This window comes from Phaseolus vulgaris, chromosome 5 (genome assembly GCF_051622355.1).
Source record: "Phaseolus vulgaris cultivar YP4 chromosome 5, ASM5162235v1, whole genome shotgun sequence".
NCBI classification, from domain to species: Eukaryota; Viridiplantae; Streptophyta; class Magnoliopsida; order Fabales; family Fabaceae; genus Phaseolus; species Phaseolus vulgaris.
Genome location: NC_143502.1, coordinates 1,776,620 through 1,847,342, shown reverse-complemented (window position 1 = coordinate 1,847,342; position 70,723 = coordinate 1,776,620). Strand labels below are relative to the sequence as shown.

Here is a 70,723-nt window from a genome sequence, read left to right as displayed (position 1 = left end):
TCTGCCTAACTTTTGGTTGAACAAAGTCTCTATATGTTCAATAGAAGCCATCATGTGAATCAATGACTACACTTTTTTGGTACTTGCACGAAAGAAAAATATCAACAATTTTGGCATCTGCATCTATTTTTTTTTTCAATTTCGTTTCATTAATATGAACGTTATCAGATAGATTATTTAAACAAAAATCAAATCTAGTTTATTCCATCAAATTGATGTTTATAACGTTAGTATAGTGATATATGTCATACTATTAATGTAATATGCCCTCTTTGTTAATAAATCATTTTTCAGTGAATAATATAAAAATTAATTTTAGATAAAAAATAATTAACTAAATTAGATATTATTTTAGAGACTAAAAAAATTAATGATATTTAAATTAATTTTTATTATTGATAAATATATTTTAAATTGGTATCTAATTAACTATGAATTTTTTAATTAATAATTATTTAGATTTTAAAGTTAGTAGGTAGTTAATTAGATATATGTTTATAAACTATTTATCAATCATAGAAATTAATTTAAATACTAATAACTTTTTGAGTCTCTATAATTATATTTAATTTAGTTAATATAATAATTAATTAATTTTTATTTTTAAAATGGGTTTTATATAATTTTTTTTAATAGTATGCTATTTACAAAATATGTTCCTATGATAACGCTCTTACCATTAATTGGATGGAATAAATTATATTAATTTTTTTTTTTAAAAAGAGTGGGATCAAAATGCGATCTATCAAAATAATGAGAAGAAGTTGAAAAAAAATCATTATAATGGTAAAAATAACTATTAAACCTATATTATTTTATGGTGTATAATCCTATAATAAAAAATAATTAAAATTAAAATTATAAAAAAACTTATTTTTAACCAAAAATTATCATTTTAGGATACATAAATGATTTCGCAATAAAGATTAAGTGAACTAAGTTTTATTTATTAGATTATGTTTGAATTTGTACTTTTAAATAAATAAAAGTCAAGTTTTGATTATTTATACACTACTAAATAAAAATAAATTTTGAAAATAAAAAATAATTAATTGATATATTGACTAAATTAGAATATATTTTAAATATTAAAAAAATTATTAGTATCTATTTAATTAACTACCAATAATTTATTTAGAATCTAAAAATTAGTAACTAAAATCTAAATAACTAATTAAATACAAAATTAAAAATTATTTATCAATAATAAAAATTAATTTAAATATAATTTTTTTATAAAAATAATATATAATTTGATCAATACAATAATTAATTATTTATAAAATATGTTTTTATTTAATGATTTTTTAGAATTCATAATTTTTTATTTAATAATAATCTTAGGTAATTAATAATAAGAAGAACAATTTTTGAGATATATTACCTTAGATAATCAATAATAAGAAGGACAATTTTCTATATGTTTTTTCTTTGTACTCATCACGTATTGTAGCTTTCAAAGCAAGCTACCATGAAAATTAATTTAGGTCTGTGATGATGTTGAGAGTTGAAATGGTAAAGGACAAGGCACTGAAAGAGAAACTCATTCATGGTTCATTTCCTCACGCCATTACTTTACCCAGAAAAATAGCTGCAGACATCCTATGCTCATTATTCATGTTTCAGAAGAACATAAATAAATAAGTGTTCTATTTTTATCTATGTAAAAATTTGTGAAATTGATTGTTTTATTTTATAAACAAAAAATAAATAAAATAAAATAAAATAAAATGATACACTTTAAGATGTTCCAACTCTTATATAGAAAATTCCAGAACAAGTTTTTAACACTCAATCAACTCAAAATCCAACACACATTACAACACAAGTCATATTAGCATAACAAGAAACAAGTGTTGGAGATCTCACACTGACTAGAGATTAAGTCTTTTATAGTATATAAAACGGTGCAAACCTCACCTCATAAGCCAGTTTTCTGAGGTTGAATTAGACTTTAAGTGCACTTCTTAATATGGTATCAGAACCATTTTAAGTATATCATAGTGTTTGTTTGTTGAGTTTATCGAACCATCCGCTATCAAACCGTTATCAGATCATTCATAATATGTTATCCGACATGAGGGTTAAAGTATATTCTTAATAACAAAATCACAACAAAATACAATTTCCTTGACCCTCTAGATAAATTAACTGATATAATAGCATAAACAAGATTAACTTGTGATAATGACAGAATTCGTTAGCAGACTAGAGAAAAAGAAAGTGTGATTAGAAGTTGAAGGTTTTTAGCAGTGACATGCGAATGATGAGGTTGTTTGAACAGTGGTTTGCAATGATGGTGGCGTTGATATCTCCATGCAGTGTTCTTCATGTGTCAACGTCAATGGAACCCACACACACACAGATACACCTGTGGCCAGTTTTTCATACAACGAGTTTTCTGCTGTCCTCTTTGCCTCTCTACTGTTCCATCGCTTTCCCTGCACCATCTTAATTGGGACACACCAAACTATATACACACACACTCTATTTTTTCTTTTTGCTTTTCTCACTTATTCTTCAAAAAGTGTGCATCAAATACTATTTCAAATCTATAACAAAAACCTTGTCATTTCTTCTTACCCTTTTGAGACCAAGTATGTTTGATTTTTGTTTCATGAAAGATCTAGGTTTGTTCTTGGCATATAGGAGGATGACCAACAAAAATGCCCCCATTTTTTTTTGAAACAATATCAATTATTCTTCCATTATCTTGTTAATATTTGAACCAATCTTAATAGTCCTTTATCCACACTAACTTCCTTCAAGCTTTTAGCTACTTGGGGTTTCTCTTTTCAAACACAACTCTTGGACCCAAATTGAATGTATTTACTACATGATTGGAGTTAGTCAAATAAATACTTCTTCTTTTTCATAAATTTTTCTCAAAGCATTTCCAACATAGTTGTTGGTCTACCCTTGTCACATCTATATGAGAATTACTTATTAGATACTTTACTTTTGAATGGATAGTGGACATAAATACCCCAACCTAAGCAAATGTGATAGCTAATATTCCCTAATTTTCTTATAGTGGGATTCAAAGAAGATCAATCTAATATGTTTTTACACTACAAAGGAACATTAGGGATTCAAAGAAGATCAACCTAATGGGTTTTTACACTAAAAAGGAGCATTAGCTACAACATAGTTCACGAAAAATCACTTTTTTGCTAATAAAAAAAAGTCATTCTTAACTTGATACAGTATTGTAAATTTTTTTTCTAACTAAAATTCTATCAAATGATTTAAGAGAATCACATCGGATCTGAAATGCCAACAAATGTCCCAAGAATCTTCATAAACCAAGATCATTGCTTTATCAAGTATACATTTTGACTCATCACGACTACTTATATGAAATGAGATAATTTTCATGAGGGATGACTTTTGCTCTTATATTTGAGGTATTTTCCTCTCCATGAACACAATGTGAGATGAACACATTTTGAGACAAAGTCTCTTTCTAACAATTATAGCTCACCTTAAACTGATCAAGAGAAATCAGAACTAAATGCACCAACAATTTCTTAGAGATTTCTAGCTTATGTGCTTTTACTTTTGAAGCAATATGAGACATTTCCACAATTTACTCTCTAATGTTGCCCTTACTCATATTTGTTTGAAATTAGGTTTGCTAAGAGTGTACCTATCTTAGACTTTTTATTCTTAACAAGCCTTAGTTCAATTTACACAAGAAACTCCTTATTTGTATTTATGTTTTCAAAAATTGTTACCTGAAATGCGTTTAAAACGACCTTCTCCATAATAATTGTACAATTTGACTTTTCCAACATTTCCATTTTCCTCTTATTTTTAAAGGTACTCTCATATGTAAGAGTTGATGGTGAATCTATCCTTAACGCAATGTCAATATTCATACTCCAATAACCCATCAAGATATTGCCTTTAAAGAACTTCAAATATAAGACATTTAATACAAGAATATAGTTTATATAGACACTAATGTCACTATAAGAAAATCATTAAATAACAACTAAATTTAAAGACAAAAATAATTAGTCACTATACTGACTAAATTAGATACTATTTTAGAGACTAAAAAATTATTTGTATCTAAAATGATTTCTATTATTAATAAAAATTTATAAAATGGTTTTTATATTGATATCTAAACTAGCTACCAAAATTTTAACTAGTAATATTTTAGATTAGTCTCTAAAAGACTACTTTAGAATATAAAGTAGTAAATGGCTAAAACTTTGGTAGCTAATGCTTCAATACCAATTTAAAAACTATTTTATAAATTTTTATTAATAATAAAAATTATTTTAAATACCAATAATTTTTGTAATTTAAAAAATGTCTCTAATTTAGTCAAATAGTAATTAATTATTTTGATCTCTAAAATTAGTTTTTATTTAATAATTGTCTTGTAGTGTACTAGTAAGATAATTGATAACTTGATCGAGAATAATAACCAGACACACTCACATAAGCCTCAAAATAAAATTAAATATTTCTCTTTAATATATTAACATTTTACCTCTGTATAAATTTTAATTACTTTACTATTTTTAGTTTTTAATTGAAGTAAGTGGATATATATAGATTAAGTTGAATAAGGTGTGGTGGTAATAGTAGAGGAAGAATTGATGAGGATAGAAAGTTGAGAGTATAGGAGCGGGAATATAGCATCTTGTACAAACACCCAATATTTTCGGTGTCTCTTCATCATGATGCCATTGCATCAACATCACCACTACTTTCTCGGATTACTATATTTCACTTCTCTGCATCAAATTGTTGTTTAGATACTCATTATATATCTACCAATATTTTTAATAATAGAAAAAATTATTTAGAAAAAAGTGTCAAAAGAATTGCCTCATTATTATTTAATTATATTTTTCATGTAGTTGATCTGTTTTTAAGATTTATTTCCCGTTCATTGTATGGAAATAATATTTGGAAAAGTATTAAAAAAAAGATATATCAGGAATAAAACTTTTAATATAAATCCTTTCATGGGTCTATCATTCATGTAAAAATCAAAATATAGCTGAAATGATCCAATAAATTAAGTGAAAACATTCAAGCTCATAAACTAGGGTTGATCTGGGAAGCTTTATGAATATGTTTATTAATAACTTTGAAAGTTTTTTGTAATCACTTGTTTTATTATGAATGATTTTAAGACAAGAAGAAGAACATAACAAGTGAATTGAACAAATCAAATATAAGCAAGAATTCAAAATTTAAAAAGGATATTTAAAAGACCTTTAGGGATCTACTAGAATTTATGATGTTTAATTATCTCTTATTTGCCATTCTAAAACCATATTTTTCATGCTTGCTCAAGTTTTTTTTTTATTAGCAAGAAAAAATAAATAAATATGAACCATTTTAAAGGTAATTCAATCTTTTTACAAAACAACTCCTTTCAAAAGAGAGACCCTATAATAATACTCCCCTCAAGTTGGTAGGTGAAGATCATGAACCCCCAACTTGTGTCGTAGCGTCAATAATTGTTCCTTGTCCAGTGCCTTCGTAAAAATATCTGCGAGCTGGTACTGTGTTGGTACATATGAAGGACTGATTATCCCGACTTGTAATTTTTCTTGCACAATGTGACGGTCTATCTCAATGTGTTTTGTGCGTTCATGAAATATTGGGTTTGCTGCTATATGTAATGTCGCTTGATTGTCACAGAAAAGTTGAGCTGATAAGTTACATGACACCTTTAAATCCTGCAACAGATATCGCAACCAAACTATCTCGAAACAAGTATTGGCCATCGTGCGGTATTCTGATTCGTTTGTCTGTTTTTTAACTTCCATGAGATAATAGAAGAACCAAGAAAAATGCAATATCCAGATACTGATCTCCGAGTTGTCTGACAACCTCCCCAGTCTCAGTCGCAATAAGCTGTCAATGTCATATTGTTTTCGGATGGCAATAGCAATCCTTGTCTCGGTGATGATGTACTTTAAGACTCGAATTGCGGCATCCCAATGAGGTTTCCGTGGATCTGTATATATTGACTTAGGGTCAGGCCGAGTAACTGTGAGGTATATCAGTCGTCCCATGAGTTGTCTGTATTTGACTGGATCCTTTAATAACTCTCCATCGTCTGGTGTGAGTTTTAGGTATTGCTCCATTGGAGATTTGTCTGAACGAGCACCTATGAGTCCGGTATCGTGTAAAATATCAAGCACATATTTTCTTTGTGACATGTAAATACCAGCTTTGGAACGGGAAAATTCAATCCCTAGAAAATAGACAATCTTTACGCTAAATTTCTATCAAATCATTTCCTGTCAAAAGAATATCATCCATATATTAAAAGGGCGGTAAATGATGAGTTATTCTGTATTGTGAATAGAGAGTAATCTGTCTTGGACTGTTGAAATCCTATAGATTTAATCACGTGAGAAAATGTTTAAAACCATGTCTGGGATGCCTGTTTGAGACCATAAAGGAATTTGTTGGGTCGACATACAATGTTCTCCCCTGTCGATGATGCTGGGTGGCAAGTCCATGTAAATAATTTCATGCAATGTGCCATGTAATTAAAAAAAAAAAAAACAGATGCCTTATTGTCTCCTCTTCCTCCCCGCACATACAACAGAAAGTACTACCAACTGCAACCCTCGTCTAACCAAGTTAGCCTCAGAAACACCATCCAAGTTGTAAATAGAGCTGAAGGCAGAACCTTGATCTTCCAAAAAGAAACAAACAAAGATGAGCACTCCCTTCCACAGTGACCCCTTAAAATATTATAAGCCGAACAAATTGAGAACCCAGTGGTCACGTCGTCCTTCCAAACCCAACAATCTTCCTTATCCGAGATGGGTCGCAAGCCTTGAAGCTCCTAAAAAAGGTGACATTCCTGAAGCCCATTCCCCAAAGGAATCCAAATTGGCGTCTTTGCTAATACTTAAAGAAAACAACCTCGGAAACCTACTATTCAAGTCTTTATTGTCCGCCCAAACATCGTCCCAGAACAAGACGTTCTTTCCGTTTTCCACATCCCAATCATCACACTCCTCAAAACTCCTTCCCCACTCATCCATGCACTAAATCTCCTTCAAATCTCTCCACCAGACAAAATTCTTGTTATAAATCTTACTCTCTTTCAGGGTTCTCCATCCTTCATATTTAGATTCAAAAATCTCTTTCTTCTTGGCTGAGAATTGTCTTTCTAATTTGGATTCTAAAGGTATATTACCTCTTCCTCTTTTCTTCTTTTACTTCTTTTCCTTTTTCTTGAGCTTCTCTAAAGAGTATTCAAATAATTACTAATTGCACCTATAAAATAATTAGATTTTAAGAAATTACAAATGAGAGAAAATACAATGAAAATGAATGCTAAAAATACAATAAAAGTAAATTATATTATATATAAAAATACAAACAAAATACAAACAATTATATTTTAGAATTTATGGTAAATAAAAGTATTGAGGTGAATTCAAATAAGTGTCTGATGACTATCAACATGAAAAATCCAAGTGATGTAAAGAAGTTCAGAAACTAACAAGTCATATCAGTCATATCACTTCTTATCAAAAATATGTTTCCAATATAGAAATAAAATTTTCAAATATCTAAAATAGAATGATTTATTTCTATGAAAGAAGGAATCGTTAACAAACCATTATCAAACTCAAGGAGTCCCATTTTATCAAAACCTATAAAAACATTTCCATTGTCATATCTAACAGAAACATACTAAACCTTCAGTTTAGAATTTAGGGTTTATTTTGTGTAATAAATCAAAACCATACACAAACTTACTTACTTTGTGAGGCAAATAACCTAGAAAATCTAGGTTCATTACCAAAAATAAAAATATCAACTTTAAGTAAATATAAGATCTAACCTATTTATGATATTTCTATTTATCCAAAGCCTTTAATCACCCTACATTAAAGATTTTATAATTTTCAAATACATAACTTGAGAAAATAATTTAATATTATCTTATCACTTTTAAATTTAGATTAAGGTAACAATTCTTAATATCTTTAATATATAATTATTTATATATGAAAGTATCTTTGGATTAAAGATCCAACACATTATACTACTATTGTATACATTGTTATATTTTGTGGTAATTCATATGTTTTAAATTTTCACTAGATACAAAAAAAGTTTAGTTTCTCTTTTAAATCTTTAGTCATAAATTAATTAGGATTTCTCTTGGGTGTGGCAATGCGGGCTGACTCGCCCTGCATAAAATTTGTGGGCTGATTTTTGTAGTCCGTTCCGGCCTGCGGCCAGTCACATAAGAAATATTTTTTAAAAAAATAATTTTGAATTTTTATTATTTAGATGCATTAGGTAAATGGTCTCATAATATTATATTCATTAGACATGCGTAGTAAGATATCATTACAATTTTTAGAATGTAAAATATGAGACTACATATAAAAAATATAAAGATGCATAAAACAATTTATACATTTTAAAGTTATGCGGAGCAACCCGCCTCACTCCACATTTGACCCACATGAGATAAACAAATTCTAAACGTACCAACAGATGGAAATAAACAACCCGTCCGCTAACTTTTTCACCCCTAATTTTTCTATGTTAGTATATATAGTTTTAATTTGTGGATTTGTATCTATGGCTGCTATTCTGCATACACTATCTTCAAATATTGTGCCTAATATGATGTCCACGTGTCCAAAACGTGTTACTGCTACGAGAAAGTTCTCTTGAGGACATTTTGAATGAAGGAATAGAATTCACAGAAGGTGTTCTCAGCGAAACCAGCAATGTTTTAATTATAAGCACAAAACGACAATAAAAACGTCATTTTCTACAGGTTGTGTTTTTGTCCATCTTTAACACTTCCATTCTCTATGATTCAACCTAATATATCATCACCACTTCAATTTTATTCCACCTTAACAGCTCTCACAAATACTTTAAAAATATTTAAATTTTATGTTATCTGTGATTCACTTGTTAGAAATTATTTTAAGATTTTGGGTTTAAACTTTAATTTGGTATAAAATCTCTTAGGTCTCCTAAGTAAAATTCTTAAATATAAATTAATTTTAAAAATAAAAAATAACTAATCATTAAATTAACTAAATTAGATGTTATTTTATAGATTAAAATAATTATTAGCATTTTTATTATAAAAAATAGTTTTTAAATTAGTATTTAATTAATTACAAAAATTATAATTATCAATTTTAGAATCTAAATAGTTAATAGTTAATTTTTTTTATAATTAATTAAATATTTATTTAAAAATTATTTATTAATAATAAAAATTATCTTAAATATTAATAATTTTTTAATTTTTAAAATAATATTTAATTTAATCAACTTAGTAATTAATTATTTTTAGTCTCTAAATTTAATTTTTATTGATTTATTTTCTTGTCATGTATTACTATATTAGACTATTTTCATATTTTTATTTTATTTTATTCATTATGATACAAAAAAAATCTTAACTCTTAATTATGTCTAGAAATATGAAAAGAAATCCTCTCAAAGTGAGGTTTTGACTTAGATTTTCTAAAGTGAGAAAATCTAAATAAAAGAGTGGCATTTGATATTTTGTTTGATGAAAAAAAAGAGCAGAAAGTGAGAATGGTAGAATGAAGAGTGTGCATGAGTATGCGTGCAAATGGAAGAAACACGCTCAACCAAGCAAATGTTGGAGGTGATTATAAAAATAATATATCTATCTATCTATATGTTTATTGAGGGAAGAGAAAAAGAGAAAAGTTCAAAAAATAAGAGAATGTTCTCTCTCTTCCCTCCTTCTTCCACGTACATGTATGTGCGCATGATCAGGAAGCAAATGGTTCCTGTGATTTTGGATTGGGAAGTGTTTCAACAACCTTTTTCATCAATATATGTCTTTTAAACATAACAAAAAATTATATAAACTAAAATTAGGTTATTGTTTATCTATTTTATTAACTTTTCAAAATCACATGTTCTATTTATCCCAATATCAATAATTTTTTTTAATTTTTAAAATAATATTTAATTTAATTAATATAATAATTGGTTATGTTTTATTTTTAAAATTAGTTTTGATTTAATAATTTTCCTCATATAAAATATTTTTAATATAGAAAGGAAGTTTTGTTCTTGAGATTGAAATAGAAAAAGTAAAAACATTTTCTTAGCATTGTTAAAAACAAGATACGTGTACGTAGGTGGTGCTTCAAACATCTCTATCTCTTGGGGAGACAACCACCAATTGTCTTATCAATGAATGACTCTATCTTTGCCTTTTAACTTCTCTTATTGGCTTGCAGGGGGTAATTTCCTCACTCTATCTGCACTTCCACACATAACTTTGATTCCTTCTTTTTAGTTCTTTTACCTTAAATTTACCCATATGCTTTTATCTCCCTCAAAAACACTTTTACTTTATATACTCTGACAGATACAGACATGATCAAGTATAGTGTGATTAACATTTTTTGTTTCTTATATTGAAGGAAAGACCTTCAATAATCTAACAATCAAAATATATTCTGGACTAAAATTTCTTTTAAGGAATAATTAAGAAAGAAACTGTTAGTAGCTTTTGATTAAGTTTTTATCACCAAGAAAATATATAATAAATGTATATTTTAAAGATGATTCAATTCTTTTATAAAGTAAAATACATACACTTAAAAAAATTCGGTATGAATATTACAACTAGGACTTAAAATTTAAATATTAACCTCATTATCCGCTATCCTATTGTTGGAGATCCCACATCGACTAAATATGAAGACAGTTCATATAAGTGAATGCAAATCTCACCTTAAAAGTCAGTTTTATGAGATTGAGTTATGTTTAAAGTGCACTTTGTAATCTGGTATCAGAGCCATTTTGAAGCTATCCTAATGAGTGTTTGTTAGCCTTATCAGATCATCCGTTATCAGACCGTTATCGGATCACTCATAATATATTAAACTCTGGAGAATGCGATTTGATAAGATTAAATTAAGCTTGAAATCTATTTTCTAATAACTATTGTGAAGAAGAAAAGTTTATAATAGTAATTTTGATTAAGAGAGCAATGAGGACAAAAAGTAGAACAAGTTGATTTGAATCCCTTGTTGGCCTTTCTCTCTCTTCACATGCTGCATTATATTTATACACAACTGAATAGCTACTGGCCAAAGATCAAAAAAACCATCTCAGACTTCACTATGACAGATCCTCACTCCAATTTATACGCTGGAACCTTCAACTTCATGCCTCTTTATTCTCACCACTCTTCTTTCACTTCTCAACCAAACCATTTCTCTTCCTACCCTCTTTCACACTCAAACACCACCAACACATCTCCTCCTTCTCCTCCGCTCAGAGAAGCCCTTCCTCTCATAAGCCTCATAAAGCAGAAGGAGAACAAGAGCTCCAACGCTGGTGGAGAAGCTGAAGAGGAAGGGCTCAAAAGAAGAGACATGGATGAGACCCTTTTGAGTGAAGATGGTGGTGATGAAAGTGTGGCAGTAGCACTGCACATAGGGCTACCTAGAGTGGATGCTTCTGATCTTCTTGGATCAGGGAAGATCTCAGCAGAAATGGGTGAGAAAGGGGAAGTGAGTGTGATTTCTGGACACCCTTTGGACAGATTAAACAAGGTTCAGTATTGGATTCCCACCCCTTCCCAGATTCTTATTGGTCCTACTCAGTTCTTATGTTCTGTCTGCTCCAAGAGTTTCAACAGATATAACAATCTTCAGGTATGCAATATGCTACTATTATTTTCCTTGTACACTTCATATATACACAAAATTATTAAATAAAATCCGGTTAATTTAGTTACAGTGTTTTATCTCTTTCAAGTAAAGTCTCTAAGTTTTGATCTTTTCTTTAATAATATCTGTGTTTCATCTTTTTGGTTTTATCCATCTTTTCTGCATGGTGTTCATATATATGAACGTGATTAGATATTCAATTTGTTATCTCAAAACATTAAGCATTTTTGAAATATATGTTCCTTGTGTTTTATGTTCTGGATTTAGATATTCTTTTGCAACAGCTGATCTCACTCTAGTTGTTTAAAACACAGTAAGAATTTCAAAGCCATGTGTGTGAGAAGATTCATATATATACATGGAATCACATTGGATCTCACTACCCTACGATGAAATTAATGCAGAATTGAGAAGAAACATGCTAATACCTGTGGTTGTAAGTTGAAAGTGCTTCGGGTGTTGCAGCACTATAAGCCATGTATATAGTTTGTGCACTGTGCATGGAAACTTGAAATGTGATTTTGTTTGACCTTCTATTTGCCTTGTTTTCGCTGCTGATTTACTATAGCATTGTACCTTGTGATTTCTATGGCAGGCAATATAAGTTAATTGTAGAAAACGTTGTGCACATTTCTTATATAAATTTATTTACAACCACAAAACTAAATACACCCTCCATTTCTCTTTCTATGGTAAGAAATGAGTTAAATTTCATAATTGATGACAAAGAAAGATGGTTTTTTTAATCAGTAAGAAACAATTAAATTAAAACAACCGAGTAAAAAAGACAAAAAGATACCTTTTTATATCCATGAAGAAACTCAAATGAAACTTCTTCCTGTTTATCTCAACACTATCAAGAAGCTGAAGAGGATTGAGGATCAACCTCACGACCCTTATAGTAACATTAAATTGAATGCATACATACCAGATATTTTAGACACATTTTAGACATCGTCAGAGAATCAGAAATTCACTGACACTACCTTTAAGTAAACAATTATTCTTGTGTCTCCAAATATTGCTAACCAACCCAATTAACACATTATCCATAATAAGATTAACTGAAGTCTCTAAATATATATATATATATATATATATTTTGTATTTGTAGAGTATATCTAAATGTTTTGATGGCTTTGCAGATGCATATGTGGGGACATGGATCTCAATATAGAAAGGGGCCAGATTCTCTAAAAGGAACACAACCATCAGCAATGCTAAGGCTTCCATGCTTTTGTTGTGCACCAGGTTGCAAGCACAACATTGACCACCCAAGAGCAAGGCCTCTGAAGGATTTCAGAACCCTTCAAACACATTACAAGAGAAAACATGGCATTAAACCCTACATGTGCAGAAAATGTGACAAAACATTTGCAGTGAAGGGTGATTGGAGGACACATGAGAAGAACTGTGGAAAAATATGGTACTGTTTATGTGGGTCTGATTTCAAACACAAAAGATCTCTAAAAGATCACATAAAGGCCTTTGGCCATGGCCACGGAGCTGTTCACATTGATTGCATGCAGGAAGATGAAGCTGCCTCCGAAATTGAACATGATGGGGATAGTTCAATGTGAAATTAATAACATCATAACCAAAATTCAAGTCACTTTTCATGTACTTAATTTCACATACAAAACTTAATACAATGTAAAATGTGTATGTTTATGTATACCTCTTTAATTTTATTTTTTTAACAAGTTCTCATCACACAATATTTTGAGAAAAGAGATATAAAAGTAAAAGTAAAAAATCTATAAAGATTAAAATATATTTAATATTTTAAATTTATTAATTGCTTGTTTAGTACTTATTGTACTACAAGACAATCATTGAATAGAAATCAATTTTAAAAATAAAATATAATTAGTTGTTATATTGATTAAATTAGAGATATTTTAGAAATTAAAAAAAAATTGATTTCTAAATTAGTTTCTATTATTGATAAATAGTTTCTAAATTGGTATCTAATTAAAATTTAAATAATTGGTAGTTAAAATCTTGATAGCTAATTAAATTCAATTTAGAAACTATTTATCAATAATCGAAACTAATTTAGAAACCAATAATTCTTTTAGTTTCTAAAATGATTTCTAATTTAGTTACTATAACAACTAATTATTTTGTTTCTCTAAAACTGATTTCTATTTAGTGATTTTCTTGTAGTCTCGTCCCATTAAAAATAACCAAGAATTATTTAATGATTTTATTGTAGTGTCGTCCCATTAGAAATAACCAAGAATAAAGAAGGAAAATTTTGATTTTGGGTAAAAATAATTGATACCACTTCCATGCATAAAAAATAAAACTTTATTATAAAATAATATTTTATTTAACAAATATTGTTGAAGGTTTGTTTTTTATTATTAGGTTGTCAAAAGAAACTTTATTCGTTGGTTTTATTGTAAATCGTATTATTGCTTATTCAAAAATGGAGGGCTTCCTTCAACCAGACATGATACAGCTGTGGAAAAGCCAGCTACCTATTTGAGTTAAGAGGAATCAATTATTTAGTGTTAATTGTTTTCACACACACAAAAATGTATTTATTTATATCTATCTTTATATGTATTTACAAATTTCATTGGATTTCCTTTTATTAATTGTTCTTACAACCGGGACCAAGAATACTCGAAATAGGTTAACAAGATTAGTTCTTTATGCAAATCCTTCAATCTTGAGCTGGACACTCGGTTTCTCTTCACGACAGGTACTCTCGGCTTCTCCTCACGGCAGGTGCTCTCGGCTTCTCCTCAAGGCAGGTGCTCTCGGTTTTTCCTCACGGCAGGTGCTCTCGGCTTCTCCTCACGACAGGTGGGGGGTACCTGCAAGTCGCTCCGATGCCAAAGTCAGAAGTAGTTTTATGTTCATAAGATAAAATCATTCTTACCTTTTTCTTACTCTGAACTCCTATTTATAGGGTTTCTTTAATGGGCTTTCCCCCTTACTTTTGGGCTTTCTTTCTACACCTTTTTTATTATTTGTGCACCCCTCTTGTAAGTTTTTATCTAATTGGGCTCTTATTTTTATATAATATTTATATTTTGTTTTATTCTTTTATGTGTCTTTTTTGCTTTCGGTCTAAACTTCTCGGTTTTAACCTAACATCTCTTAGTTGTTTACTATGTAGTTCTCAGCTTGAACCTCTCGGTTTTAGCCTACCAGTACATTAATTATATACTAAATAAAATAAAAATAAAGCAAAGGCATAAGAAAGTATCACACTAGAGGAGTTATTTCTTTGGTTCAAAATACCCTCCACTTAAGGTAGAATTTGTATGTTAACTCCAAACTTTGGTATTGTGAGGCTTGCTTATTTCATGTTTGTATTGTCATCCATGTTTAATATCACTAGAAATTTTTTTTTTTTTTTATTTCCTTAGATATTATTAGTTTAGTTTTCTTTTTTAATAAATAAAAGAGTATTGAATGGAAGAGAGAAAAAAAAAATAGAAGAATGTATACTCTCATTTAATGAATAAAAAGAAAGAATTATAATATGGTTTATATATAATAATAATGAGTTATCAAGAAAGAGGTTATTATTGATCGATTTAAATGATCTAAATAAGTTTGTAGTAAATTAACAGCATAATATAATATAGATTTTGTATGATTGTTTTATAGGTGATGTATCAACTTTACACTTTTTATGACGGTTAAAATCGTTATAGTAAAGCAAACTTATTGTGTTGATTGTTTTTTTTATCAATAAAGAATAAATAAAATAAAACGAGACACTTTAGGGTGTCGCAACCCTTATACAAGAAGATCCAAACCAAACTACATAACATCTACCAACTAGGATTCCAACTGACTCTAACAAAAAAACAACCAAAATGTCATAAACATGATTAAACATATATAGTCATGACCACATCAGTACACAAATACAACATCCCTCTGTAGCCAAAATAACAATACAAAGAAACTCTCACAAAATAAGACAAGATAGAGAATCACCCTACAACCTTCTCCAACTTCTCTAAAGGGTTTTTACCAATAAGTTGAAGCGAGCCAAACCAACCGAGAATCAGAGGTATAAAAACAGACTTGCGAGATACTACAAAAACCAAAAACTTGCACTGAATCACAACAAAACTTCCAGTCCTGGACAAACTGTTAAAAAGAAAATCAGGAATATCATTTTTTCAAATAGTTTACAACTGTACTATCACCTCTATTTATAGGTTAATTGGTGCCAATAATTCAGAAATAGTTCTCCAAAATAGGTTGACAAGTGACATTCTTTAATTGAAGCAATTCCTCTCCATTCTTATGAAGACAAGTGATATTTTGGCATTGGATGAGAAAACTCTCCATTCAAGTGCTGCCATGTGTAAGGTCACATTACCCATGCCTTGGTCCGGCTAGCTACACATGTTTTCCATGACATTGTAAGTGACGTTCCATGTTAACTTCTAACCCTGAACTCTTACTCCTAACCCTATACGGTTTAGGGTTGCATTGGACTTAAGGAGGACCCATTGTAACTTTTCTATCTCTACTGAGCCTAATACATAGCCCAAGAAAAATAAACCTACCTTACTGTGTACAAATTTACAAGACTAGAAAATTTAACGAATAATAAAAAATTAATTATCCATAAAAGGAGAGTCTTCTGAACTCTTTCTTTCTTCCAACATTCTAGCCATAATCCTTGTTAAAGGCCCAATGTATGTTATTTCATCAGACCCTCTCTCTTGAAAAGAATTTGTCCTCATATCCAAGTCATCAGAACCAGTAAAAGGAATCAAAACCCAAACATTAAAAGTGGTGCTAACTCCATAATATGTACCTTCACCCGTCTCTCTAAAGTAAACTCTTTCTTAATCTCTTCCATACACCTTCTATGGTAAGTTGGTCGAACCTCTTACCTTTCATAGATCACCATTTGATGGAGCTACTCAAGCCAACACATAAACAACTAAGATTAGTTTCGATCGAATAAATTTATATTAGTTTGTATAAAATATAAAAAATAGAATAGATATCTTTTTAGACCCTGTATTTATCATTTATAGAGTAAGATAAAATAACACTAAGACACTATAAAAACTCTTACTTAAAACCCAAGCCCATGTCATCTGCATAACCAATTAATACAATCATATATCACAACCATAAATTCATAAAACTTACTGAACCCTTTAAATGAAACATTTAATTCAAATACATAACAAATAAACCAAAGTAAACGTGACATGAGGCAGAAGAGAATATTAGCATGACATGAGGAGCAATCCTAATACAATAGACAGGGAATGATTTGAGGGTTTTTGCAGCACAATCAAGAGATCCATCAGCATCAGGTTGCATCTTCTGAAACCAAGACTCCCAAATTTGTATCAAAATTACAAATTGAATGCAAAAAAAAAGAAACATAAGAAATGATGGACAGAGTATTGTGGATGAAGAACCAGACTGAATGTTGAAAATGAAGACACCACTGTTGAAAATGAAGACACCACCTTAAACTACAAGAAAATCATGAAATAAAAACCAATTTTTAGAAACCAAAATAATTAGTTACAATAGGAACTAAAATAGAGACCATTTTAGAAACTAAAAAAAAATTGGTTTCTAAATTAGTTTATATTATTTTCTATTATTGTTAAATAGTTTCAAAATTGGTATCTAATTAGCAACTAAGGTTTTAACTACCAATTATTTAGTTTCTAAATTTGGTAGCAAAAATCTTACTTGCTAATTAAATACCAATTTAGAAACTATTTAACAATAATAAAAAATAATAGAAACTAATTTGCAACTAATTATTTTGGTTTTTACAAATTGGTTTCTATTTCATGATTTTCTTGTAGTGTTAATGCATTAAAACATGAATGAGCAAATAAGAGTGGAAGGACCAATTTAGGAAAATTTATTTAACCTGTTACTACATTCTATGTGTATCTTAGTTATTAATAATAATAAAGGAAAATTTATTTGTAATTACTTTTTTATGTACACAAATTATGACTATTTTATCTTTTTATGTTTTGTGTAACTATTTTTTATATGTATTTTTTATTATTGTTTTCTTTTAAATTCAATTAATTTTACTTCACTAACTTTACTCTCTATATAATAAACTACCTACCATAAAAGTATAAAAACTAATAAAATTTATTTATTTATTTTGGATTAATTTTATAATTTTAAATAATAAATCAATATAAATATTTAATTTTTATGTATTATGTATCATTAAAAAAAAACTAAAACTAGATATACATTGGTATAGCTATGGACGTGTTTCCACATTGATATCGAATAATGGTATTGTGGTAATTGTAAAGAGATCAGGAGAATTATAAAAACTAAAAAATGGTCTAATATTAACAAAATAATAAGTATAACGAATATAAAGTTTATATTTAGAAAAATAAATAATCTATGATAGTTCACAAACTAAATGGCTTGAATCCCATAGATAGTTTAACAAACTCTCGTGTTATCTAGTTTTGAGATGTATATTTTTATATTAATGATTTTTTATTACCTTCAATCTATTTTAAAATAACTTGTTTAAATTTTTTTTTTATATTTTAGAAAGTCTACTTCAAAATAAGATTTCATTGAAAGTTTATAAATAATAGGAAGCTTAATAGTGCTAACTTACATTAGAAGAAAACATGAAATAGAAATTAATTTTAGAGACAAAAAATAAACATGAAATAAAAACCAATTTTAGGGACAAAAAATAATTAGTTGCTATAGTAACTAAATTAAAAAAAAATTGATTTCTAAATTAGTTTCTATTATTGTTAAATGGTTTCTAAATTAGTATATAATTAACAACCAATGTTTTAACTACCAATTATTTAGATTCTAAATTTGGTAGCAAAAACCTTGGTTGCTGATTAGATACTAATTTAGAAACCATTTAACAATAATATAAACTAATTTAGAAACAAATTTTTTTTTAGTCTTTAAAATGGTTTCTAATTCAGTCATTATAACAACTAATTATTTTTTATTTATAAAATTGGTTTCTAATTCATGATTTGTTTGTAGTGTTAATATACGTTCAAACTTTGAATTTAATTAGATGTGTTTTGATTAGGTAATAAAAGTATGAGAATGTGAGAGAATAGATATGTAAAGATACGAGTCGAAATATTTTTAAAATTATATGATAAAATGTTATGGGGTATTTTTTAATAACTATTTTATTGATTAGTTTCTCAATTATTATTTAAAAAATAAATTATTTTTCTATAATATAACAAATTTCTTAATTAATATTCTAAGTGCAGCTAAAAATATCAAAATAATAAGTTTAAAATTCCAAAAAAATAAAGAAACAACATATTTTCACATTTGTTTATTAATTGTGTATATCTTACAATTTTAGAGCAAAGAGTGACATAACTTAAATGATACACCTTAAACGGCTTTAATATTATTCTTTAATTAAAGTTAAAGTTTCAGCACATGATTCATAAATGTAAAATGGGTTTCACAATCTCAAGTTTTGGCTTCATGGATTTGCTTCTCTCATGGAATTTTGAGGTTGTCCTTTTCATAGTTGAAACCTTTGTGCACTTGCTTCTGAGGAACTGTTGGCTTCTCCATTTTCATCACTACATTTGACAATCAAATTTATAATCACTTGACATCACCTGCAATATTCATGATTGATAATTAAATGCAATAATTTTCTCAAAAGTCATGATGATTTCTTATTAATCGAGAGAATAAAAACTTTTACATTGACTCACTCACATGTGCCTCTTAAATCAAACTACAAAGTTTAAGAAAAATTATCAAATGCAAAATTATTCATGGCATAACACATAAAAATGATTATTACCATTCCTCTGGTATGTTGTGATCAACATTTACTTCCTAAAAAAAAAAAAAAAAAAAACCAAATTAGTTCTTGTTTTTTTTATTCAACTTGGGTATTTTATATTATTTACTTTGACTATTACATTTAGTTGATGTTAAATTTGGTAAAAACATACTTAAACGGAAGAAACTCTAAGGACCAACAAAACTTGATAAACCTCATATAACATGTGCTAAGAGAAGAGAAAGTGAGAAGCTTACCTTTTGTAATAAGACAACCATCCACTCTAATTTCGCAAGATAGAAGTATTGTTGACCAATAACATAGTTGTTTCTCTAAGTCATAACAACCATAAATATCCAATCTTTCTAGCATGCTGGCTCTTAGGCTGTTTGGAAAATCTGTCAACTTGCAACAAAAACCAATAGCTAATTGGCGAAGAGAGCGAAGGTGTTGAAAGCAATCAGACAAGGATTCTAAATTTGGAAGATCATATAGTCTCAAGGAGTGCAGGGCAGTCATGGAATCAAAAACTATATGCAAACCTTTAAGTTCCCTACATCTTTCAATATGCAATTTCTTCAGAGAATGAGCAAACACCCATCTTGGGAAACTGCCTCCCGGGTATCCTATTACTGTCAAACTCATAAGTTGTTCGGTATCAGGTTGAAGCACTTCAAGAATATTTTCAGCATTGTCTCCTAATTTGGTCTCTTCATTTTTGTCCCATGACAACCTCAACTCCTTCAATCTCTTACTTGACATATTTCCTTCCATGGCATCTTCTACACTTTTCACTCTTTCGAGATGTTTCATGTCAAGATCTTCCTTCAGCTTCATTCCTCCCAATTCTGCCAAAAGGAATCCTCTTTCATTGCCAACAACATACGAGGTTAAACTCCTCAGGGAAGTCAACTTCCCCATATAAGGAGGAAGGCTTGATAGTTTGTGACAACCTTTAAAAGATAATTTTTCAAGAAATTTTAAGTCTGTCAAACTATTGGGCAACTTTTGTAGATGTTTACAATAATCCAATTTCAAGATTTGCAAATTCCACAATTTACACATGAATTCTGGAATAGTTTTAAAGTCACTCTTGGAAAGATTCAAGTACCTTAGATGTTTTAAATCTCCAATTGAAGGTGACAATTCTCCCCTTAGTCGAAACTCAAGCACCCGTAAAGAATGACATTTCAATAATACCTTAGGAAAAAATTGATCACTGCATTGATTTGGTATTAGATAAGTCCTCAAAGATTTTACTTGCTGCAAATCAATTGAATTCAATTCAATTTTCCGTCTATAATCTGAGAGATGTTTGGTTATACTAGACAAATAAATTAGACTAGTGTCGCCTATTAAGCATTTCACATCATTTGCAACTAACCTTGCAAAATCAAAAACAATATTATGCATCTTGAAACCTATAAGGTTGCCAAATTCATCTCTCTCAATATCCTGAAAAAATGATCTCCTATATAATTCATTACATACATCATCGCCCACATCTTCAACATCTAACCTTCTATCAGATGAAAGGAACCCATTAGCCATCCAAAGTTCAATTAAATATGCTTTTCTTATTGTTTCACCTTTTGGAAATATTGTACAATAAGCAAAACATTTTTTGAGTCTTGTTGGTAAGTTCAAGTAACTTAATATCAGGACACTTCTTAGAGAGTAACTTATTCTCATGTCATTTCTTGGATACAATGGATATTCAAAAAATTGTCCAATGTATTGTCCAATGTATTCCTTGACATTGAGCCACTCTTTTCCCTCTCTATTGGAGTGTAAAAGACCACCTAGTAGTTTTATTGCAAGAGGCACTTGCTCAAGCTTTTTTAATATCTCCTTCCCCATTGCCTCGAGCTCAAACGGTATTTTCTCATTTGGTTTAAAGACTTGTTGTCGAAACAATGTCCAACAATCATTGTCAGACAACGCTGATAATTCAAGACCAAACAATATTTCCTCTACAAATTCGAAGGAACTAGGAGAGGAGACCACAATGGTAGCACCGACTCCCCCACAAGCCAATATTGATTTCAACCTCCACCAGTCTTCACCAAAGGAATTCCAACTCTGATGCTCGAGATACAAATTGAAATCGAATACAATCAAATATCTTTTTCTTTGGAGAATATATTGAAGTTTTTTTTGTAGAATCTCTAGATCTAAGTCCTCACAGTCACACCCAATAGCTGCTTTGGTGATAGCTTCTAGCATCCCCTTCAAACTGACATCCCAAAAACTACCTACCCAAATTCTTAACTCAAAGTGGTCCACTACGCTTTGATGATGGAAGATGAATTTGGCAAATGCTGTTTTTCCAATTCCATCTTCACCTTCAATTGAATAGACCCGTAAATCATAAAGATGGTGAGAAACACTAATCAAACGGTTTAAAAATATATCTATATCCCTTTGTCTTCCGCATAGTGGTTCATGGAAGAAAAAGGTAGTTGGGCGCCCCTCAATGAGTTCATTTCCTCTACCAACAATCACCCCAGTCTCAGTCAAATTAAACCTGTTCTTTTCTTGGATAATTTCTATTAATCTCTTACTTATCCTTTTCATTTTCTTAGCCATTTTGTAACCGAAAACAGCATGATTGAGATGAAAAGAGGACAAGCAAGAGCTTTGTACCTTGCTTGATAGATCAGCTTTGACTCCTTGGTACTCCAACTGCAATGCTTCATAGGCACACTCATCAATCATGTCGTCCACCTTGTGAGCAGCATCATTTATCTTTGCCAGCCAATCGTCAATATTTCTGTCTGAGAATTGTTTCAGCTCAGCACCTTCAAGCGAAGGCTTGATAGTAGTGAACAAGCCGGCAAGCTTCCTCAGGTGTTGATGAAAACTCAGAAATGGTGTGAATTCCTTTTGGAGGAGTGAGTTCAATTTGAAAAGCAGAGATTCAACCACAAACTGTGTCATGTTGTTGTACCTCTGTAACAAGATGGAAATGAAAGAGAGATGGTATGAAAATGGTAACAGGGACAAATATTGTGTGGGCTTAACATGCTAAAACTTGCCATCTTTAGCAGAGAAGGAATAGTTTGTAATGAAGGAAAGGTTCAGGAATCAGTTCTAAAGCAATGTTCATAGGTTCAAGGCAACAAGGTTCCCCTTCCAGCACTCACTTACCTTTCATTATGGTTTTCTTTAACCACTTTCCCCAATAAAAATAAGTAATCAATTTCATTTTTATATAAACAAACCTACAGACCGAAAAATAAATAAACTACTGTGTAAGATTAATTGGATATAGATTCTGTTAAATTTAACTACTATAAAAAAATTTATGTCTACTTCTTAGTCTTCAATAACAGTTTTAAGAAATTAAAATAAAAAGTCTTTTTCTTTACCCAATTCACCTTCTTTTATTGTGTTGTTTTATATATGAGTCAAAGTTAGAACTGTAAAGGAAAGAAAAAATTCTTCATAAACTGCACTTCAAATTATTGATTAAAGGAATTAATGGTGACAATTATGTTTGATTTTATCATATTTTTAATAGATATAGATTTAAAATCACCCCTTCAAGATGTACTTTATTTTCTATAAGAAAAGACAAATTCTATTTTCTGGCTCTTATTTTTTTTATCTTTAAATATATTTTAAATTCCTATAGATATGATCTTGTTTGATTTTAGTTCTTATAAATTTAGTTTTTTAGTCTTAGATTATTGACATTTTTTAGTTTTGTTTTTAGTCTTACCATAAATTAGTATTACAGTTTATTTTTGTGACAAATAAGGTGATTTAGATAGAATTATTTTTATAGTTTTATTTTTGATAATTTGTACAGTGAAGTTAATCACAAAGAAATGTTTTTTTTTATATAAAGAAATTATCAAATTGTATAGTCCAATTATTACAGGAATAGGAATAGCGTGTCTTTCTACAGTAATTAGGACGATTTTAGTGTGAGATTAAATACCTTTTAAATTAAGTATATTAACTCTTTTAATGTGTTATACAAAATAATATTTAACACTTTTATTTATTCAATAATATTATTTTATATATTAAAATTATGTAATTAAATTGACTTTATGTTAAGCTATTATATTTAAACAATTCTTCTTATTTAGTTTTACTCAAATTCCTCTCTCCAGTGATTAGATTACCCTCCATATTATTTATATAGGAAAAACCAAAACAAATTTGTATATTTTTATCTAATAGGATAATTATTTTTTATTAGTTTGGTTGGTAAATGTTAAATACCTACTCACCCTTTTGTATTTGTAATTTAATAGTATTTGTGAGCATTAATACCTACTCACCCTTTTTTTGTAATTATCATATTCAAAAAATTTAATAATAAAATTTAAATTTTAAATATATTTTTTTTAAGTGGATAAAAATGGTATATTGGTCCAACGAGAAAAAAATTACAATTTAATTAATAAAAATAGGCAAACTAATCATAATTTGACTTATAAGGAAATAAAATAAATAAGTTAATAATTTACATTACTAATATTAACTTGTCTTAGTACAACTTCTAGTCAGAACTATTATTATGATAAATAAATATAGAAAAAAATAACTAAATAATATGAAATTTACATCACTATTGTTTTATTAAATTTCTTTTAACATAAATTATTTTTAAAAACTAATATTATTATTAATAAGTGTAGAATAGAATAATTAAATAAAATGGAATTTATATTATACCTAAGAATATTGATCGAATAAAACAATATTTAATAAAAAAATATTTAAGAAAATGATACCAGTCAAATCCTTTACCAGTGAAACACTATTAAAAAACTAATATCTAATAAAACTATTATATCATGCAGATAAATATTAGCCTACCCTGAATTTCTTTGACCATAACTGTAATTTAGAAATCAGAAATTGAATGAAAACATGTTCAAAAACTTCTGAAACTGCCAAAACTCAGATCAAGTGTTTTGAATCTAAAAAACAACACCTATTCAACAAGTCACTCAAAATTTTGACCTGCAACCTCTAATAATGTATTTTCCAAAGCAAAAATTCCTGCAAGTATCAAATTGAAGCCAATTGTTCAAGAAACACAAGCATGCTGCTCACACTCAGTAAAAATTTCTAATCTATGTATATTGCTGTCATGCAAAAAACATCTCCAACATAATTTAAAAACTCCTAAATTTGAATTTTCCATGAAAAGTAACAGAGCATCAGAAATTGAGTTTTTAAGCAGTAGACAACCAGAAGCATAATATGCTCACAGATTCAACCATAAACCACACACAACTTGCAAGAGCTGCACTTCATTTTCCCAGCTAACCACATCAGAAGTTGAAAGTTCCAAATCAAAGCAAGCCATATCAAAATTTCAAGCAGTAAGTATCCCAAATTTATCAAAAGAAAACCATCATAAGGACACCATCCTCTGCATAGAACAGATGATGATTACAATTCCAGAGGAATATTTCTATTCCAGCTCTTTTCATCCCCCATCTGGAATTTCATCAGTCAGAGTTCTAATTTAGTAATCATAAATTGAATTTTCCATGCCAAAATATTCTGAAAGCCCCAAATTTTCAATTTTCCATGAGAAGTCCAAAAACATCAATGAATGTTTTAAGCTAAGAACAAGTTGAAAAACACTCACAAATTCAACCAAAAACCACACAAAACTTAGACCTGCAACATCTACTTCAATTTTCCCAACACACTACATCAGACACTAAAGCTTTGAAGCCAATCCCACCAAAAATCCAAGCAACATGACAAATGGTAAAAAATTTCAAATTTATCAAAAGCAACCATCCTCATCCTCATAATATATAATCATTCATCATTCATTACCTCTACCAAATACTAAACACCAAAAGCCAACTAAAAAGACCCCACAGTCTTAAAAGACTCATGAACATGCCTCAATATGTCCTTATCTCTATTCCACTCTGGAGTCGGGGCATTGACAAAATGGGCATAGAGCTTGTTCTTAGCACAAGTCACTGAGATCAAGCTATGAGTGCCAACCCCATCAATCTCATACACATAATACAGCTGCCCCTTATCATCCTTCACCTCCTCAGAGCTCAAGCCATCAGCATTGGCTATCAGGTCCTGCAACTCCACATCAGAGAGTGCCAAGTTGTTCAGAATCACATCTTTTGGTGCAAGTTGGCGAAACCCTGACAGAAAAGTCAGGTACTCTTTCTCTGTTTTCTTCTTCGGGTTGTAGAACTCACTGTCCGTTCCATTAGTACCTATCATCCACAAATGCTATACTTTTATCACACACTATTCTTATCCAATACAACAATATCATTTTTCCAAATGAAGATATTCTTACACATTCATCAAACATAGTAAACATATATATTCACTACTTAATCATATTTCTGATTTTTTTATGAAGATGAATTAAGTTTAAAGTCCAACTTTTTAATAACAGGATACATTCAAAGACCAAATAGATCATTTATCCAATTTGAATTGTTATCTAATAACTATTAGTTAATCACATTCCTTTTTTAAAACCATGTGTAAAGATCAAATGGAAGAAATTTTACTTTTTGGTTCATAATTTGATAATGGGTATGTTCTATATCATACATCATTACATGTCTCATAGCAGAGGTAACATCATATATGTAGAAACATGGAACAAATGTTAGTACCCTTCTCGACCTTAGACACCAACCGTTCCTTCCAGCCTGCAGGCACGTCATAGACATACTCAGCAGAGTCCTTCTTGTTGGAGTTGCCGCCGTAGCCACCGTAGTTGGCGGCGCTGGCGGCAGTTCCGTAGTAGACTTGGTAGGAGGGGGAGTCTTGCGCCAGGGAAGGCAGTGGTGCGGTGGTTAGAATGGAGGCGATGGCGGCGGCGGCAGTTAAGGTTGTTAAGGGTTGTTTGAAGGGGAGGAGGGGCTTGCATGGAGAGGGTGGGGTGGCGGTTGTGGCGATGGAGGAGAGAATGGCTGATGGGGATGAGAACACGGTGGTGATGGCGGTGGTGGTTGCCATGGTGTGGTGGATATGTGGATGTGGAAGTGTTTTTGTGTGCTATTATTGATGTCCATCGAAACACCAAAGTGTGTTACACATCTTTTTCTTATCCACAAGATAGAACAATTATGTGGAATGTGGCATATTGTAATCTTTGTTTTCCACCAATAGGAGTTTGCCACGTAAGTGGAATCTAAATAATAAATTATTCTAACAATAACAATGGATTAAATCATGCATTTTATCCTAAAGTGACAAATTTAGTATTGAAAAGAATATTTAAACAGTATAATTTTTTGTTTTATATCTCTAAATTACTTATTTTTGTTTTAGTATCAATAATTTTTTTTAAAACTAAGGTAGTTAAAAATGATTATTTCGATTTAAATATTTTTTGTTGTCTAAGTTTGTTTTATTATTATCCATAAAATTATTAATAAAGAAATTGACGCATATTTTCACCGTGTACAATAATTTTATCGAATTTAAAACATAATTTTTTTTCCAATTTTAACAGAGCTATCTCCTTTTCTGCCTCACCGGAAGAAACCCTACTCTCTCTTAAACCCTTTCTCCCTCGCCGGAAGTTGCAGAACATCTCTGCCTCGCCGGAAAAGTAAAAACACACTAAATTTATTCCAATTAAAGTTGTAATTATCTCTTTAAATTTTCTTTACAGAATCAATATTATTAGAATCTGGTGTTCTGTCTCAATAACGTTTCGTTCTTCTAATTTTGTTGTTCTTTGTGTGATTTTCAGGTATGGTGTGTTATGTGAGTGGTTGAAGCGTTAGATATGGCGCTTTGTCTTCCTCTTTCAATCAGCAATCCCAAACCAGTTGCTTCCCTGAGTTCCAGTTTCGTTCATGGCGGAACAAAACCTTCATCCTTTTCGATCAATGAGAAGCTGAAAACGGGTAATCGTCTTCAGAGTATCTCGGTTTCAATTTCTTGTTCCTCTATAAAACTTGTCCGTGACCGCACACTCGATAGGCATGTTGCGATGAAGTATAGGGTTAGGTTTGTTCAGAAGCTAAAAACTTTGCTTCTCTCTAAATCGAAACATTACATTCCAGTTCATATTCTGTGTAAATGCCGTTCTTATCTTGGTCTTCCCAAGCCTCGTTCCGTGCTTTCTATGATTCATAGATACCCTTCCATTTTTGAACTCTTCAATATTCCATGGCCTCCAAAACCACTCTATGCGACCAAGTTGCATCCCCAACTCTGTGTTCGATTAACCCCTGCTGCAGCTGCTGTTGCTGCTGAGGAATTGGCTTTTCAATCTTCCATTTCCAACATGTTAGCAGCCAAACTCCAAAAGCTTCTCATGCTATCTTCTCGCCGCCAGTTACTTCTCTCCAAATTGGTTCACTTTGCTCCACATCTTGGTCTGCCTCCTAATTTCAGGTCCCGGTTGTGCAACGATCATCCGGACAAATTCAGGACTGTTGACACTCCCTATGGCCGTGCCCTTGAGCTTGTTTCTTGGGATGTCAACTTGGGAAAGCCTTTGCCACCTCCTGCATCCCATGATCCTGGTTTCATAGTTGATCGTCCTTTGAAGTTCAAGCAATTGAGACTTCGAAAGGGGCTTAATTTAAAGAGACGGCACCAGAATTTCTTGCTGAGATTTGAAGAAATGGCAGAAGTGTGCCCCTATAGGAATCCTGCTGAGGCTTTTGCAAAGGAATCGTTGGAGGCAGAGAAGAGAGCTTGTGCATTGGTAAGGGAGGTTCTTGCAATGACAGTTGAAAAGAGGACTTTGATAGACCACTTGACTCATTTCAGAAAGGAGTTTGGCTTCCCAAACAAGTTGAGAGGGATGATAATAAGGCACCCGGAATTGTTTTATGTGAGTTTGAAAGGGGAGCGACACTCGGTTTTCTTGGTGGAGGGGTTTGGTGAGAAGGGCAACTTATTGGAGAAGGAAGAGATTTTGTCCATACAAGATAAATGGATGGACTTGGCTAGGGAGTCCAAGAGAATGAGACGAGAGAGAAGGAAGGGTAGGTTTAGCAAAGATATTGGAAGCTTGAATGGAACTGGTCAAGATAATAGTGACACTGATGATGATTACGATGATAATATTGGGATCGATAATTTTGAGAATGGGTATGATGATGGTTTTGAGGATATATTTGAGGAGTTGGATTTCGAGGCAGAGGATGATGATGATGATGATGATCAAGGAGACAAGATTTTCTCCCAAAGCAACTATGGAGAATTTTGGACTGCGGGACCTTTTCCTATTCAACATGGTTTGGATGAACCTCAGATGCAGCCTTGGTAGTGTTTAATTTGAAGAACAGAGTTTTTCCCTGCACAAGTAAAGCAGTGCAATTTTCAAGTGGTAAGTTACAGTTCCAGATTGCATCTGCCATACCATGATAGGGATTCTGTTCTATCTTTGACTATTTGCTATAAAGATTGTGTACATATGATAGAGTTGAAGCAAAAGTTAATTCTCAAATCCAAAGATTATTATTACTTGGGGAGAATGTATTGTGTATTATTGTTTCATTCTCCATAACTCTTTTGTTTGTCTGATTTTTTTTTTTTACACTTTATAAATTATAAATAAGTTGATGTTTTTATTAATTATTATAAAAAAAACCAATAGTTTGTATATCACACAATAATTTCAGTTAACAGAAAAAACACATTGTATGATTTCATAAATTTCATGATTACTGAGAATTGTAAATCTTTAAAATTTTGATTTCTAAAAATGACTGAAATGTATTTGATTGATAAAAATATTTTTGAAAACATTTATATAATTTTTCAAGAAATAAAAGAATAATATTTTATTTTACTAAGATCTTTAATTTGTACATGGTATTTTTTGTAATGATTTTTTATTATAATTTTTAAAAGTATGATTTCCACCTCCCACATAATTTTTTTAAACCATTTCTGCAAAACATACATTATTGAGGTTTATGACCGATTGTGATTATCTCTCGTATTACATTTATTTCACATAGTATTTAAATAAATTAAATTTTTATCTTTGTAAATCATATTTAAAATAAGTATTTGAAAGGTGGGTTTTGTTTTTATGCAATGATTTTGATTTATTAGTAGGCGAACAAGCATTGGATATTGTTTTTTAAAATAAAATTTAGAGCTTAATTTTGTGTGTGTCTAATATAACTTCAATTACGAAGTACTCTATTTATTTCTCGTACATGAACAAGTAAAAATAAATTCCAATTTTGAAAAAAATAAAAAACTAATAATCAAGATATTATTCAATGAATTACAACTAATTTAAATGAAAAAATAAAAAGAAATCAAAATAACACCAAGTCTATTCAAATAAACGGACATAACTAAATTCTGAAATAGTCTTGAAATTCACTTCAAAAGAATTTAGTTAAAACAATTATAACTACCATTATTATTATTAATATTTAATTATTATGTCACTACTCTTATGATTTGTTAATATTGTTATTATTGTTAGTTATAATAACTACCACTCCGAAATTTATTACATAATCTTTATCATAATAAGTATTAAAAAGTAAATAAGAGTGACTTTATGTTTTAACGTTCACATTAAAAAAAGTAAAATTCACATAATAATATTTTACAATTAAATTTAGAGTTTCACAATGAAAATTTATATTCTATTTTAGAACTCTCATGATAAAAGTAAAAATGGCGTAATTAAGAGAAAAAGTAATTCCGGTGGAGAGGTATAAATAAGTGGTAGTAAACGAAGCGTGTGAGGTAAGAAGAGAAAGGGGAAATGAAAATTATCTAAGTCGCGAGAGAGATTTGCAATTTAACGACACAGCGCCAAAAACCCTCGTACCCGGTTCAAATGGGTCGCACTTAGGTTTTCACGCTCGCATCTTTGTCCCTTCTTCTTCCCCTTTTCTTCCATTCCATTTCCTCAATTTCCACTTCATCACCATGGCCAACAGGTAATTTTTTTATCACCCTCTCTTCTTCTTTTCCGTTCCTCCATTTTCATCATTTTTCATGATTCTTGAATTTCTTCCATCACTGTCGTTTCGTTTTTTTCCTTCTGTCTTATCTTTTGTCTTGTTCGCGCATTGGAAAGGGCGCGAAAGAAAAGAAAAAGGGTTTTGTTGCATGGCGTGTTCGGATAGTTCGCATTTGCCACTGCTCATTATTTGTTCGAAGGCCGTGTGGTGGATTGTATGGACCGTGTTCTTGGGTTTCTTTTTTCGTTTCTTGTTTTACTGATTGGAAATGTGTGTTTCTTTAAGAGATAACAGTCTGATCAGTTTTCTGTTTAGTTATCGTTGGTAATGGTTCATTATAAGTGACTTGGAAATTGTGTGTTGGTTTTGATGTGTGCACTTTTTGAGGAGACTATGTGATTTGTTAGTTAACCAATTTAGGGGTTTACTTGCTTACTTTTTGAATTTTTGTGTTGAATTTTTGTAGACTCTTTCTTGATAACATTGTGACGCGTTTTGAAATGATTATTTGTCTTAGGGTTTGCAAGTTCTATGCCCGTGGAGCGTGTTTGAAAGGGGATCAGTGTGCTTTTGTTCATGAGAAAAAGGATGAAGATAGTGGTCATGTAAGTTGTGACTCGTTCTGATTATCGTGTACTATGTTTGGCACCCACCGATGAATCTTTTTATTGACTTTCCTACTCTTTTGTTTCTTATGTTGAAAACAGGTTTGTTGCTTTCATAGAAAAGGAGTATGTGCTTTTGGTAGTAAATGCAAATATAAACATGTCAGAGCTTCTGATGGGTCGTCTTCATCTAACAGACGTCGTTCTCCTCTTCCGAAATGTTTGCTGAATCGTACCGCCAAAGAAACAAGTTGGGTTCCAAAGGGTTCAAAGTCATCTTCATCAGACAATTGTGCAAGGAGTTCACAACATAAGAATCTGCTCTCTCCTGGAAATGATGTTGGCAGTTCTAGTAGTGCTGCACGATCTGAAATTTTGTTCTGCTCATTTGCTGCTGCCGACTGCCCCCTTGGATTTAACTGTTCTCGTGTTCATGGAAATCGATGTTTATACTGTAGAGAATTTTGCATACATCCTACTGACAGAGAGGAAAGAGAAAATCATTTGAGAACTTGTGATAAAAAGGAAAAATACCTTCAGGCTTTGAATGACAGTCAAGAAGTAGAATGCAATGTTTGTTTGGAGCGTGTTCTTTCCAAGGCTAAACCATCTGATTGTAAGTTTGGGCTGCTTCCTGAATGTGATCATGCTTTTTGTTTATCCTGTATCCGCAATTGGCGTAGTAGTGCCCCAACCTCTGCAATGGACATGGGTAGTAGTAGTGGCACTGCTAATGCAGTGAGAACATGTCCTGTTTGTCGCAAACTGTCATATTTTGTCATTCCAAGTGGTATTTGGTATTCTACTAAGGAAGAAAAACAAGAAATTATTGATAACTACAAGGCAAACTGCAAGTAATTTCTTCTCTACTCAACATCCCCTTCACTTTCCTGAAATTGATTTGTTACTTGGTGACTCGTGATTTTGAATTTACTTGTGTTATAGTTAATCAATCAAAGTTGTTTTAGATGGTGGTTGGTTGGGAATATAATTCCCTCCTTTTCTCATCACTATATCCCCACTCCTATTCCCAAACCCCTTCTACACCACACAGCAATCAAACACTCCCAAAAGTACATAAGAATGCATGCACACACTGTGTTCCAATATTTTGTGAAATGTTGATTGTATACTCTTCACATGTCTCTATTGATGAGAGCAATTTATGCAGAGTTCAGCTATTTAGGTGAAAATCTGATTATTAAAGAGATCCAAGACAATATTTTTATTAAGGGATTGAATGGTTTCTTATTTGATTTTTTTTCAGACTAATTAATTGCAAGCATTTTAACTTCGGAAATGGGAATTGTCCATTTGGGGCTAGTTGCTTCTACAAGGTACCCAAGTTACTATCTCTTTTGTCACTGTAAATTCCTTGGGAAAATTTGATTACCATTCCTATTTAGTTATTAACATCATTTTTTAAACAGCGAATTGCATTCTACCATGCTTCTCCTTCAACTTAAATAATATTTATTATCTTGCTATTAGATATTAGATGTCAAATTTGATTTTATTTATATAAATAATCATATTTGGGCTGACTATCCACTTGGGTATAGAATCTACAACTTTTTTTTGGTCTTATCTAACACCAATATTATTTTTTGTATGTCTTTTGACAACTTGAGAAAAACGAGATAGGAATTTCAAAATGTTAATGCTCTACGTGTAGTAATATACTCAGCAAAAATCTGTTTACATACATGATTGGTACAATTTACAAATTAAGACTGGTATTAACCCCTAATATACAATGAGTGTGAGACTTCAAGGAACCCTATGATTCAGCAAAAATATGTTTATATACATGATGAGTATTATTTACTAATGAAGACTGGTTAACCCCTGATATGCAATGAATATGAGACTGCCTTGAACCCTGTGTCAATTAATTGTGCTGATAAATGCAAAGTGGAGCATTAATGATGTTCTATTCCCAGCACCCTCCCAAGCTCACGGAAATCGGGTCATATCATGTTGGCCCAAATCTTCATTAAGAAGATGTGAGCCGCAGTGGCGACGTCATTTCCACCCTGACTAATTTGCAGCACCACAGAATTTCTGATCCGCTACTACCTTGTTATGATGTCCGGCAACAAAACTACCATCTCTGATATTCAATAACACTGATGAGTTTGCTTGTTTTAGACGAATTAGTTCGTGAGCAGTGAGAGTCATAGCTTGATATTCTGATTCAGCTTTGGACTTGCAACCACATTTTGTTTCATGCTTTTCCATGTAATGGGATTCTCACCAAATAGGACACAATAACCGCAGGTTTAGTAGGAGATCCAGCCTTGTCAGCACAGGTATAGGCAATGATATGTCCTTTGTTCTCATATACTAATCCATCCTTCTACTAGATATCCTTTAAGAAATATCAAGTTTGGACAATTGCATTCTCATGATCAACATGAGGAGAATCGATGAATTGACTCACCATGCTGGCTACAATTGAATAGTTCAGCTTTCTTACCAATCTCCACCGTCTATTCAATTTGGATACACGTGATTATCACTGCTTTACAATTCAACATTCCTGTTTCTTAGGGAAATAATAATTCCAGATCATGATTATCAAGTAACTAAAATTCCAAGAAACTATCCCATTTGGTCCAGGTCTGATTTACCAAAATATTGTACAAATCAGTTTACATTTTGGGGAGTTCAGAAATCTTAACTAAAGCAAGCCATATATGTCTGCATATTTATTATTATGATTAATTTTTTTTAATCTTTTGGGGCATGCAACAATGTTAGTGATCTTTCTGTGTTGCATTATGGTACTTTGTTTTTAGTGACTAGCTTGAGCATTTGTGATTGTACATTAGTACTATTATACTTGGTTAGTTAGTTTAAGTACTTCCTTTCATACAGATCTGTAGTGTATACTGTTACTTCAGTGTTGGCAAATTTGTGATTTTACTTTTTTTACAATCCTTGAGTTTTGGTTGGCTTCCATGCTTGATTCAGTGTATGAATATTGCAGAGTGAGATCATACTAGATGGTTGAAGAGCAAACTGGCTTGCACGTGAGATTTTTAATTTTCTGCATGTTGAAGCCCCACAAATTTGTGAGCTGTGTTGCATGATCCAGTGCAGCCCGCATTTTGTGGGTCTTTTTGTTCTTATCTTTGAGATACAGATTTGCAATAAGCTTTCCTCTTCCAAGTAGCACACCACGTTTCTCTGTTCTTTACCTGCATTTTGGTTTTTACTCAATACCCCTCTTTTCTTTTTTCATTTCTCATGCCTCTCTCTGTGAGGTCACTTTAGTTTGTGTGGCTTTTGTTATCTTTTTATTTGGATTAGCTTCTGAAGTTGATAAATTGGGCTTGTTTTTTGCCTTTGCCTCTGAAATAAAGCTCTTGGGCTTTAACTTCTGGTTTCTTTAGTTATCTTTCTTTACACATACCTTATGAACTACATTTTGTGTTATGCTTTTTCTTTTTATAATTAATAAAAAAGTATTTGTAGTTATGGAAACGATCATGAGCTGGGATTTGGTTCTATACTAGATCAGGATTTGTGGTTTGTTTCGTTTGATTTGGGATGGTCCCATGTTTCTAAAATTAAGATGTCTTGTTTCATTTTATGCTTTGTTAGGATTAGGAAGTGATTTGAAGAGAGAAAGTGTGAGGAGAGTAAGATTCTTTGGATTAAGGTAAATAGAATGAAAGTGAAAGAAAAATTTATGAAAATTTGTGAATGATTTGATAGATATAATAAATTTAAAAAATCATAAAATAATATGCATATATATAATAATTAATTAATTTATATTATTATAAATTACATTTAACTAAATGAAAAATTTATAATTAATCCATAATTTTAATTTTATTATTTATTATTCATTTTAATTATCATTTTATATGTTTATTAATTTTTTTATTATTTTAATAATTATTATTATTATTTATATGTATTTATTATAATAAAATATGTATTCATAATCTATAATGAAAATTGATTCTTTGCATTCATAATCGATTGTGAATACATATTTTATTATATATACCTTTACAATGATATTTTCTTCGCAAATATTTGCCTAGCTTTTTGTTTTTTAATTGATTTTTTATTTGTTAATTTTCATGCTTTTCTCGCCTATCTTCACACCTGGAAGAAATCTATCATCACACCCTTAGGGTGTGTTTGGGGGGAGGGATTTGAGAGAGTGGATGCATGATGTTGTTTTGATTGAGGGATGTTAGAATGGATTTGTGAGGATGATTCATTGAAATTTGTGAGTGATGTGATGATTGAGTGGGAATAATAAATTTTAAAAAATTATTATTATTATATACATTTACTATTTTATATAATTATGTATGTTTTGTTCATATTATCATTTTATTTTATTATTTTTATTATTTATAATTATATGTTGTTATTAATAGTATATTTAAATATTTTCTTACATAAATTTATGTATTGTTTATATTATTATCCCTGCCTCTTAATCAAGATGGCACTCCTATTACTGGAAATGCTGTGAAAGAGAGCTGATTCTCCCTTGTATGCTAGTTAAAGAAAATCGATTTTGGACACCAAAAGTAACCAACAAATGAAGAAAATTGATTCTCCCTTTCCTACAACGTGGACAATAATTGATTATGGGTTTCAAAGGGCACAAAGAACTACTAAAAATCGATTCTTCCATGAAATCAACCATAAGTAAAACTGGAACAAAATCGATTCTCTCATGAAATGAACTTGAACGAGAATCAATTCTCCTCGGAGAAGTGTCATGCATGCACAGTGTTAGGGTTAAGGATATGAAGGTAAAATCCTATGATCATCCTAAGTGTTAGGGTTAAGGATATGAAGGTAAAATCCTATGATCATCCTTCGTGTAATCAGAACAAATCATGTATTTGTGTGAAGAAACTGAAATGCTTACCACCCTCTTCCCCATCCATAGAGTCACCTTCAAAACACTTAAAACAAACACACTAGTCACCCGCTCGCCAATCCGCACACTCGTAGAGTCACTTTCAAAACACTTGAAACAAACACGCTAGTCACCTGCTCGCCAATCCGCACATTGGTAGAGTCACCTTCAAACACTTGAAACAAACACGCTAGTCACCCGCTCGCCAATTTGCACGCCTTGCCAAACCGTACTTCAAGCACATCAGTAGAAGCAAACAGACCCTTAGTGATAAGCATGTACTAAATTATAAAATGGAGGAGAGTTGTAGGTATTTTTTGAAATACTTTTATTTAAAAAAAACACAGAAATTGAAATTGGAAACAAGTTCAGTCTCTGGCTATGCTCTATGTTTGAAATAAACACTAATAGACTTTAAAATATCCAATATAAAGAGAAAAAGACTACTCACCTGTAGGATACTTGTAAATCTGTTTTTCAGAGGCCATGCATATTTATTTATCTTTAATCCTTTACATAGCTTATATTTGTACTTGTTTGACCTTCAATAATTCTGATATCTGTTGCTTTCAGCACACTGTGAAGCCTGGCTCATACACATGGATCCATCGCAGGCCACCACCACACCGGAGACAAAACAATATTACGATGAATGAGATGAATGACATGTTGGAGATGCTCAGCGATGTTGATTTAACAAATTCTATTATGAGGGACTCAGGGTTTTTCGATGATATGGATCCATTTGGGATGATGGATATATCTGATAGTCTTGGTGGTGAATCAGGTCCTTGTTTTGGCCCTTTTGATTCTGATGAAGAAGACACAGATTTTTTTCAGATGGCTGCATTGTCAGAAGCACTGGTTTCTGGTGTGGATGATTTTGGCCCTGAAGATTTTGTGGATGAAGAATTCAACCCTATGGAGGCTGCCTTGTTATCAATGATGATGCATTCTAATATAGATGATGATGATGATGAAGAGGAATACAGTGATGAGTTCTACTAGAATCACACAGTTCATATCAAACCAGTTGTTGAGGTTCCCCATCATTTGTTTTGAGAAGTATTTAGGCAGAAACTCCCAAGATTTTCTAGTTTATGGTATGCTAGTACTCATGCCAACATCTGCTATTCGTGATCATATGCCATTTTGTATATTTTCTAACATGAACCTTTTCAAATAGTTTTGGTTTGAGGCTTTTGCTTAGTTCTGTGTCATTGCACTTTGAATTCAGATTGCTCTTCTATGTACAATATGGCTTCATATTCTTGGTCTTGTTGGCATGTTCATCACCATAGTTTTTTGGTTAAACCCTTGTTGAAAAGATTGCTTGTTTTTGCTAGTTCAGTATCTTTTCCATGGAAAACCAACTTGGATTACTTAAACATACTTCATAAAATGTACACATATTTAATATGTAATATCTTTAATGTTTATTTGTAATTATTTGGATTAAACATTTATTTTGAAAAAAGATACTAGTTCTAAAATTGATATCAAACCGATTTACAAACATCAAAAAACTATTTTCCTTTTCAAAATATAGATTTGTATTTCAATTCAATATTTGAATTAAGATGGATAAAAATTAAACTTATTTTCTTTAAAAAATATGGATTTAAATTTAATTTAATTTCAATTATTTGAATTTATAATAATTTAAACGTAATAATAATAAAATATTCAATTTAATGTTTTTTTTTGTCAACCTTATGTTTTGAAATTTAAAATTATATGGGTGCGAAATAAAATTTTAAAATTCCTTTCTTTCCATTGGGAATCCAAAAAAAAGTGTTTTCTTATGTTAAAATACTTTCCTCCTTGATAAATAGAATATTTCCAAATCAAAAGTCCATCCATTCACTAATTTTTTCATTATCATTCAAATATGCCTTGTTAAAGTACATAAACTGCATAGCCTTTGTAAGTTACATTACTTTTTATCTATTCGTTAAGTTATTAACAATTCTTGAAAGGAAATAATTGCATTTCTAGTATAATATAATCACTGAGGTGTTTTCTTTATTATAGGATATCCTTTATTGTGTATAAAAAAAAAGCACAAGTAAGATAAAAACAAGAAAGGATTTGATTATGGTTATTGTTCGTTTGTTAACAAAGATCGTGTACAATTCTCAATCAATTGAGTTTCACTAAAACAAACTAATGCTGCAAAGATATAAATGAGTATTATTTGGACATAAGTCACATCTAGCTAAAACTAAGTATTATTTGGAATGCAAATAATCTGAATAAAATTTAGTATTATTTGAAATGCAATAACTCCAACTTAAACACAAAGTATTATTTGGAATGTAATAATTCATTATTACACACAGAGTATTGCTTGGAACGCAACCACTCTTAGCTAAACACAATATTATTTGAAACATAGTCACTCATAGCTAAAGGTCACAAGGTTTATAAAGACTGTGATTTAAAAGATCACAGGTTCGTTCACTAGAAAAATAGGTAGTATCTTACAACTTATACAAGGAATATCACTTTTCTAGATTATTAATGAACACAAACAATCTTCTTTCTTACAACCACAAGGCTTGGAAGCTTAAGATCTTGTGTACATTGTTGTAGCAAAATTTTCGTCAATCTTCCTTCTCCAAAGAGATCTTATATAAAGAGTTTGAAAAGAAAATAGTTGTTACACATCCTTTGTGGCTATTGTGAGTAAAGATGACAACTAGACTGGGAGAGTGCTTGTTTGATTATTCCATCCCATGAATGAAGTAAAAATTCATCTTCATCCTATCCTCAACGGGTATGCATTTTTTTGCCATAAGTACAAATGTGAGACCATCTTGCGCTCTAATGATATTCTTCTTGAAGATCCATTTGCATTCAATAATGATTTGTCTCCGGGTGATCTTATCAACTCCCAAGTCTCATTCTTCTATAGTGACTCTATCTCTTTGTGCATGGTCAAAATTCACTTGTTGCCCCAACATAAACAACTGCCTTACGAAACAAAGTTAGCTCAAACGACTTCATCCATCTCCTTTGTCACTAAGGAATAAATGTTGTTTATTAGAGACTTTGTTTTGAGGTTTTTAATTTATTTTTTCTTATCTTAAACATTGTTGTTTGATTTTTTTGATAGATTGTATGTATTGTTTATAACAAAGACATTTTTTTTTATGTTATTGATCATGGTAGATTTTTATTTATTTTTATGTATGACTCAAGGTTTTCCATGTTAAACATCTATTTATCTCTTATACTCTTTTTCTTCTTGAATTTCTTACTATGCTTTATTTTTGTTGATGTTCCTCACATATTATAATAAGTTGAAGAAAAAATTATTTTACTACTTATTGCTTTTGTTATTGAATTATTATTTTGTTGTTTTGACACATTCTCCATTACCACTATTTCTATTAATATTCCCATGTCCTTACATTGTCTAAAAAAATAAATAGCTTATCCTATCATTTCTCAACCAATGATGTCAAATCTTTAAGTTATTATAATGAATGTTGGACACAATTCTAAAAACACACTTGGATATATCCATTTTGTGTCCATTAACAAATTGTCCTTTTCTTTTGAAAGGACACACTTTGGACACATTTAATTAAATATTTTAAAAGTAAGTGTTTCTAGATAATACTTAATAGAGTTTTCACTTTCTATGTGCCTTTTGAATTAACTATTTTTCATTCATTCTTCTTTAAATCTTGAGGAGGAAAACATTGTAATATTAATTTGGGCTTAACTTAAACTTACACCTTATTATTTAGTAGAGTGGAAAGAGATTAAGAGGAAAATAATATTAGTTGTTGGATTTAGGATATAAAGGAGAAGAAAAAATGGGTGGAAATCACTCTATTATTTCTTACCTATTTATATTTATCTCTTAATCTCTTCTTCTTTTCTTTACTATCACTCTAATTACATAACTTTCACAATATTTTCTCTCAATTTCTTACTTATTTTTCTTTTTCTCAACTTATCTCTTTTCTATTTTCATCATTTATGAAAACCAAACACATAAAAAACTACTTCATTAAAAAAATAAGATAAATATAAATTATGATGTATTAAATGTATATTTATTTATATTTATATTTATTTGTTAATGAGCATGTTGATATACATAAAAAAATTAAAATTTATAGAGTTGTTGAAAGATGAATTTATATATTGTATAAAAGTTTTATTACAAATTAGCGTTTAAATAAGTAATTTATTATCTTATATTGTAATATACATAGATATAGGTCAATAACACTAACCCCATTCTTCTATAAAACGTTTTATAACATAATAATAAACTTTTAAATAGACTTGTAGGTCAAACCTGATTTTGATGTAGATCAAAATAACCTAAAACAAAGCCTACAATAAAGTAAAAAAAATCAAATTTAGACTTTATTTTTTCCATGAAAACCCAACTTAGGGCAACTACATCACTCTACTCCAACCAAAGATTATCATATCCAATAAAAAATAATAATTAAAAATCATATCCAATAAAAAAATTAACCAAACAATATATTAAAATAAAATAAAAAATGTGATGATTCATCTCAATTCAACCTATCCTTAACCATTTGAATTGACAAATAATACAAATTGAGTTATATGTAATTCATCTCATTCAAGTTTAACCTAGTATATCCAATCATATTTTAATTTTTTTCTCTAAGAACTTGTGAATTAACAAAATTGGTAATCCATATTCCTAATATATCCAATCATATTTTAATTTTTTTTTCTCTAAGAACTTGTGAATGAACAAAATTGGTAATCAATTTCCTAATTATCCAATCATATTTTATTTTTCAAAGAACTTGTGGTGAATGAAGAAAATTGGTAGGTATGATAAACAAAGAAAATATGCATGTATTTTGATTCATGTATTTAAGTGAATTAAAATTGAAGGATGTGGGACATAGAACACGTGATCATAGGATAAAGCAAACTCACGTACACGTGATAGAGAAGTGAGGGAAGTTTTGAAGAGAAGGAAGCTGTAACATTGTGTTGTGTTGTGTCCCATATTTTTTACCATCCAAATCCAAATCCAATTTCCAATCTTCCCTATTATTTGTATTCCTATTATTATTAATATCTCATTGCCACCATCCATCCAACCTTAACCACCACCGTTTCTCTTGTGCTCTCAATCTTTTCTGAATTTGAGTGGCTGCAAAACCCCACGTGTAACCTCCTTCACTTTTTTGGTTGCCCCTTTTTTTCTTTTCCTCTTTCTTCATCCAATAATCCCTTTGGAGGTTTAGGGTTTTGATCCTCTCAACCACTCTCGCTTATTTTAAGGATATTTCATTCTTTTCAATAACTGCCATGTCTAAGAGGTGAGCCTCACCATCTTGCTTTTCCTCCCATGGTTAATTGACTTTTCTTCATGTGGGTTTTCTGTCTTTTCTTCTGCCATTTCTCCAATTTATGATGATTGTTGATTGGTTTGGAGATATGTTTATGTTATTTATGTTCTTATAATCATGTTTTATTTATTTAATTTTTTTAATCTTTGAACCCCGATCAGATTATTTTGTTTTTTCTATCTGGTGGTGTGTGTCATTCGTTGATCAGAATTCAGAAGAGAAAGGGTTGAAAGTTGCTAGCTTTTTTGTAGCCCCCGTTTGTTATTGACTTTGGAAAATCGTTATTTGATTCAGATAGCTTTTGTTGTTGGGGACTCAATCAGGTTATAATTTGTAGCTTACCATTATTCGTAATAGATATTTCTATGGTCATGACAGGCAATAAACCATTCCTGGATGTCATAACAATGTTGATTCCTGTAGTAGGTAGAAGAATGGTATTTGGCTTTTCTATCCTTTTTGTGGATTGTAGTTGGCACTTGACCCTTTTTAACTATGAAATCATTTGAATCCAACCTTTTGTTTTCGTGTGTGGAAAATTTAGATAGAAGGTTTTTATTGGGGAACTTGGTTTTTGATACACAGGAGGACAAGTCTTGTGTGGGCCTTTTCTCTCTCGTTTGTTATGCAACTTGAAGATTATTATAATTTTTTTAATTTCTTTCTTGTCTTCTGAATCTTGTAGGGTTCTCTGTAAGTTCTTTGCTCATGGAGCCTGTCTGAAAGGGGAGCATTGTGAATTTTCTCATGACTGGAAAGATCCTCCAAATAATGTTGGTGATGCAAACTCTTCTCTGCTGCAGACCCGCCTAATTGATTATTATTATTAATGTACATAGCTTTTATAATTTCTTCTTGTTCTCTTGTTATGACAGATATGCACATTTTATCAGAAAGGAGTCTGTGCTTATGGTAGTCGCTGCAGATATGATCACATCAAAGCTTCTCAAGCGCAAACTTCCATTCCATCTTCTTCAGTAATTGAACAACATACGCTGGTTCCAGATACCGGTGCTTTTGGAAATATTATAACTACTTCAACTGGTGTTGGTACAGCTGCAGAGTTTTCTCTTTCCACTGGTCCGTACATTCTTCCTACTGAACCGGCTTGGAATAATGAACTGGCTTGGAATCCAGAATTTGAGTATTATGAAATTTTAGGGGATGACAATGTTGGTCGATCCATAATCACTTCACCTTCTGAACTTTCAATCTGTTCATTTGCTGCTGCTGGCAACTGTCCACGAGGGGAAAAATGTCCTCATCTTCATGGGGATCTATGTGCCACCTGTGGAAAGCATTGCTTGCATCCTTTCCGACCTGAGGAAAGAGAAGAGCATGTGAAGAGTTGTGAAAATAAGCACAAGTATCTTGAGGCATTGAAACGAAGTCAAGAAATTGAATGCAGTGTTTGCCTGGAGCGTGTTCTGTCAAAGCCTACAGCAGCCGAACGTAAGTTTGGGCTGCTATCTGAATGTGATCATCCATTTTGCATATCCTGTATTAGGAATTGGCGTAGTAGTAACCCAACATTGGGGATGGATGTTAATAGTACATTGAGGGCTTGTCCTATTTGTCGTAAGCTATCGTACTTTGTCATCCCAAGTGTCATTTGGTACTCGACAACTGAAGAGAAACAAGAAATCATTGACAACTACAAGGCCAAACTCAAGTAATTTCTTGATTACTTACTAAATCTTATGACTTCTTTTACTTTTTCTATCCAATTAATCCATCATCTGATTACAATATAAGCGCAGAGGGTTTAAACTTTGGTTCACCATTATATGCTGTCTTATTGATGAGGGATGACCCATTTCATTTGCCCCTTCTTTATATTGATTTGCATGTGCAAGGGCAGCTGATGGCAAGCAATATAGCATATATTTCACAACAAGGAAAAAAAAATAGCTCAGCTGAGTGAAATAGTGAATGACTATCTCTTTTCTGATACTCTTTTGGTAATTGTTTAATTCCTTTTGTAGGTCAATTGACTGCAAGCACTTTGACTTTGGGGATGGTAACTGCCCTTTTGGAACTAGTTGTTTCTACAAGGTAATTCTGTGAACACAACTAGTTCTATTTTACCCCCATGTTCCCCTCTGTCTTGGCCGTTTTTCTCTTTTCTTGCTTAACACTTAAAAATATCTTTTCTCATGGCATGTACATGGTTTCTTGTACACTATAGAATTTATTGCACAGTGTGCACTAAATTTGGTTTTCCATAAGCTATTTTCAGTTATCCCAATGACTTTTATTTTCTACAAAATTAGCATTACAGCACTGAAAACAATGGCTGCAACCTAGTTCTTTCTTTTTGGTAACTAAATCTATTAGTATTTTCAGGCATACAGTTTCTATTCCCCTACTTTGTGTTGAATTGTGTTATCTGTAGATTGTGGGTTGGGGCTTGAACTGTGTTAAAAGTGAGGCCTGAGAAGTGTTTTAGGCATCTATTTGCAAAATTGACTGGAGATTGTTTTCTGAAATCTTCGCAGCATGCATATCGAGATGGCCGTGTGGAGCAGGTAGTATTGCGACATCTAGGGGCTGCAGATGGAAATACCGTAATTGCAAAAGACATCAGGTTCCTCTTTTCCTTCTCATTATATCTGACCTTAACCTTACCCTGTTCCTCCTTTCTTTTTTCCATTCACTAACATAATACATGATGCTTTCAGGTTGTCGGACTTCCTTTCTAACATGCATTTAAGATGAATGGTGTTGCTTGTATGTTCCAGTAAGTTTCAAACTGGTGTTTCCTTTTACTTAAATTGAGGGTGACTTTTGTATATGATTTAATGTATAATAATATTTATTTTGTATTTGGTGCTTAGTTTTTTTTATTGTTAATTTATATCTTTGAAGCCTCAAATATAATAGTTCTTTGGGAAGCATCACCATTTGTTCTATTATGGATGAGCCGAGGCAAACTTTTATGGTATTTACATAAGTTTGAGGATCCCTTGAATGGCAATTGGTTTTATGGGTATCTAGAGGCCATGTGAAATTTAGTAGTCTGGCCATATTATCTTTGTGTAAACATGTTCTATTTAAGAAATGAATGTGTTTAGTGTTCTTCATTGTAGCCTTTTGAATGTGAGTACATATGTATCTTTTAAATTGCTTAAAACCAACTTTCTCCTTTACATTTAGACATGACAGGGAATAGAAACAGAGAATAAAAGAATTGACTAGTGTTTGGTTGCTTTTTAGTGAAGGATAATCACACTAGGTAGAAAGAGTCACCACTTCTTCAAGGCCAAGTTAAGCAATCTTTTATGGCCTTCCCGAAAATGGGAATGATGGACATTATAAAGCTTATGAACATCGGCCTTCAATGATTAAATAAATAGAAGATAAAATGATTGTCTAAGATTGGGGATGACTATGAGGGGTTTAGTTCTAATTATTTCACTTTCCAACCTTAGATACTGTCATCAAATGAATATTTATCAGAAAAATACAAAGCAAATAGAAAAACTTTCTATCTGTTTTTTTCTAACTTCAATTGGCCTTTGTTTGGTAGAACTAATCATTTGGTCTCTAATCCTCATAGGTTACACTCGTTTTGGAATCAGATCATGTATGGAGAAAACTTAAGTTTAATCCCCATACACTCATATTAGTACACTCTAGTGCTAATATTAAATCCTAAACCCTAAACTCTATACACTCATATTATTGGTCCGTGCTTTTATTATGTTTCTCAAGTCTTAGCCCTAAAAATCTTTATTTTGAGTTTCTATATGCCCTTATAGGAATTAAAATTTAAGGGGTTTTTTGTCACTTTCTTGTAAAGTAACATATTCATAAACGAGCCAAATGTCAAGTTTACCTAATATTTTATTTCACTTCTAAGCCTACTACTTTTAGTTGAACTGTTGTTAAGCTTAGTGCCTCTGTTTTTCTTTGTAATCCCTAGTTGTGTTAATTGCTACCTGTGTGTTATCTATGCAGGATACTTCCTAAAAAATGGCATCCTTCAATGTCAAAAGTTATTTTTATATTGCAAGTCAAGCTCCTCTTCTTGTTTCTATGATAGGTGCTTTTTCAGTAAACCCACATGCACTTGATAACCCCAATTTTTTCTGAAATGTAAGTTTTGTTGGTCTTGATTTTAGATTTATCTTTAAATTTGTCTACTATCTGAAGTTTATACCCACAGTGTTAATTAATGCTATAATTTCCTATCACGTATGCCATATATACACATTATTTTCTCACTTTTATTGAGTTCGTTTGTGTATAGAATATTTGGTCCAGTGGCCCCGATATGAAAGGAACTATATTTCCTTGAAATCTAATCCCTTCTTTCGGTCTTACTTTGTTCTGTTGTTGTTTGGTTAGAGATTATCTCATCAATGTTATGCTGGTAGCATCTATAAAGAGATGTATTCTAAAACCATTTCTTTTGGTATCGTTGCTTCTTGTCTTGGTATGAGAGTCCCAACTAAGTGGTGTATTGTTCATGTTCTGACCAGTAGAATCACACGATTCTATGTTTCTGCCATGCCTTGGCAAGTTTGTCCATGCTCAGAACACTGCTGAGCAGAATTGGTAGACTAGCCATGCAGAATCATAAAAATGGTGGAATCAAAGTTTTCCTAGTTTGATGGATCATGTTTTTGTGTGCCAACTTTCAGCTGCGGGTCAAGGTTTCTTTTTTCTGTTTTGGGCTTCTATAAACCTAAGCCCATAAAACCCAAGCCCAAAAACCAACTTTTCTGTAACCCCAACACTAATAATTGAGGAAAACACCTTTGCTGACATCACTTCATCTTCTTCAACCTCTGGCACAAACTGTGTCCTCTCTCACCCAAGCCTCAGTATAGCAACCAGAGCTCTTCTCATCCTTGTCCGAGGTTGTCTGGCTCTTTTTGTGTGGTTCACTGCTTCTCTTTCTATGGAGGAAATGAGGATCTCTTTAGCTATTATAATTTTAATTTGGATGATCTATTTTAGAGGTCTAGTCTAGGTGTTCAAGTGTTGTGCTTTTATTAGGAGTGAGTAATCACTTGGCACAACTAAAGTAGTTTGAGTTGCTTTGTTTGCCATTTATGACTTGTGAGTCGAGTTCTGTATGGGGTTAAGTCATTGAATTTCATATGCTTATTAATCCATGTTTATAAATTTAAGCTTTATTAAATATTTAGTGTGTTACGTGTTTTTTGTTTTCTTATTTATGTTATGTTATATGCATATATATGAATTTTATATACCTTGTAGGATCTTATGCTTCATATTACAATTCCATGATTTACGATTCTGTATCCCCTTTCCTAGTCTGAATAGAATCTCGAGTTTAACTACCTTGTTATTGCTTGATTCTTTCCACTCTTAATATTTTCATAAATCTTGGCACAAGTTGGGCGTGCCTATACAATTTCATGGTTCAAGCCCCAAGAACTCTCTGTTTGGGAGTGTGTTATTTGTTTTCACCTATCAACCTGTAAGCCTTTTGGATTGTTGGTTCTTGACAACATTATTTGATTGATTGAAAGATCTGACTTCATGGTTGCATCACATACTTTATACGATGTTAATGCTGTGAGTGTGTGGACATGATTATACTCCCTCCATTATCATTTGTTTTCTCTGAATTATAAATAATGATTATTATTACTATTATGATGATGATTATTATGCAAAAAGTAATCAAACAAGTGTTACTATTATTCGAGTTTTCTCTCACTTATCCTTATTTGAAAATTCCAAAAATACTATATCCCATTGCAGTCGTCCTTAAGCTTTTGAACTTTTTGTAAATTCTTTTGTACGATGGTATAGTATTTTATGTGACTGCATGAAGTTACATATTTTGAGAAAGTTCCATCTGTTTTCGAGCTTACTAGAAAGGGAAGGATACGCATATGAGAAAAGTTTTGCATAAAACTGGAATAAAAGTTTATTAGAGTGTTGATTCATTAAGAAATTAGGGAGACTGCTTCCTTAAAAGATATACCTCTAGAGTTCTTGACAATAGAAAAAGAAAAAAAAGCCTTATGTCATTTTAGAGACCTGTACCTTCCGTTCCATAATACTTCGCAATTTCCTATCTCTCATCTCCACCTTTCCATTGTATCCCACATGATATATGATTTTACCTCTTTCCCTTCTTCCCTTGATCTTAATCTTTTTTCCCACGTAGTCTAGGTAGTGTCTTGAACTAACTATCCCAAGTGCTTAAGCTGTTAAGTAAAAACATATGAATGGTTTTGTAAAATTTATATCTCTAACACACTCCACCAAGAGTCCTTTGCAAAGTGAATAATGCATAGTCCTGCCTACCCTTGTACTGAAATTCTACATATTTTTTTCCATAAGATCAGCCAGCAAGGATATGGATATATTTTTAATTGATGGCACCATTGTGTTTTGTTTAATTTTACAACTTCCAACGTCCAAACACAGTACATTTAAGACCCTCTGTTTAGTTCCTTTCTATCCTATTTTGTTTTGTCCACATCCATGCCTAAGGCTACCTGAGTCCCTTGATCACTATTATTGGCAGTGAGAGGTGTCACCAAACCATCTCCAACCTTTCCCATGCTATGAGCCTTAGCCAAATGTAGCAGTTTTATCCCTACAAGCCACACCATTGTTCTCGCCAGAAGTTTTTGCCTTCCTCTTTAATAAATTGGGTCTTGTACTCTTAACTCAAGAAATAATTTCTAGCATTGCAATGTATCCCAAGACCTCATCTCCAGTAGTAAAATCCTTGTATTAATTCATTCATTTGTAAAGTGCTCCCCTCTATTTCAATTCTGGCTCGATGTATAGTATGCATAGTAAAATGACCTGAAGGCTTGGTTCCCATTTAATCGTGTCCTTCTTTTAGGATAGACTCAATATTTTCCTTATTCATGATTCCATTCCTTTTTATATGATGATTTGGGTTTGACCCATTAGAAAATAGTTTCCTTTTCAACATCCTAGTCATTGTCTCTGATTTGGGCTTGGTCATGTCCCATAGGTAAAAAACTGTGCTTAGGTGCTGCAAGTCAAGTTAGGTCATTCCTTCTGTTTCCATCATTACTCATGCTGCTTTTGGTAGTATCCGTTTTTTCAATGTCTTCTCTACAATCGTCCTACTGCCTTCATAGTTTGTACAAATACTTGTGTATGGTTTTGGTGTGGTCTGTAAAAAAGAAAGGTAGCAGAAGATAAACAACACACAAAATAAGAAACCCAATCATGAATTTATGCAGAAGCCATAAAATTTGTGAAATTCAAGCAAACATAGACTTTAATTTATGATTAAATTTATAGTTGTTATAGGATACATGCTATGTTTAAAAATGATTTATTTGAGTACTGCTTGTGGATTTCTTGGCTTATGTTTTTGTCTAAGATTAGTGTTAAGTGGGGTTCGATTTTTGAGTGTTAGACTAGTAATTAGTAACATATAAAAGGGTGCAAATGTCAGCACTCTTAAGGCAGAGCTGTTTTTCTCTTTTCTATAGCATCAAGTTGTATTGTTTCCCCCTAAACTTCTCCCTTTTACTTTTGAATAATTGATCTATTTTTGTCTAAAGGGTCTTTTTGGATAAACTTCTCTGTAAAACACTTGTAGAAAAAAATGAATTAAACTCGCTTATGGGCAGGTTTAAAATATGATTTTTGAAAAGCTATTAATTTATTCAGAAACTAAATTTTCTTCTTCTAGAAGTATTTATGGAAAAGTTCATCCACACAGGTCTCCAGTTATATAGTACATTGTAAACTCTACTTGCTAACAATGGTTTGTTAATTTTCTCTTAATCAAAATTACAGAGGCACCAGAGAAAGAAGCTGTTCTGTCGTTGTAATAAAGTGCATGTGGTAAATGGTAGATGGACATGCTACGAGGGTATAAACTTAAATAAATTCCTTTTTAAAAAGCATATAAATGGAAGTATGGATTGATGGTGGTATACTCTATTAGAAGCATGGTGGAATGCACTCTTTTAGCCATCAGTGACACTTTTAGAAGCATTACTTTTGTCTGGTGGATTTCAAAGTTATATGCAAAAATTGATTGGGGTGATGAAGTTTTCCTGTTCACATTATTGAGATCTTAAGATATACCTTTTTATTGTATACTTGGATTTCCTTGCTGTGGTTGGCACTGCACCAAGAATCTTAGGATAAAGGGTTCAACATGTGTATTGGTTTTCTTTCTTTTTATAGGACTTTGTCAGGCCCCTTTTGTGGCTTATATTGGTAACCTGATTCCTTTTTTTTTTTATGAATATACCAGTACAATCTTAAGTTTCACCAAGTGAATATACCACATAATTTCTTCTAATGAAAAGTTTCACTAAAGTTATATTTTGTTCACCTCATTTGAATTGCCATAATATTTACTCAGATTTTTGAAGACAACCCTCCAAATTAGCAATGAAATCCTGGAACAAGAATATTGTAACATTTACTTGTATTTCCTTTTTCTTTTTTAATAGTACTTTTTTACATATTATCGGATTATTGTTGAAATTTAAGGTGTTAGCTTAGTTGAGATGTTAAGTTTTATCAGATTATTATTGAAACTCGAGGTGTTAAGTTTAGTTCGAATGTTAAGTTTCAACAATAATCTCATAATAAGTGAAAAAGAAATACATTGCTTTTACTCTTAAGGAGAATACTGTAAAATACAAAATTGTATCCAAATTCTTATTATTGGTCAATCATTCTTACAAAATTTTTACTCATGGAAAAAACATCCATATTTTATTTTACCAATGTGTTTTAATTGTGAAATTTGAATGCTACTTTCTTATTACACGATTCTGAAATATTTTTTTTAAAAAAATAGTTCTATATTATATAATCTAGAGGATTTTTTAACAAAAAATATACTTCTAAATTGTACAATGTATTCTTTATGAAATAATTTAAAAATTATTTTTCAATGGAAAAAGAATGACTTCTAAGTGATTCTATTTGAAATTTACTTCCAAATCCAAGAATCTAAACATCTATTTTCAGTTGTACAATTCAAAGGTATTTTTTTTATAAAAAAATAAAATAAATTATATAATTTAGAATGTAATACTAATTTTTGGATTATATAAACCGAAAATAAAAATTAGTTTTTAGATTATTGTTGTTGTAGATTATGTAATCCATATATACATTTTTAAGTTCTTTATTAGGAAATTTCTAAATTGCGGAAACTACTTTAAATGGAAGGCCAAAGTGTGGATTTTAATATTTATGGGAATACATTAGAAAAACGCATGGGTTGCAAGAAGAAATTCTCTTAGTTTTTATTTCTGTTAATCCCAAAATTGGGCATTGAGCTCATCGGGTTTCTGAAACAGAGTTGAGCCTACGCGTTCAAAGAGGGCTGCTTCTTAAGAGGGCTGCTTCTTCCTGCACCTCCATACCTTCTTGTGCCACCCCCATATATTTTTTATATTCCAAAAATACTCTTTACTAATATTTCGGATTACATAATCTGAAAATCTTTTTCTAGATCCAGAATTAGCTTCTGGATTATGTAATCCAGAAGACTTTTTTCAGAGAAGTTTTCTATACATAAAATTAGCTTCCAGATTATGTAATCCGGAAGCCTTTTTTCAGAGGAGTGATTAGTTTTTGGATTACATAATCCGGAAGTCTTTTCTAAATATGAGATTGACTTCCGGATTATGTAATCTGGAATATATTCGGATTACATAATCCATAGGCTTATTTCAAATGCAAAAAAGAGTTTTGGATTTTATAAATCTCAAGAACACTTCCGGTTCAAAAACAGCTTCCGGATTATGTATGGAAGTGGCACAAAAAAGGAGAAAACGGTATTTTTACATTTAGTATGGAGTGGCAGAAGAAGGTATGGAGGTGTAGGATTTTTCCTTGTGCCACCTTCAATAGTATTAGAAATACATCACCCGGAAAATTTGCACACCCAATTTGGTAAACTTCAAAGTTTTCTGAACAAATTATAGCTAAAAATATATCTTCAAAAGAAAAACTACAAAGTTGAACTGAAAGAAAAATACTAATATCCTAACCCAACATCCAATAGGGATTAAATCCAATGTTTTCCTTCTTCCTCTTTATCCTTTCTAGCATGGTGTTCCTGGGGTACACGTAGAACCTTAGATAACCAATTTCAGTAATCTTGTATTGAACAAGACATGGCAAATTCTTTGACAGACAAATGGAGACCGTATTGGACAAGGGTGCTGCATTGGTAAAAGATTGCATGTACCCCAATGCAAATCTCAGTGAGATAGGCTCCTTCATATCAATCACACTAGCTTCTTCAGGCTGCAAGATTAACCAAAAAATAACATTCTAAAAATTGTCTACCACTAAGGAATATTTCTTTACTAAGCAAAAACAAAATTTATCATCTCACCATGCACACAATATTTATACATCCAAAATCTTCTCCTTCAATGGAAAACTTCACAGCCTCGTTGCTTACGGAAATAACAACTTCAACAAAAATACCCACAAATTTCATATATCTCTTTAAAAAAATTATAATCTGAAAAAAAAAAATGTAACTACAAGGACGAAAACAATTATGCATCATTCTCATCATACATGTACCAGTGCCGCTATTGAGATCCCTACAAACCCTAGCAAACTCGGAAGACGCCATCTTCACAGTGGCGGCATACTCTGTCTCCTCAGACATCCAATACTGCTGGCTATCAATATCCACCATTTTTATCTCAAAATCATAAATCTTATCAGGGCTTTCGAACATGAAGTTGACTGTGTCGCCGCCGTCATCAACTTTGGTGGTCATAATGTCATCATTGCCGACACATTTCATCATCTCAGCCATGTTTTTGAGGTTTATGCCAATGGATATGTTGTGGTCGCAACGGTAGTGCTTGAAACCATCCGACCGGAGGAGAAGGGCGACGATCACCGAGCCTGTGGAATCCCTAGTCTGGACAGAAATTCCGGTGGAGGAACAGTCGAAGTTTGCTTCGTTGACGAGTTCCTTCATGCATTCCACGACCTTTTTCATCAGAGAACCTTTAAGGAGGCGGAGTTCTAACATTTTTATGGATGGATATGAAAGAGTATAAGAAAATGATAAAAAATGGTAAGAAGAATAAATGTTTCTTATTCTCTTATGAGTATGGTTACATGTATAGCAAATATATAGGGGAGTTTCCCTCTCCAAATTACAATCTAATTAGGTAGGGATACTAATCATGAGATTCTATAATTATTAAATTAATTGCATATAATTGGGTACAATATCGTACAATATCATACAATAATTGCATATAATTTGATAATTATTATTTCCTTAATACTCCACTCAAGTTGGTAGGGGAAGATCATGAACCACCAACTTGTGTCGTAGCGTCAAAAACCGTTCATTGCCTAATGCCTTTGTAAAAATATCTGCGAGTTGTGTTGGTAAAAACCGTTCATTGCCTAATCTCTTCAATTTGGAGCGGCACCAGGACGTACGATGGAATGAGCGGAGAGAAAATAAAAATTTCAATATTTTATTTTTTACAAAGTTGAACAAAACAAAAATCCACGTAAAATTGGAAATTTCTTTTTCACCCCATATTTCCCTTCTATCTTTTATAAATATGAAATTTTTCACTAGTTACAAAATATTTTTTTTATTATACAATTTAAAAATTATCTTTAAATTAAAAAAATTGAATTATACAATCAAGATGTCATTTTTCATAAAAAAATAAATAAATTGAAAGATACTTTTTTTTATCCATGTCGCACTCTTCAATATCGTCGTCTCACTCACCCTTCTTGCATGCATAGTAGATGCATTCATTGGTCAAATAAAACATAAGTGATTTTTCAATGGATGAAATTGTGCACTGTGCAACAACAACCAGACATCCACAATGACTGTGCGGATTGTGTAGTGATTTTTCTTGCTAAAATCTACGACAAGTGGTTATGTGGAATTAAAATCATTAAGAGCTAAGACTCAAGAGTCTCGGTTAACCATTAAGTGGTGCAAAAGAAATTGAAATGGGTCACAAGGAGAAATGTTACTCAAATTTAATGCATTTGTGCATTAGAAGTTTTGGACAACTATGACAATGTCATGTTTAATTAAAGCATTTACAAATTAAAGCATTATTGTGTGAAGTTATTGATTTTATTATGTGTATTTAAATAAGTCAAATTTGAAGGAAAGAAAACGGTGACGGCAATGTGAAATCTCATTCTTCTTGAACTTATTTTCCACAACAAGGAGTAAGCAGGTGATGATTTTGTCCAACCTGTATGCGGTAGCCAGTCCATTATTTGAGTTCTTGGTAAAAAAAATCACACTTCAAATGATTTTTTGTTTTAATTGTTGATTTCTAATAAAGATTATTTTTAACATGCTTGTTGCTTGTATTACGAAATGAAAGGTGACGAAAATAGATACCCATGACGAACTTGATATTGATACCAGCGACCTTCTTGCCTTTGTACAACGTTGCAACACAAACACAACCACCAACTTAATTCCAGAATCGCCTAGCAATGTTCAAACTGCTATACTGAATCGTAATTCAACAGAACCACAAAATACACAACAATATATTCAATTTCATGGTCAACATAAATTAATTTCACATGCAAATATAGTAAATTATTTTTTTCTTATCCATCCAATTATAATTTGTAAAGCCATTGTCCATCACAAAGTCATGCTGGATAATGAAATTCGACATAAAATTGCAATTGAATTGTCTTAATCTTGAAAAATGTTATTTTCTATCACACCTTCTTATGGAGGTTATTTTTTAAAAATGTTCTATGAACTATTTGTTGAAGATGGTTGCTGCCCCTTCAAGATTGTGTTTGATGAAGACTTGTATGTAGTGTTTGATGAAGACATTTATGTACTTTCCATGTATTTGTGCTTTGCTTTAAGTATGTCTTAGTTAGTGCTTAGAGGTTTTCTAAGAGTAGCTTTTTGCTGAGTAACTCACCTCATAACCACTGGCCATGTGTTAAGAACAAGCATAAGTTTTCTAAAACTGTTTTTCACATGTTTTACACAAAAACACGTTTTACTGCATAAAAATAAATATGTTCTTTTCTAAATAAACAGATTCATTTTCTTCACTGATGCCTTGGCTAAAGTCTTGTAAAAATTTGATTTTGTGCATCTGGTATTTTGACTAAGTCTTCTTCTTTTCAAAACGACTGAGTTTCAAATAGTTAAACCTTCTCTGTTTTCGTTTTGAAAAATAAATCTGTTCATCTGTAAATGAATAGATTCTTTTTCTCTCTGGTGCCATGACAAGCTTAAACGTTTTTCAGTTTTATCTCTGCACCAGAATGGTTGACTAAGTCTCCTCACTTAACAGATTCTCTAACTGCTTTTTGAAAATAAATCTGTTCATTTTATTTTCAATATGTTCATTTTATAACAGCTTTAACTGTTTTTCAAAAATCTGTTATAAGCTGCTTTCTATAAAATGCAAACTTGTTTTCTGAGATTAACAATGATTCAAACAGTTTATACATTTGCAAAAACAAGTTTTGACAGCAGAGAGTTAAGTGTTTTCAAGGATTAGCATTTGCTCTTCAAAGATTTCGAAAATCACAAAGTGCTTGTTCTTGGTTTGGTTCCAAAAGCTTGGTGTGAGGTGCAGCTACTGTTCTAGCAATCTTGCCTACTGGTTTAAGGCTGATCTTTGCTACCTCAATCAGGTGTAGTCGTTTCACTTCTTATTACTTGTAAAAGTTTGGTTGAATCCTCTTCTTGATAGGTGTTCTTGGAGAGTGGATGTGTGTGTAAGTGCTGAAATAAGTTTTTTTTTTCAGCAAGAGTACCTAAGTTCTTGTAGGTTTCAAGAACAGTGGGAAGTGTACTTGATTGTACTGTGTTTTAGTGATTTCCACCTGTTGTTGGTGAAGACTGGATGTAGCTCAGGTTGAGTGAACCAGTATAATTGCTTGTGTTCATTCTCTCTCTCTCTCTGCAATTTCGTTTCTGCATAATTGATAAAACAGCAAAGAAATAAATCTGTTCAATTGAGAATAAATCTGTTCTTTCTGGGCACTGTGCATACTGTTCTTGATTTCTGAAAAAGCTGTTGTAATCTGATAAGAACATACAGAATCTGCTAAAACCAGTGGAACAGATTGACTGTGATAGGCTGATCAAGAAACTGTCAATATCATTAATTGAACCTTAAACAAATTGCTAAAAGTTGAAGCTTGCTGTTCTGTGATTAAGTGTTCTTAATTTCTGGAAAATTGCTTAATATCAAGAAGAACATTCATACTCTGTTAAAGTCCACTGGAACAGCTTGTGTGCAAAGGTAACTCAATTAATTAGCATGCTATCAATTGAACCTTAATCAATTGCTTGAAATTGAAGCTTGCAGTTTCTGTGATTCACTGTTTTTCAAATCTGATATTTGTGTGTGTGCTGCTGAAAATTTTCACTGCATGATCTTGTGATTAATCTTGCTGAATTAAAAGCTTTTCAAACAAAAAACAGTGCTGAAATAAATCTGTTCATTTTTACATAAATCGATTTATTTTCTGTAAAACTGGGTTAAACACTGTTTTTGCGAAGAAGTTTTAAAAGGTCAATTCACCCCCCCCCCCCCCCCCCCCCCCCCCCCCCCCCCCCCCCCCCCCCCCTCTTGAACTTTGGCACTATTAAACCCAACAATTGGTATCAAGAGCTGGGACTTGTAGTTTAATCAAGTTTGTTTGTAAAAATGTCTGAGTTTAATGTGCTTTTTGCTGAGGGTTCTGCTGTAAATAGACCACCTATGTTTAATGGATTGAATTATGCATTTTGGAAAGTTAGAATGAGAATTTTTATGGAATCCATTGATGCATTAATTTGGGAAGCTGTGGTCAATGGACCTTATGTGCCAATGCAGATTGTCAAAGATGAACAAGTTGAAAAGCCAAGGTCAGAGTGGAGTGATACTGAAAGGAGAAAAGCTCAACATGATCTGGTGGCCAAGAATATAATAACTTCTGCATTGACAATGGACGAGTTCTTCAGAATATCTCAATGTAAGTCAGCAAAGGAGATGTGGGAAGTCTTAGAAGTGACTCATGAAGGGACTGAGGATGTAAAAAGGTCAAGGAAACATGCACTCATCCAAGAGTATGAGCTGTTCAGAATGCAACCCGGAGAGAACATTGCTGATGTGCAAAAGAGATTCACCCACATTGTGAATCACCTCACAGGCTTGGGAAAAGAATTTGATAAAGAGGAGCTCAACATAAAGATACTGAAGTGCCTCGACATAAGCTGGCAACCAAAGGTGACAGCTATCTCTGAAAGCCGTGATCTGTCAAAATTGGGAACTACTGCACTGTTTGGAAAGCTGATGGAGCATGAGTTAGAGCTTAAAAGACTTAAAGAACAGGAAACAACAGAGAGGAAACCCAAAGGTTTGGCACTGAAAGCAACTGAATTGGATGAGATCAAGGAAGAAAAGGAAGATGCTGAAGATGATGATACAATCAACCTTCTTACAAAAAGATTCAGCAAATTTCTGAGGAAGAAAAGCAAAAATAGGAACCAGCAGAAAAGAAGGTATCCTAAACCTAATGATTTAAATTCCTCTAAATATACTTGCTTTGGATGTGGCAAAACAGGGCATATCAAAACAGATTGTCCAGATAATCAAACTAAGGACAAATCTGCCAGCAAGAAATTTGAAAGGAACAAAGGAAGAAGAGCCTACATCTCATGGGAGGAAAATGAAGTTTCCTCAACCAGCAGTTCTTCAACAGAAGATGAGGAGAACAATCTGTGTTTTATGATGAAGGATGAGGAGTCAAGCTCTGAATCAGTAAGTAATTTCTTTGCTGATTCTGATAACTATGATGATTTGCTTGCTGCCTTCAAGGAAACACATGAGGAAGCCAATAGGCTAGCTGTAATATGCAATAAGCTGCAAAAGGTGAATAATGTGCTTGCACCTAAAGTAAAAACACTTGAGGAAGAATTGCATAAGGCCAAAACAAATTTGGTAAGCCTTGAACTGACTTGCTTGCATGCCTCTATTAAAAACTGTGAAAACTGCAAAAGATTGGAAAAACAAGTGGAATATTTGCTGAAAACCCTTTCCAATTTCACCAAGGGAAGAGAAAACCTTGAGTCTCTCCTTGGATCACAGAATGCTGTTTTCAATAAGAATGGACTTGGTTATACCCCTGGAAATACAACCAATGTCAAAAAGCTTTCAAGTTTTTTTGTTCCAGCAAAATCAGTTTTTTCAGCTTTTAACAGTGGCAAAAAGGCATCTCATGTAACCTGTTTTTACTGCATGAAATCTGGTCATACATCTAGGTCTTGCATTGCTAGAAGACATCTTGTGCCTAAGAACTTAGCTAAGTGGCTACCAAAGAGAAGGTGTTAATATGTGCTGGACCCTATACTGAAAAGGGTACCATTTGTATATTTTTTTTCTTTCTGTTTTGCAGATTGGAAGCAAGAAGAACCAGTGGTACTTGGACAGTGGCTGTTCCAAGCATATGACTGGAGATCTTACAAAGTTCACCAGCTTAAAGCTCAAAGCAGAAGGACATGTGACCTATGGTGACAATAACCGAGGGAGGATTTTGGGCAGAGGAACTGTTGGAACAGGGAATTCAACAACCATTGAGAATGTGCTGTATGTAGAAGGACTTAAGCATAGTCTTCTCAGCATAAGTCAGCTTTGTGACAAAGGATACAAAGTGAATTTTGAGTCAAGTGGCTGCACAATCTCAAGTAATTCATCTAGTAAGGCATTGTTTACTGGTAAGAGAGTGAATAACATTTACTTGTTGAATATCATGGAAACTAACTCTTCAAATGAGTGTTTGCTGTCCAGAAGTGATGAGTCTTGGTTGTGGCACAGGAGGTTAGCTCACATACACACAAATCACTTGAATAAATTGAAATCTAAAGATTTAGTTTCTGGTTTGCCTAACATTAAATTTCAGGATAACAGGCTTTGTGATGCTTGTGTGAAAGGTAAACAAATCAAATCCTCTTTCAAGTTAAAGGATATTGTCTCTACAAAAAATCCATTGGATGTGTTGCATATGGACTTATTTGGTCCATCTAGAGTTGCTAGCTTGGCTGGAAATTTGTATGCTTTAGTTGTTGTGGATGATTACTCTAGATTTACATGGACTTTATTTCTTGCACATAAACATGATGCTTATTCTGCTTTTAAGAGATTAGCAAAAATTCTGCAAAATGAAAATGGTTGCTGCATTAAATCAATTCGAAGTGATCATGGGGGAGAGTTTCAAAATGCTAAGTTTGAGAGGTTCTGTGAGAAGCATGGGATAGCTCATACCTTTTCAGCCCCTAGGACACCCCAACAAAATGGTGTAGTTGAAAGGAAAAATAGATCACTAGAGGAACTTGCTAGAACTATGTTAAATGAATCTAAGCTTCCTAAGTACTTTTGGGCTGATGCTGTTTATACTGCAGGCTATGTCTTAAATAGGACCTTAATAAGACCAATTCTTAAGAAAACCCCATATGAATTGTATAAGGGCAGAAAACCTAGTGTAAGCCACCTTAGAGTATTTGGGTGTAAATGTTTTGTTTTGAATAATGGCAAAGAAAATCTTGGTAAGTTTGATGCTAAATCTGATGAAGGTGTGCACATTGGTTATGCTTTGAATGGTCATGCACATAGAGTCTTCAATAAAAGGTTGCTTATAGTAGAAGAATCAATGCATGTTGTTTTTGATGAAACTGATCATAATATATCTAAAACTGCTGATGAACCTGACAGTAATGAATTTAAATCTGTTTTAAATCAAAATGAATCGATTCATTTTGATACTGCTGATACACATGCTATACAAGAATCTACTGCAGCTGCAGGTTTGCCAAAAGAGTGGAAAACCCCAAGAGACTTAACCCTTGATAATGTCATTGGGAACATTGAGAAAGGAGTATCAACTAGAAAATCCTTGAACAATTTCTGTGAAGCAATGGCCTTTGTATCTCAAGTTGAACCCAAGAATTTGAAGGAAGCTCTCAAGGACAGTAACTGGATTTTAGCTATGCAAGAGGAACTGAATCAGTTTGCTCTTAATGAGGTCTGGACTCTTGTTCCTAGAATACCAGAGATGAATGTAATTGGAACAAAATGGGTATTTAGAAACAAAATGGATGAGCATGGAGTGATCACCAGAAACAAGGCTAGGCTTGTAGCTAAAGGGTACAATCAAGAAGAAGGAATAGACTATGATGAGACATATGCACCAGTGGCTCGGTTAGAAGCTGTTAGACTGCTGCTTGCCTTTTCCTGCATCAAAGGGTTCAAGCTATTTCAAATGGACGTGAAGAGTGCCTTTCTAAATGGCTATATAAATGAAGAGGTATTTGTCTCACAACCACCAGGTTTTGAAGATCATCAACATCCAGAATATGTGTTCAAACTCCAAAAGGCTCTCTATGGACTCAAGCAAGCTCCTAGGCAATGGTATGAGAGGCTAAGTGATTTTCTCACCTCTCAAGGCTATGAAAGAGGCACATCAGATAAGACCTTGTTCATTAAGAAGAAAGGAGATGACTCAATTCTAGTCCAAGTATATGTGGATGACATCATTTTTGGATCAAACAATGGAGAATTGTGTGAAGCCTTCGTGAAAGTCATGAAGAGTGAGTTTGAAATGTCAATGATGGGTGAGTTGAACTATTTTCTAGGCTTGCAGGTCAAACAACTCAAGGATGGCATTTTCCTAAGTCAAGCTAAGTATTGCAAGGATCTGCTGAAGAAATTTGAAATGGACAAGTGTAAACCAATCAACACACCCTTCTCAACAAGCTGTCATTTGGATCGTGATGAAGCTGGAATTTCTGTTGATGAAACCAAATACAGAGGACTCATAGGATCACTGCTATATCTTACTGCCAGCAGGCCAGATATAATGTTTGCAGTGTGCATGTGTGCAAGGTTTCTGTCTGCTCCTAAAGAATCACACTACAATGCTGTCAAAAGGATTTTGAAGTATTTGCAAGGAACTAAAGAAGTTGGCTTGTGGTATCCAGGTAACATTTCATTAAGCTTAACTGGATATTCTGATTCAGATTTTGCAGGTTGCAAAATTGATAGGAAGAGCACAAGTGGAACCTGTCATTTGCTAGGATCAAGCTTGATCTCATGGCAATGCAAAAAGCAGGCTTGTGTAGCTCTTTCCACTGCTGAAGCAGAATACATTGCAGCAGGGAGTTGCTGTGCTCAAACTATATGGCTAAGACAACAATTGAATGATTTTGGTATCTCACTTAACCATATACCTCTGCTGTGTGATAATACAAGTGCAATCAACTTAATCAAAAATCCTGTCATGCATTCAAGAACCAAACACATTGAAATAAGGCATCATTTTCTAAAGGAACACATATCTAATGGAACATGTGATATTAAGTTCATTGGTACTGATTTACAACTTGCTGATTTGTTCACAAAACCATTAGCTAAAGATAGGTTTAATTTTCTGCTTAATGAATTGGGTATTATAAATGTCAATTGTACCTAGCAGTGAAAAATTAAATCTGTTTATTCGCAATTAAATGTGTTTATTTTCTGCACTGATACGCATTGATGACTAGGAAAGAGAAATTCTGATCTTTGACTGCTTTACTGAGTTAGTGGGCATTAACCTCTGTACCTTTGACGGTTTTGGTCATGGTTATGTAACCGATTTGATGGTTTGGGTGCTCAATAAGAATTTGAGTGTATGCATCGTGACCCTAAAGATTTGGTGCTTATTTTCAAAGATACTCTGCACAAAATTCAGAAGCATAAAATCTTCATGCATATCTTCTCATAACTGCCATATCAATCCATTTATTCTGCTATAAATCTGTGTGAATATTTGCTACCCACATTGGCCATTCTCTTTCTATTCTCACCATTTGAAATCAAGGAAAGAATTCAGGTTACCATGGCTTCGTCTTCAAGACAAAAACAGAAAGGCAAGGGAAAGCAAACCACTTCTCAAGGTGTGTTAGAAGGATGGTTCGCTGGAAATGAAGAAGGCATCAATGCCTACATTCATGAAACAAGCAGGAAGCAGATCAACATACCCAAGGTGCTGGATTTCAACTGGCTGAAATCTGAAAAACTGGTAGAAACAAGGGCTGTGTTGAAGCACCAGAAACTGAAAAAGATGCTGGAATTAACGGGTAATGTCTATCCTGACTTGGTTAAGGTGTTTTATACTAACCTCACATTGGATGGGAAGAATGTTGTCTCTTATGTGAAAGGGACAAAGATGAAGATCACAAGTGAGGTGTGGAATTCTGTGGCTGGAATAAAATATGCTGGACTGAAAGTAGGGAAAGGAAATACCAGTGGAATTTCAGAATTCAACAAGCTGCAATATTACAAAAGTTGCATGAGGAATCCTACAGAGAGCATAAACAGATTCCATGCAGGGCATTTGAACCTCACTCCACGTCTAGTTGCATACATCATAGCTTGGCAACTGATTCCAAGAGGGACAAACCATGTTGTCTTACATGAAGAGGATCTCATTCTCCTATATTGCATCATGAACCAGATTAAGGTAAACTGGGTGTTCATTGTCAACGAACACATGCTCAAGTCAAAAAGGTTGGCTGATTACAGGGTTCCCTATGCTATTCTTGTTTCCAAATTAATTGATTACTTTGGTATTGATGTTACAAATGAGAGAAATGACCCTATCAAAGCTGTAAGTGAGATTGATACTTCAACTCTCACCAAAATGGGTTTTCACAAAATTGAAAACAAGTGGGTGGTTCTCAAGGAGAAGGACACTCAAGCAGAACATGAGGATGAGGATGAAGCTATTCCTATGGATGATGACTCTCCTGCTGCCCAATCTGAACATGAGGAAGTTGCTGCAAATGCCATAGTTGCCTATCAAAGTCCAGAATACCGTGGAGAACCAATGTCTATGTTTGAGAGGCAAGTGTTGTACCGTCTTGATGTCATGTCTGCAGAACAAAGGGCACACTTTGAGACTACTCATGCAAGGTTCCAACACCTTGATGATCAGATTGAAGGGGTTCAGGCACAGCTTGCAGAGCTTTACTACAAGAATCAGTAGTTTTCTGTTTTTAATGCTTTCTTTATCAGTTTTCAAGTTTCTGTAATGTTGAACAATTTGGTTTTCTGTTTCTGAACTATTATGATTGTGATTTCTGCTTTATATCCCTTTATTCCCTATGCTTATATGCTGTTTGATGAATCCAAAGGGGGAGAAAAATAGCTCACCATGCTAGGTGATGCTAGCTGTAACAGGGAGTTAATTCTGCACCTTTAAATCTATTCATATGCTATGCAATACTGCTGTTTTTTTCTGGTTTAAAATCTGGTGCAGTGCAGGTGCAATTTTGGTTTAAAATCTGGTGCAGTACAAGTACTTAAAGCAACAATGCTATGAGGTTAGCTATGGGGATTTGTCTCCATCAAACAGGGGGAGATTGTTGAAGATGGTTGCTGCCCCTTCAAGATTGTGTTTGATGAAGACTTGTATGTAGTGTTTGATGAAGACATTTATGTACTTTCCATGTATTTGTGATTTGCTTTAAGTATGTCTTAGTTAGTGCTTAGAGGTTTTCTAAGAGTAGCTTTTTGCTGAGTAACTCACCTCATAACCACTGGCCATGTGTTAAGAACAAGCATAAGTTTTCTAAAACTGTTTTTCACATGTTTTACACAAAAACACGTTTTACTGCATAAAAATAAATCTGTTCTTTTCTAAATAAACAGATTCATTTTCTTCACTGATGCCTTGGCTAAAGTCTTGTAAAAATTTGATTTTGTGCATCAGGTATTTTGACTAAGTCTTCTTCTTTTCAAAACGACTGAGTTTCAAATAGTTAAACCTTCTCTGTTTTCGTTTTGAAAAATAAATCTGTTCATCTGTAAATGAATAGATTCTTTTTCTCTCTGGTGCCATGACAAGCTTAAACGTTTTTCAGTTTTATCTCTGCACCAGAATGGTTGACTAAGTCTCCTCACTTAACAGATTCTCTAACTGCTTTTTGAAAATAAATCTGTTCATTTTATTTTCAATATGTTCATTTTATAACAGCTTTAACTGTTTTTCAAAAATCTGTTATAAGCTGCTTTCTATAAAATGCAAACTTGTTTTCTGAGATTAACAATGATTCAAACAGTTTATACATTTGCAAAAACAAGTTTTGACAGCAGAGAGTTAAGTGTTTTCAAGGATTAGCATTTGCTCTTCAAAGATTTCGAAAATCACAAAGTGCTTGTTCTTGGTTTGGTTCCAAAAGCTTGGTGTGAGGTGCAGCTACTGTTCTAGCAATCTTGCCTACTGGTTTAAGGCTGATCTTTGCTACCTCAATCAGGTGTAGTCGTTTCACTTCTTATTACTTGTAAAAGTTTGGTTGAATCCTCTTCTTGATAGGTGTTCTTGGAGAGTGGATGTGTGTGTAAGTGCTGAAATAAGTTTTTTTTTTCAGCAAGAGTACCTAAGTTCTTGTAGGTTTCAAGAACAGTGGGAAGTGTACTTGATTGTACTGTGTTTTAGTGATTTCCACCTGTTGTTGGTGAAGACTGGATGTAGCTCAGGTTGAGTGAACCAGTATAATTGCTTGTGTTCATTCTCTCTCTCTCTCTGCAATTTCGTTTCTGCATAATTGATAAAACAGCAAAGAAATAAATCTGTTCAATTGAGAATAAATCTGTTCTTTCTGGGCACTGTGCATACTGTTCTTGATTTCTGAAAAAGCTGTTGTAATCTGATAAGAACATACAGAATCTGCTAAAACCAGTGGAACAGATTGACTGTGATAGGCTGATCAAGAAACTGTCAATATCATTAATTGAACCTTAAACAAATTGCTAAAAGTTGAAGCTTGCTGTTCTGTGATTAAGTGTTCTTAATTTCTGGAAAATTGCTTAATATCAAGAAGAACATTCATACTCTGTTAAAGTCCACTGGAACAGCTTGTGTGCAAAGGTAACTCAATTAATTAGCATGCTATCAATTGAACCTTAATCAATTGCTTGAAATTGAAGCTTGCAGTTTCTGTGATTCACTGTTTTTCAAATCTGATATTTGTGTGTGTGCTGCTGAAAATTTTCACTGCATGATCTTGTGATTAATCTTGCTGAATTAAAAGCTTTTCAAACAAAAAACAGTGCTGAAATAAATCTGTTCATTTTTACATAAATCGATTTATTTTCTGTAAAACTGGGTTAAACACTGTTTTTGCGAAGAAGTTTTAAAAGGTCAATTCACCCCCCCCCCCCCCCCTCTTGAACTTTGGCACTATTAAACCCAACACTATTTTGTGTCATCACAGGTTGTTGATTTTAGTCCCAACGACATCACACACTATGTCAACATCACAATAAACAACATAGTGAAGATATACAAATTTTACAACAATATCAACAACACTTTCAAATTACTTGGTCGATGCAACATTGATCCACCAACTGAGGACTTACTTTGTTCCACACATGTGGTGGAATGGCCAACAATAGTAGCAGGTGCATAAATCATTTTGTCATCACTAAAACTCAACACCTACAAATAACACAACCTTAGCACTGTTTAATGACGAAAACAATTAATGGCCATGTCCAACAAGGACAACACTGAATATGAATTATGACAACATAGGTCTTATTGTATTGTATTTTTCAACTCATAATAACAAGTTATCATATGCAAGTGTTTTGTATCAATCAATTCAACATTTCTTACAATGTTGATCCCTCAACAACAAACTAAAAACATCATTGTTAAAGAAATCTGATGTACATAACCAATGTTGAACTACTAGTAAAGTATTAACTAAAAAGTGGACATACGCCATTAAGAACGCTTTCGTCTTTTACGAGAATAAGTAGTCCAAGGTGTTTTGATGGCAGGACATTGGTATTGGTTTAATGATCTATGTAATTGGTGAGACGTTGAGAATTTATCTTTGACACATTTTTTATAGTTTTGCAATCTTTAAGTGTCTAAAATTGTATAATTTATAATTTTATTTTATAAAAAAATAATTTTCAAATTGTTCAATCTATAAGTCCATCTCAAGGTCTGTTTTGTATTGCAGAATCCTAAAGTCAATTTTTTCTATAAAAAAAACTTGTAGATTTTGTAATTTGAAATACAATATTAGCTTCCACTTTATTGCTCTAAATTGTGTAATTTTTAGTTTTGAATTACACAGTCCATAAGGTTTATGAATTGCATCATTGGTGAGTTTTTCAGTTACACAATCAACCAACAATTGTGAATTAAAGGTAAAGTGGAAATTTTAATATTCATGGTTGATCAACCGACAATTGTGAATTAAATTTGTGAAATTTTAATATTTTAATCACTGCTTCCACCATACTCTCGTTATCATCTTGATTTTGTTTATTCTAATGATTCTAGTGATTAACTCGTTGGAACTTTAAGTATAGTTCTTTTCTTTAATAAGAAGGATTTTCTCACACGTGCAATTTTTAAAATCACACTAAGAGTTTATAGGCATTCACATGCCTTGTCCATAATCTGTGAGATTTTTGTTTCACCATGGCATAAGATAATCTTCAAACTCTAAAATGAACCAGACTGATCATAGTAGTTTCGTATAAAACATATAAATTAAAAAAATTCTCCATTTTAACTTTCCAATTCTAAGTATATGTTTTGGGTCACTACTTCCAAAGAACTTTGAAATCTTAACTTTTCTATTGTTGATCTTTGCACCCTTAACTCATCGTCATCTTTATCATGGCTTCAATAGAAAGAAGGTGTTCTTGAGGTCCATTTCTTAGCTAATTCTACCACCTCTTTTCCTCTTCAAATTTCTTCTTTTCTTCTTCAAGTCTCTCTCTTCTTTGATCTCCTTCAATTTTATCTCTTCAATTTGGAGCGGCACCAGGACGTATGATGGAATGAGCGGAGGGAAAATAGAAATTTCAATATTTTATTTTTTACAAAGTTGAACACAACAAAAGTCCACATAAAATTGGGAATTTCTTTTTCACCCCCATATTTCTCTTCTATCTTTTATAAATACGAAATTTTTCACTAGTTACAAAATATTTTTTTTATTATACAATTTAAAAATTATCTTTAAATTAAAAAAAATTGAATTATACAATCAAGATGTCATTTTTCATAAAAAAATAAATAAATTGAAAGATACTTTTTTTATCCATGTCGCACTCTTTAATATCTTCGTCTCACTCACCCTTCTTGCATGCATAGTAGATGCATTCATTGGTCAAATAAAGCATAAGTGATTTTTTAATGGATGAAAATGTGCACTATGCAACAACAACCTGACATCCACAATGAAAGTGTGGATTGTGTAGTGATTTTTCTTGCTAAAATCTAGGACAAGTGGTTATGTGGAATTAAAATCATTAAGAGCTAAGACTCAAGAGTCTCGGTTAACCATTAAGTGGTGCAAAAGAAATTGAAATGGGTCACAAGGAGAAAAGCACATGTCACTCAAATTTAATGCATTTGTGCATTAGAAGTTTCGGACAACTATGACAATGTCATGTTTACTTAAAGCATACTCTGCCTCCTCAGACATCCAATATTGTTGGCTATCAATATCCATCAGTTTTATCTCAATCATAAATCTTACCAGGGCTTTCGAACATGAAGTCACGGTGTCGCCGCCGCCATCAACTTTGGTGGTCATGATGTCATAATTGCCGACATATTTCCGCATATTAGCCATGTTTTTTAGGTTTATGCCAATGGATATGTTGTAGTCGCAACGGTAGTGCTCGAAACCATCCGACCGGAGGAGAAGGACGACGATCACCAATTTTGTGGAAATCCTAGTCTGGACAAAAGTCCCGGTGGAGGAGCAGTCGAAGTTTGCGTGGCGTGGTTGACGAGCTCCTTCATGCATTCCACAACCTTTTTCATAAGAGAACCTTAAATGAGACAGAGTTTTAACATTTTGATCGATGGATATGAAAGAGAGGATTAGCGTTTGGTTTACAAATGGTTGAGCGAAACTGAAAAGAAGAAAGAGGTAAAGGTTCTGGTAGGGGTGGCCCGCGAGTTTGCGTGTCGTGGCTAGCCCGCCCCGCACCAACGCTTGGCCTGCAAAAATGCGGGCCAGATTGGCCCGCTTCGCAAAGTTATTAAGGGCTAGAATTCTCGACCCGCCCCACATAAGAGCTGGATTGCGTACTTTTTCGCGTACTTTTTTTTTAAATTAAATATTATTTTTTTTACATTTTGTTCTTAAAAAATTATCAAATTAAACCTATATATTTGTTACTATCAAACCTAAATATTTTTTTCTTCCTTTTCGAACATAGTCAAACATCAAAATATTAAACATTAAGATAAATATCAAATATCACTATTCTTCCACTTCCAAAGCGGAGGTGGCGCGAGCGAGCAACAGCGGCGTGAGCAAGCAGAGCAGCAGCGGCGCGAGCGAGCATAAAAAAAAATGTAACTTCTCCCATAATAATCTATGCTACCTTCCCAACCATAAGGTAGATCAGTCGTTACCCCTATACGAAAAAAATCATGCATCATTCTCATCATACCTGTACCAATGCCACCAATGCTACTGAGATCCCTGTAAACCATAGCTAACTCGGAAGACGCCACCTTAACAGTGGCGTCATACTCTGCCTCCTCAGACATCCAATACTGTTGGCATTCAATAACCAGCAGTTTTATCTCAAAATCATAAATCTTACCAGGGCTTTCGAACATGAAGTTGACAGTGTCGCCACCGCCATCAACTTTGGTGGTCATGATGTCATCATTGCCGACATATTTCAGCATCTTAGCCATATTTTTTAGGTTTATGCCAATGGATATGTTGTGGTCGCAACGGTAGTGCTCGAAACCATCCAACCCGAGGAGAAGGATGACGATCACCAAGTATGTGGAATCCCTAGTCTTGACAGAAATCCCGGTGGAGGAGCAGTCGAAGTTTGCTTGGTTGACGGAGCTCCTTCATGCATTCCACAACCTTTTTCATAAGATAACCTTAAACTAGACGGAGTTCTAACATTTTGATCGATGGATATGAAAGAGAGGATTAGCGTTTGATTTACAAATGGTTGAGCGAAACTGAAAAGAAGAAAGAGGTAAAGGTTCTGGTAGGGGTGGCCCGCGAGTTTGCGTGTCGTGGCTAGCCCGCGTACTTTTTTTCTTTTTTTTTTAAATTAAATATTTTTTTGTTTACATTTTGTTCTTAAAAAATTGTCAAATTAAACCTATATATTTGTTACTATCAAACCTAAATCTTTTTTTCTTTCTTTTCAAACATAGTCAAACATCAAAACATTAAACATTAAGATAAATATCAAATATCAATATTCTTCCACTTCCAAGCGGAGGCTGCGCGAGCGAGCAGCAGTGACGTGAGCAAGCAGAGTCATAGCGGCGGGAGCAAGCAGCTGCGGCGGGAGCAAGCTTAATCGTGGCGGCGCGACTGGCAGTGCTGGCGGAGTGAACGGCAGCGGCGTTGTCGAGAGCGTTTGTGTGTGGACCGTTTGGGAGCAGCAGTTAAGCCCTGTGAGATGTGAGCACGATTATGTTGTGTTTCTTTCTTTGAAATTTTGTGAAAACTTAATTACGTTGCCCTGCTCTACTGCTGCTAATTGCCAATTTTTTTTCTTGCGGGTTAGCGGGTCAGCTCGCCCCGCCCCGCTGCTTGCCCGCGCGGGCTAATGCGGGATAGCGGGTTGAAAAGGTCAGCCCGCCCGACGTGTTTTACCAGCAGGCCGCAGGCCGGCCCGCCCCGCTTTGCCATCCCTAGGTTCTGGAAGTTGGTGAAGGTTGAAATGGAATCACAAAGAGAAAATCGCATGTCACTCAAATTTAATGCATTTGTGCGTTAGAAGTTCCGGACAACTATGACAATGTCATGTTCACTTAAAGCATTTACAAATTAAAGCATTTGCAAAAGGGCAATTGTGTTAAGTTATTGATTTTATTATGTGTATTTAAATAAGCCAAATCTGAAGGAAAGAAAACAGTGAGGACAATGTGAAATCTCATTCTTCTTGAACTCATTTTCCACAACAAGGAGTAAGCAGGTGATGATTTTGTCCAACCTGTATGCCGTAGCCAGTCCATTATTTGAGTTCTTGGTAAATAAAATCACACTTCAAATGATTTTTTGTTTTAATTGTTGATTTCTAATAAATATTACTTTTAACATGCTTGTTGCTTGTATTACAAAATGAAAGGTGACGAAAATAGATACATGGGACAAACTTGATATTGATATCTATCAGTGACCTTGTTGCCTTTGTACAATGTTGCAACACAAACACAACCACCACCACCAACTTAATTCTAGAATCGTTTGGCAATGTTCAAACTGCTATACTTAATCGCATTTCAACATAACCACAAAAAACACAACAATTTATGAACGAAAGTGCTAACGCAAATCATCAACGTGATTTCACCAACAATCCAACAATCCATGTCGTTGGACAAAACAATTTATTCAATTTCATGGTCAAGATAAATTAATTTCACATGCAAATATAGTAAATTATTTTTTTCTTATCCATCAAAATTTGGTTTTATATAGGGTTGTTGGCATTGAACTCCTTGAAAAGTACACAAGTATTGTCATTAATTACTTATATTGTCAAAGCATGTCAACCCAATGGCCTAGGAGCCATGACACTAACTATTAAGGTTACAAAGTTTACATGCATAGAAAGCTGGAAATATTATCAGTAATATACATCTTAATGGAGTAATGTCAATGCAGGATCCAACTGCAATTTGTAAATCCACTGTTCATCACAAAGTCATGTTGGATAATGAAATTGGACATAAAGTTGCAATTGAATATGTCTTAATCTTGAAAAATGTTATTTTCTATCACCTCCTTATGGAGGTTATTTTTTAAAAATGTCCGATGAACTATTTTGTGTCATCACATGTTGTTGTTTTTTGTCTCAACGACATCGCACACTATGTCAACATCACAATAAACAACATAGTGAAGATACACATTACTAACACACAAATTTTACAACAATATCATCAACTTACTTGGTAGATGCAACATTGACCCACCAATTGAGGACTTACTTCGTTCCACACATGTGGTGGAAAGGCCAACAACAGTAGCAGGTGCATAAATCATTTTGTCATCACTAAAACTCAACACCTACAAATAACACAACCTTAATTGTCTTTTTATATGTCTTTGCAAATCCTAAATTGATGGTGTTGTTGAATGAGGAAACAATTGATGGTCATGTCCAACAAGGACAACACTGAATATGAATTATGACAACTTAGGTCTTATTGTATTGTATTTTCCAGCTCATAATAACAAGTTATTATATGTAAGTGTTTTGTATCAATCCGTAATTCAACATTTCTTACAATGTTGATCCCTCAACAACAAACTAAAAACACCACTGTTAAGAAATTTGATGTACATAACCACTGTTGAACTATTAGTAAGGTATTGACTAAAAAGTGAACATACGC

At 32.5% G+C, this 70,723-nt stretch overlaps 8 protein-coding genes and 1 pseudogene across 16 annotated transcripts; 5 read left to right on the top strand and 4 right to left on the bottom strand.

Moving 5' to 3' along the window:
• Window positions 1–11,127: 11,127 nt before the first annotated feature.
• Window positions 11,128–13,403, top strand: LOC137834738 (zinc finger protein WIP5). 2 transcript variants are annotated; one of them, XM_068642902.2, is made up of 2 exons: window positions 11,128–11,690; window positions 12,851–13,403. In XM_068642902.2, exons 1-2 carry the CDS (start codon window positions 11,154–11,156, stop codon window positions 13,283–13,285), a joined length of 972 nt encoding a protein of 323 aa, XP_068499003.1. In that variant the 5' UTR covers window positions 11,128–11,153; the 3' UTR covers window positions 13,286–13,403. The 2 variants fall into 2 exon arrangements, with proteins under 2 accessions (XP_068499003.1, XP_090158082.1); XM_090301956.1 differs by lacking the exon at window positions 12,851–13,403 and adding an exon at window positions 12,020–12,782.
• A 5,604-nt stretch (window positions 13,404–19,007) lies between these two features.
• LOC137834736 (putative disease resistance protein RGA3) lies at window positions 19,008–22,539 on the bottom strand. Of its 3 annotated transcripts, none has more exons than XM_068642898.2 (3): window positions 19,764–22,539; window positions 19,525–19,559; window positions 19,008–19,333 (listed from the first exon to the last, which is right to left on the bottom strand). In XM_068642898.2, the coding sequence occupies exons 1-2, from the start codon at window positions 22,444–22,446 to the stop codon at window positions 19,546–19,548; spliced, it is 2,697 nt and encodes an 898-aa protein (XP_068498999.2). In that variant the 5' UTR covers window positions 22,447–22,539; the 3' UTR covers window positions 19,008–19,333; window positions 19,525–19,545. The 3 variants fall into 3 exon arrangements, with proteins under 3 accessions (XP_068498999.2, XP_068499000.2, XP_090158162.1); XM_090302036.1 differs by having other exon boundaries at window positions 19,193–19,333; window positions 22,153–22,539; XM_068642899.2 differs by lacking the exon at window positions 19,525–19,559.
• A 2,703-nt stretch (window positions 22,540–25,242) lies between these two features.
• On the bottom strand, window positions 25,243–26,586 carry LOC137834732 (thylakoid lumenal protein (Mog1/PsbP/DUF1795-like photosystem II reaction center PsbP family protein)). The gene is made up of 2 exons (XM_068642893.2): window positions 26,145–26,586; window positions 25,243–25,730 (listed from the first exon to the last, which is right to left on the bottom strand). The coding sequence occupies exons 1-2, from the start codon at window positions 26,488–26,490 to the stop codon at window positions 25,354–25,356; spliced, it is 723 nt and encodes a 240-aa protein (XP_068498994.2). The 5' UTR covers window positions 26,491–26,586; the 3' UTR covers window positions 25,243–25,353.
• A 351-nt stretch (window positions 26,587–26,937) lies between these two features.
• Window positions 26,938–28,973, top strand: EMB1692 (Ubiquitin carboxyl-terminal hydrolase family protein). Of its 2 annotated transcripts, none has more exons than XM_068642900.2 (2): window positions 26,938–27,088; window positions 27,233–28,973. In XM_068642900.2, the coding sequence occupies exon 2, from the start codon at window positions 27,269–27,271 to the stop codon at window positions 28,763–28,765; it is 1,497 nt and encodes a 498-aa protein (XP_068499001.2). In that variant the 5' UTR covers window positions 26,938–27,088; window positions 27,233–27,268; the 3' UTR covers window positions 28,766–28,973. The 2 variants fall into 2 exon arrangements, with proteins under 2 accessions (XP_068499001.2, XP_068499002.2); XM_068642901.2 differs by having other exon boundaries at window positions 26,996–27,122.
• Window positions 28,974–30,213: 1,240 nt separating this feature from the next.
• Window positions 30,214–37,148, top strand: LOC137834739 (E3 ubiquitin-protein ligase makorin). 2 transcript variants are annotated; one of them, XM_090302037.1, is made up of 6 exons: window positions 30,217–30,410; window positions 30,952–31,039; window positions 31,142–31,893; window positions 32,307–32,376; window positions 34,032–34,074; window positions 36,513–37,148. In XM_090302037.1, the coding sequence occupies exons 1-5, from the start codon at window positions 30,400–30,402 to the stop codon at window positions 34,053–34,055; spliced, it is 945 nt and encodes a 314-aa protein (XP_090158163.1). In that variant the 5' UTR covers window positions 30,217–30,399; the 3' UTR covers window positions 34,056–34,074; window positions 36,513–37,148. The 2 variants fall into 2 exon arrangements, with proteins under 2 accessions (XP_068499004.2, XP_090158163.1); XM_068642903.2 differs by lacking the exon at window positions 34,032–34,074 and having other exon boundaries at window positions 30,214–30,410.
• A 3,705-nt stretch (window positions 37,149–40,853) lies between these two features.
• LOC137834733 (putative RING-type E3 ubiquitin transferase C3H69) lies at window positions 40,854–49,595 on the top strand. Of its 4 annotated transcripts, none has more exons than XR_011084948.2 (8): window positions 40,854–41,275; window positions 41,991–42,078; window positions 42,181–42,977; window positions 43,291–43,360; window positions 43,804–43,892; window positions 43,987–44,045; window positions 45,266–45,403; window positions 49,082–49,595. XR_011084948.2 is itself a non-coding variant. In XM_068642894.2 (7 exons), the coding sequence occupies exons 1-6, from the start codon at window positions 41,265–41,267 to the stop codon at window positions 44,021–44,023; spliced, it is 1,092 nt and encodes a 363-aa protein (XP_068498995.2). In that variant the 5' UTR covers window positions 40,861–41,264; the 3' UTR covers window positions 44,024–44,045; window positions 49,082–49,595. The 4 variants fall into 4 exon arrangements, 2 of the variants coding, with proteins under 2 accessions (XP_068498995.2, XP_068498996.2); XR_011084949.2 differs by having other exon boundaries at window positions 41,038–41,327; XM_068642894.2 differs by lacking the exon at window positions 45,266–45,403 and having other exon boundaries at window positions 40,861–41,275.
• Window positions 49,596–51,301: 1,706 nt separating this feature from the next.
• On the bottom strand, window positions 51,302–52,316 carry LOC137836125 (DNA sliding clamp PCNA). Its single transcript, XM_068644983.2, has 3 exons — window positions 51,848–52,316; window positions 51,657–51,736; window positions 51,302–51,592 (listed from the first exon to the last, which is right to left on the bottom strand). Exons 1-3 carry the CDS (start codon window positions 52,314–52,316, stop codon window positions 51,302–51,304), a joined length of 840 nt encoding a protein of 279 aa, XP_068501084.2.
• A 3,664-nt stretch (window positions 52,317–55,980) lies between these two features.
• LOC150027416 (uncharacterized) lies at window positions 55,981–64,044 on the top strand. Its single transcript, XM_090302027.1, has 2 exons — window positions 55,981–57,004; window positions 64,016–64,044. The coding sequence occupies exons 1-2, from the start codon at window positions 55,981–55,983 to the stop codon at window positions 64,042–64,044; spliced, it is 1,053 nt and encodes a 350-aa protein (XP_090158153.1).
• Window positions 64,045–66,743: 2,699 nt separating this feature from the next.
• LOC137836124 (DNA sliding clamp PCNA pseudogene) lies at window positions 66,744–68,267 on the bottom strand (annotated as a pseudogene).
• Window positions 68,268–70,723: the final 2,456 nt, after the last annotated feature.

Coding starts and splice junctions, on each gene's coding strand:
- LOC137834732 (XM_068642893.2), bottom strand. CDS start 26,490: ATGGCAACCACCACCGCCATCACCACCGTGTTCTCATCCCCATCAGCC. Junction 25,731..26,144: donor GGTGTCTAAGGTCGAGAAGG/GTACTAACATTT, acceptor TGTGGATGATAG/GTACTAATGGAACGGACAGT.
- LOC150027416 (XM_090302027.1), top strand. CDS start 55,981: ATGTCTGAGTTTAATGTGCTTTTTGCTGAGGGTTCTGCTGTAAATAGA. Junction 57,005..64,015: donor TGAAGTTTCCTCAACCAGCA/GTTCTTCAACAG, acceptor AAGAACATACAG/AATCTGCTAAAACCAGTGGA.
- LOC137834738 (XM_068642902.2), top strand. CDS start 11,154: ATGACAGATCCTCACTCCAATTTATACGCTGGAACCTTCAACTTCATG. Junction 11,691..12,850: donor ACAGATATAACAATCTTCAG/GTATGCAATATG, acceptor ATGGCTTTGCAG/ATGCATATGTGGGGACATGG.
- LOC137834736 (XM_068642898.2), bottom strand. CDS start 22,446: ATGACACAGTTTGTGGTTGAATCTCTGCTTTTCAAATTGAACTCACTC.
- LOC137836125 (XM_068644983.2), bottom strand. CDS start 52,316: ATGTTAGAACTCCGCCTCCTTAAAGGTTCTCTGATGAAAAAGGTCGTG. Junction 51,737..51,847: donor CAATAGCGGCACTGGTACAT/GTATGATGAGAA, acceptor TTTTTGTTGAAG/TTGTTATTTCCGTAAGCAAC. Junction 51,593..51,656: donor GTATAAATATTGTGTGCATG/GTGAGATGATAA, acceptor GACAATTTTTAG/AATGTTATTTTTTGGTTAAT.
- LOC137834733 (XM_068642894.2), top strand. Junction 42,978..43,290: donor AACTACAAGGCCAAACTCAA/GTAATTTCTTGA, acceptor TTCCTTTTGTAG/GTCAATTGACTGCAAGCACT. Junction 43,893..43,986: donor GTAATTGCAAAAGACATCAG/GTTCCTCTTTTC, acceptor TGATGCTTTCAG/GTTGTCGGACTTCCTTTCTA.
- EMB1692 (XM_068642900.2), top strand. CDS start 27,269: ATGGCGCTTTGTCTTCCTCTTTCAATCAGCAATCCCAAACCAGTTGCT.
- LOC137834739 (XM_068642903.2), top strand. Junction 31,040..31,141: donor AGGATGAAGATAGTGGTCAT/GTAAGTTGTGAC, acceptor TGTTGAAAACAG/GTTTGTTGCTTTCATAGAAA. Junction 31,894..32,306: donor AACTACAAGGCAAACTGCAA/GTAATTTCTTCT, acceptor ATTTTTTTTCAG/ACTAATTAATTGCAAGCATT.